Source organism: Lactuca saligna, chromosome 5 (genome assembly GCF_052625555.1).
Source record: "Lactuca saligna cultivar CGN05327 chromosome 5, ASM5262555v1, whole genome shotgun sequence".
Classification (NCBI taxonomy): Eukaryota; Viridiplantae; Streptophyta; class Magnoliopsida; order Asterales; family Asteraceae; genus Lactuca; species Lactuca saligna.
The window spans coordinates 276,152,229-276,224,317 of NC_136421.1; the positions used below are offsets into that span (position 1 = coordinate 276,152,229).

Consider the following 72,089-nt stretch of genomic DNA (forward strand, 5'->3'; position numbering starts at 1 on the left):
GTTGCCTTCGTCGATGACCTGAAACACAACCTCATCAGTGTTTCTCAACTGTGTGATAACAATCTTGAAGTTCTTTTCACCAAACAACGAAGCTTGATCATGGACGCCAAAACCAAAGATGTTATAGTTGATTCTGACCGTGCCGGAAATATGTATCCACTTGACATGGATCTTATCTATGGTAAACCCGATATCTGTTTGTTATCTAAAGCCCCAGCAGACATTAGTTGGTTATGGCACCGCCGCCTTTCCCATCTAAACTTTGGGTACATCAACAAATTAATCGGCGATGATCTTGTTCGAGGGCTACCACTTCTGAAGCTTGATAACGAAACTCTTTGTGCTGCATGTGAAAAAGGAAAACTTTCCAAATCCACTCACAAAAGCATCTCAGAATCTAGTGTATCCGAACCACTAGAGTTGTTGCACATAGACCTTTGTGGCCCTGCCAAAACCCAAACCATACAAGGGAAGAAGTACATTCTTGTTGTCGTTGATGGTTTCTCGCGCTTTACTTGGGTCTTTTTCTTAAGACTAAAGTCAGAAGCACCTGAAGAGATGATCAACTTCATCAAACAAATCGAGCTGAAGCTGAAACGACCTGTTCGAAGAATCCGAAGTGATAATGGTTTAGAGTTCAAAAACAATACTCTAGATTCATTTCTCAAAGACAAAGGAATTGAACACAACCTCTCAGCCCCATACACTCCACAACAGAACGGTGTTGTCGAAAGAAGGAACCGAACTCTATGTGAAGCTGCAAGATCAATGCTTATCTTCGCTGATCTGCCACAATACTTCTGGGCAGAAGCAATAGCCACAGCTTGCTATACTCAAAATCGTTCCTTAATCCATAAACATCTTCATAAAACACCATATGAAGTCATTAACAACCGAAAACCAAACATCAAATTTTTTCATATTTTCGGTTGTCGATGCTTCGTAAAGAATAATAAAGATCACCTTTCAAATTTTGAATCAAGGTCGGACGAAGGAATTTTCCTTGGTTACTCTTTTTCTTCAGCTACTTATCGAGTACTGAATAAACGTACTAGAGTAATTGAAGAAAGTACCGATGTTCATTTCGATGAATTTTATGTTAGGAAATTGGATCGTGAACACTTTGGTTCAAAAATGATTGAAAATATTTTTCAAAATCCAATTCAACAAACACCTTCTCCTGACATAGACATTGAAATCGATCTTGATTTGCTTTTTGAACAACCAAAAACCGCTTACAATTCTGAACTTCTAACTACTTTAATTGACCCTACAGGAACACCCAGTGAAGTAATTCCACAAACAAACCAAAATGATGCAAATCAATTCGAGGGGGAACCACCAACACATACTTCCTCTTTGGAACAAACACCAAATCCTCCTTTAAACACCCCATCCCCAAATAGCCAAAACAATCCCGATGCATCATTTATGGGGGAACCTTCAAACCTATTCCAAGATGAAACGCCCGGAGAAGAACAATGGGATACTGAAACTCCAATTATTATAGCGGAAGAGAATCGCTTAATAAAGTGGACCAGAAATCATCCAACAGACCAAATCATCGGAGATCCCAACATAGGCATTCAGACTAGAGGCGCATCCACAAATGAATGTTTATTTGGAGCCTTCTTATCCACGACCGAACCCAAAACCATACATTCTGCTATAAAAGATCCAGATTGGGTAAAAGCTATGCAAGAAGAGCTAGCAGAATTTGAAAGAAACGACGTATGGAATCTTGTTCCTACTCCACCCGATGTTACTGTTATAGGTTCAAGATGGGTATACAGAAACAAGACTGACGATCAAGGAATCATTTGTCGAAACAAGGCACGTCTTGTAGTCAAAGGATATTCACAACAAGAAGGAATCGACTACGATGAAACATATGCTCCAGTTGCCCGAATTGAAGCAATTCGCATCTTTCTTGCTTATGCTGCACATAAGAATTTCAAAGTATTCCAAATGGATGTTAAATGTGCATTCCTACATGGAGAGATAGATCGCGAAGTATACATCCAACAACCACGAGGTTTCGAAGATCCCAAATTTCCAGATCACAGCTTTAAATTGCAGAAAGCTGTCTACGGCTTGAAACAAGCACCTCGAGCTTGGTATGCCACGTTGTCAACCTTTCTCGAAGAATCAGGTTTTAAAAGAGGTTCAATTGATCAAACCCTCTTTCGTAAAATCTTTAATAAACATTTGTTAATCGTACAAATATATGTTGATGACATTATTTTCGGTTCTACTGATGAATCTTTAAGTGTTAAGTTTGCAGATCTAATGAAGAGCAAATTTGAAATGAGCATGATTGGGGAGATGACTACTTTTCTCGGACTTCAAATCAAACAGTCAACTGATGGCATTTTCATCAACCAAGAGAATTATGTCAAAAACCTACTCACTCGTTTTTCAATGGAAAAATCCAATACCGCAAAAACCCCAATGGCTTTTGGATACAAAATTGATGCAGACTTAAATGGCAAACCCGTTGACCAGAAAAGATATCGTGGAATGATCGGATCACTCTTGTACCTCATTGCCAGCAGACCTGACATCATGTTTTCTACATGTGTTTGTGCTAGATACCAAGAAAATCCTATGGAATCCCATGTAGTTGCTGTGAAACGCATCTTCAAATACCTTAAAGGCACTCCCAAACTTGGCCTTTGGTATCCAGCTAAATCCGATTTTCAGCTGAACGCTTTCACCGACTCAGACTACGGAGGATGCAAGCTAGATAGGAAGAGTACATCTGGTAGCTGTCAATTCCTAGGAGGTAGACTAGTGAGTTGGACTTCAAAGAAACAGACTTGTGTATCCACATCAACAGCAGAAGCTGAATATGTCGCTGCCGCCAGCTGTTGTTCACAAGTCATATGGATGCAAACTCAACTGCGTGACTATGGCTTCAAAATCTCACAAATTCCCATATTTTGTGACTCAACCAGTGCAATTGCCATTTCTCACAATCCCGTTCACCATTCCATGACAAAGCACATCGACATTCGATATCACTTTATCAAAGACAACATTCAAAAGAGTCATATCGAACTACACTTCATCAACTCCGAAGATCAAATTGCCGATGTCTTCACTAAGGCTCTCGATGAAACGAAGTTTCAATACTTCCTAGGCCGTATAGGAATGTTAAATCCAGATAACATCCTTCCTTAAACTTTTACTTTTTGTTTGTACAAAAGTGTGTTTACTTTCATTCAAAAAGAAAATTCAAAAACAATTTGAAAACTACTTTCTTTTCAAAAAAAAAAAAAAAAAAAAAAAAAAAAAAAAAAAAAAAAAAAACCAAAAACATTGAAATAACCAATATTTCCAAAAACATTCAGAAAAACAAATCTTCAAAAATATAATAAAAGACTTGCCATAATAAGCTTTTATAGAACCTTGTGATTAATCGTCTTTTGACTTAATTTTCAGATGCTTATGCTCGATGAAGATTTTAAGTCATATTGATTCTCAATTGGAGTGAAGGTTCAAATCTCCTACTTTTCATAATGTACATAACTTTATTTCCTTCAATTTTATTTCATTATTGATGATTTTAAAAAGGGACATAAGGTTAGGAGGTTCAGATGAAAACAAAAACCCATGTGAGAATTTGTGCCTCATCAATCTGAATCATTGTGGAATTCATTTCTTGTGAGCTTAGGTGTGTCACTATTGCTTATAAGGTATATCCGATTATACCTTGTCACGGTCTCATTTTTGCTTAGATATCAAAATGACCAGGGACGATACATTCATTTCTTACATACTAGACAAACTGTCTTTTATGCCACTAATCCCTACCTAGATATAAGCCAACCAAAAATGATGTCTTGAGATCCCGTGATCCATCAACAAGAAAAGATGAAACAAGATAAAGAAGAATCAACAAGAAAGCCAAATCATTCACGGAACAAATACCAAACAAAACAAAAAAACTCTACATTTGGTATTTTCAAACAAAGTTCAACCAAATGGTTATTTCAAAGCAAACATCAAAAGATCTCGTGATCTGTTTTTAACCATTTTTCACAAAAAGGGATATCTTAATCCCGCAAGATAGATACTCTCAAAAATCCCAATTTTCTCAAATGTAGCAAGTTCTTGATGCTAAAACAAAATATCCTTTTACAACAAAAAAAAAGATATTGATCAACAAAAAGGATACCATCAAAAAAAAGCTGCAACAACAATGGATTTCCCAGGATACTGTAGCCTTCATCAATGAAAGTTCTTAGTTGCAAACTGCACTATGAAAATTGCTAAACCACTCTACATGTATTTCCCGACGGAGAGAGAGAGAGAGAGAGTTAATGGCATGAATGAAGAAACCCGCTGAGTAATGCCGAAACCAGTCTTATGTGATTGATTATCTAATAATGAGACTAAGTGACCTTTCAGGAAAAGCATAGTTAAACACCTCCAATATGAGTGTGAGTCGTCAGAGAGAGATATCACTCATTTTTAGTGATCATTAACTTGTTCTGCTGCCAGAACAACCAAACACCCAAGTGAAGTGTGAGCTATACCTATGAGCGTTCATCTGAATCGACCTGTTAGACCACTTGTCGTCATTAATAATGCTATAAAATCTCAAGAAATTTCTTTAGATACATATATGGCTACCCTTTGATAACCGAACCCGAGACTTTGATTCGGAAACAAATTTCTGAAAATCTTTTACATAAGATATGTTAAACCAAGTCACAAACTTTCAAATCAATTGCTATGGTTTTATATATATCTTATCTATTGACAAATCTTTTATCTCGAATCTTCAAAAGTTAAACTGTCAATATGATTATATCATACCTGTCCTTATTTCAGCAATGATCACATAGGGGGAAATTGTTGAAAAATGTTCTTATGTAACCTAGTATGTGACCATCACTGAAATAAGATGAACTGTTTTTATACAATCTAACAAATATTATCAGTTATTTCAGGTTGCATGAATGCGTGATAAAACGGAAAATACGAAAACACGCGAATGACGAAAACACATATGTGTGACTAAACAAATTCAACAATATATATATATATATATATATATATATATATATGTGTGTGTGTATTATATACATATGTATGTATTATATATGTATATATGTATCATATATATGTTGTATATATGTTGAATAGTCAAACAAAGAAGGAAGTCAAACAAAGTCAAGGAAATAAGAAGCTAAATGAAGACCCACGTTTTTTTGCCTCCTACTCTACATCAACTTGCAGCCAACTCTCCATATACTCAAGTGCACTAGAAGATATTTGTTTCATGCATATATGTATACATGAGTTTGTGTGTGTAAGGGTGTGTTCATTTTTGTAATCTTGTAACACTTCCTACAAACTACAAACACTCCCAAGAACATCACAAATCATCATCTTCTTCAAGAACAAAGACAAATCCCTGGAGAAAATGAAGAACACCAAGATCAAACAACAATGAAGTGAAGAACACCAAGATCATCAACAAGAAAATGAAGAACACCATCAACCATCTTCATCTTCTTCATTGAAACTCAAGGTTCTTCATCTTCACTATCCTTGTTCATCACACCATTTACCACCAAACACCTCCCTTATATTAACCTCCTTCCAATCTCAAAATAATCTCCAAACACCCTCCAAATACCCTCCTTAAACCTCCTCCAAAAACCCTTTCAAATCACCACAACCATCACCACCTTGCTGTTTTTCGACATCAGAATCTTCAAGTCAAAAACGAAGAAAACTGGGCTCGTTACAAGCACAAAAAGACTAGGGAGATTTTCACCATCAATTCTTCAGGACCTTACCTACATCTAGAAATTTTCGTGGACGATTTTGACCATGGGAAACCCCAAAGAGACGCGAGAGAGAATTGGCTATCCAGAGAGATTTCTGTTTTCAAGTTCAGAATCTGCATGTTAGAAAACAGAAAACCGAGCACAACACAGCCAAAATAAGACTAGGGAGATTTTCACCACAAATTCTTTAGAACCTTACCTTCATCTAGGAATTTTCGTGGACGATTTTGACCACATGAAACCCCAGAGAGACGCGAGAGAGAAATGGCTATCCAGAGAGATTTTCTGAAAACTGAAGGTTTTTAATCTGTGTATGCAAGGATCTGCGCGAACACAACCCGTGTTGTTTTTGCCTAAATCAACACGACCCGTGTTCAGGATTTTGACCTTTAAAACCTTCTAAAAACCTCCTACATGACCCGTGTCACTTGTGCCTTATCTTACACGACCCGTGTGCATGTTTTTACCCAAAATACTTCAAATACAAATACATAAACCCATGTATTTTGTACCCTTTTGTAAACACTTGTTTTACATAAAATCGAGCTTTAAATGAACTTTTTGTTACTTATCCAATGCCGGATTGATCTTTGAACAAAAATAGACCAGTCGCTCCAAGAGTCCCAATATCGACCAGTCCATTCAAAGAACATATATCGACCAGTCGCTCCAAGAGTCCCAATATCGATCAGTCCATTCAAAGAACAAATATCGACCAGTCGTTTCATGAGTCCGGTTCAGTCAATTTATTGACGAACCTACTTGATATATATTTATATATTTATATACTTTATTATAGCTTTATGTCATTTAAATATAGTCATTTATATTATTTATAGCTTTATGTCATTTAAATACAGTCATTTATATTATTTATAGCTTTACGTCATTTAAATACAGTCATTTATATTATTATAGCTTTCAGTCATTTACAGCTTTTATATTTATACTTATTCCGCAATTATTATTCTTATATATATATATATATATATATATATATATATATATATATATATATATATATATATATATATATATATATATCTTATATCTTAAACTAATATATCTATCACACAGTAACTGGTAACCGAGCCTTTTGTTGTGGTGATCAGATTGTTATATTTCCAACAAATCAGTATCTGAGCTGATATATAAAAGGAATAATATCCAACAATTGGTATCAGAGCTTGTGTGATTTACCTTGAAATTTTTGTCGAAAAACTTTTGGTTATAGCGTTTATAAACCTTCCATAAGCTTTTCTTTAAAAATTTCATTTTAATATCACTTGTTCAAAATCCTTTCAAAAATGTCTTTGGCAAATTACTCCAACATGAACTCTGTCTCCATTGCAAATAGCTTAGGATCTGGTTCACGGGCACCCATACTTATTCCTGAAGAGTATAATTCGTGGGTTGGCCGTATGAATCTTCATCTTAATGCTATAAATGAAGATGTATGGAAGTGTGTAGAAGGAACATATGTTACTCCAGAAAATATGGCTACTCTTGCTACAAATCAAGCCACTCAAGTTGAAATTACAAAAAAGTTGGAACTCCAAGCCAAAAAGGAACTTGTTTCTGGAATACCTCACAGTATTCTAAGTCAAATGGATGACATTATACTGTTAACCGCAAATCAAATTTGGGAGAATTTGAAAAATCGTTTTTGTGGAAATAAAAGAATTATCGGAAACAAAAGAACATCTGTTTTGAATGAATTCGATAATTTCAAAATGCTTTCATCAGAAACCATCCATGATGCTCATGATAGGTTCAATTTGATTATGGTTAAAATGAACAATTTGGGTATCAAAAAGACACAACACGAGATAAATCTCAAGTTTTTAAACAATCTTTTCGAAAGCTGGAAAATGGTTAAACTCATTATTCAGGGAAATCCAGCTATTCATACTGAAACTTTGTACAACTTGTATGGAGAACTTCAATCGTATGAATCCTCGATTGACCCACCAACCATTGCAGCTTTTGGAGGACCACTTGCACTTGTGTCCACAACTTCTCAAAACCAAACACCTTTCAATGATCAAAACCTTAATCATTTTAATCAGACTACATCTTTTCAAAATCAAGCCTTCCAGTCTGATTCAAATGATGAAGCAGATTATCAACAACTGTGTGCGTTGGTTGCAAACACAAATCTCCAGAGATTTATCCCAAATCATGGTCAATCAAATTTTAGACCAAATTTTCAACCAAGACCATCTTTTGGACAAAATAACTCAAGTTTTCAACCAAGACCATCTTTTGGTCAAAACAACTCAGGTTTTCAACCTAGACCTTACTTTGGACAAAATTCTCAAAGACCTTCTTTCCAAAATAACTCAAACCAAGGTTTTCAAAACCAGGGATTTCAAAACGATCCCAACTCAGGTCATAATCACAATCCAAACAACAGTTTTCAAAATCAAAATAGAGGTTTCCAAAATCAAGGTTACAACAATCAAAACAATGGTTTTCAAAACAACCAAAATTTTGGATTCCAACAAAACCATTCTCAACCTTCCCAACAAGCCCAAACTCAAACTCTTGAAAGACTTCCGATTAAAAGTCAAAAGGATGATAGTGATGAAGAAGTGATCATTTGTCACAACTGCAAAGGAACAAATCACTATGCCAGAGAATGTCGAGCCAAAAACAAAACCAAAATCAAAGACTCAGCATACTATGCTCAAAGAGCCGATGAATTGAAGAAACTGGAAAACCAAGAAAAGCAAAGAGCATTGATGGCAATCCATGAACCAAGTGTGGAATACTGGCCAACTTCCGATGACGAAGCTGAACACGAACCAACACAATCAAACTTCTGTTTTGTAGCTGGTGTTGAAATACCTTCAAGAGCTCCAAACGTCATAGAACAGGTATGGTCTATGATCTCTGAACTTGGTTTTTCCAAAACTATTTTTGAGTCCCATATAACCAAAATTGAGACTAGTCTGGAAGTTGATCTCAAAACATATCATGACACAATGGTCAATTATGATATTTGCAAATCTGAGTTACAAACCTTGCAACTCAAATTTGGAGAATCAACAAGAACGAAAAGCAAATTGGAAAGAGACGTTGAAAGAAAATCAGAAGATTATAATCACGTCTTGGAACAATTAAATCAGTCCCTAATTCAGAAAAGGGATTTGGAACTAAAAAATCAGTCAGTCATTTCTTCTGAAATAAAAGATGTTTTAGAAATGGAAATCCTTTAGTTGAAACAAGACTTTCAAGAATCAACTGACAAATACAATGTTTTAAATGAAAAGCTGACTGATTCTTTAAAACAAATCAATTCTCTTGAAACCGAGAATAAAAGACTGATATGGAATATGGATTCTATCAAAGTTGCCAGAAAACTAAGTGATGATATTTTCACCAAAGCAAACACCTTGGGAACTGGCAAAATTGATACGAATTATAGACCAGGAATTGGAAGAGAATCCTTTGAAATTGAACAAGCAAAACAGGAAAACATGACGAATTGTGAAAACTCTGAATCTACTCTACCAAATCTTTTCACATCTGTTAATGAGGAAGATTCAGATGAAGAAACAGTTATCAACTGTAGTCCAGATGATACTGCTTTCAGTGTTTCCAAAAAGTCTTTCAAAAGAGTTGTAAATTCTGAAACAGACTCTGCAAGTTCTTTAACTCACCAAATCAAAAATACCGATGAAACCACAAAACTCAAAAACTTTTTGAATGGAGAAAATTCCTCTTATGAGGATGGTAGTACTTCTATACCAACTGCTTTTCCTACAATGACTTCATCAATTGTTGGAAAAACTAGTCTGGGACAAAAATACTCCAAGAAACAACAAACAAGCAAAAAATCCATTCAAGTCACCAAAACCCCACTAATCAAACCAAACCTTTTTGAAAAACAACCAAAGAAACCAAACGTCATACCTCATAAACAGGTTTCCAAACAAAAACCAAAATCTTTTCAAAAACCTTTTGAATACCGCTTTCAAGATATTACTTTTAATCATTCAAGGAACTTTCAAAAACCATCACATCCGAAAGTTTCAAACCATCATCATCAAAAAGCTTTTCAAAATCGCCCATCAAATCCCAGATATGAAGAAAACTTTTCAAACAAACCTTCACATCTAGGATATCTTTCACCAAATCTCAGATCTTATCAACCCACAGGTTTTCAAAAACAAATCGCATTTTGGGTAAAATTGATAGATCAAATCAAACCTCAACCATTCCATCGTTATAAACCAAACCATTACAATATTGTGAAGTCAAATGATAAAAGAAATTCATTAAGAAAAGCACCCAAAATAACAACTGACAAACCAGGACCCATTCAGATTTGGGTACCTAAAGTTTCTGTCTGATTGTAGGTACTTAATGCTGGAGAACCCAATGATGATACATGGTATATTGATAGTGGCTGCTCCAAGCATATGACAGGAAACCAGAACTACTTACGTGACTTCAAACCTATACAAACCAATCAATATGTTACCTTCGGCAACAACATGAAAGCAAAAATCAAAGGTTATGGAAACATAACAAATGGTAATTTTACCATAAAGAAAGTTGCCTTCGTCGATGACCTGAAACACAACCTCATCAGTGTTTCTCAACTGTGTGATAACAATCTTGAAGTTCTTTTCACCAAACAACGAAGCTTGATCATGGACGCCAAAACCAAAGATGTTATAGTTGATTCTGACCGTGCCGGAAATATGTATCCACTTGACATGGATCTTATCTATGGTAAACCCGATATCTGTTTGTTATCTAAAGCCCCAGCAGACATTAGTTGGTTATGGCACCGCCGCCTTTCCCATCTAAACTTTGGGTACATCAACAAATTAATCGGCGATGATCTTGTTCGAGGGCTACCACTTCTGAAGCTTGATAACGAAACTCTTTGTGCTGCATGTGAAAAAGGAAAACTTTCCAAATCCACTCACAAAAGCATCTCAGAATCTAGTGTATCCGAACCACTAGAGTTGTTGCACATAGACCTTTGTGGCCCTGCCAAAACCCAAACCATACAAGGGAAGAAGTACATTCTTGTTGTCGTTGATGGTTTCTCGCGCTTTACTTGGGTCTTTTTCTTAAGACTAAAGTCAGAAGCACCTGAAGAGATGATCAACTTCATCAAACAAATCGAGCTGAAGCTGAAACGACCTGTTCGAAGAATCCGAAGTGATAATGGTTTAGAGTTCAAAAACAATACTCTAGATTCATTTCTCAAAGACAAAGGAATTGAACACAACCTCTCAGCCCCATACACTCCACAACAGAACGGTGTTGTCGAAAGAAGGAACCGAACTCTATGTGAAGCTGCAAGATCAATGCTTATCTTCGCTGATCTGCCACAATACTTCTGGGCAGAAGCAATAGCCACAGCTTGCTATACTCAAAATCGTTCCTTAATCCATAAACATCTTCATAAAACACCATATGAAGTCATTAACAACCGAAAACCAAACATCAAATTTTTTCATATTTTCGGTTGTCGATGCTTCGTAAAGAATAATAAAGATCACCTTTCAAATTTTGAATCAAGGTCGGACGAAGGAATTTTCCTTGGTTACTCTTTTTCTTCAGCTGCTTATCGAGTACTGAATAAACGTACTAGAGTAATTGAAGAAAGTACCGATGTTCATTTCGATGAATTTTATGTTAGGAAATTGGATCGTGAACACTTTGGTTCAAAAATGATTGAAAATATTTTTCAAAATCCAATTCAACAAACACCTTCTCCTGACATAGACATTGAAATCGATCTTGATTTGCTTTTTGAACAACCAAAAACCGCTTACAATTCTGAACTTCTAACTACTTTAATTGACCCTACAGGAACACCCAGTGAAGTAATTCCACAAACAAACCAAAATGATGCAAATCAATTCGAGGGGGAACCACCAACACATACTTCCTCTTTGGAACAAACACCAAATCCTCCTTTAAACACCCCATCCCCAAATAGCCAAAACAATCCCGATGCATCATTTATGGGGGAACCTTCAAACCTATTCCAAGATGAAACGCCCGGAGAAGAACAATGGGATACTGAAACTCCAATTATTATAGCGGAAGAGAATCGCTTAATAAAGTGGACCAGAAATCATCCAACAGACCAAATCATCGGAGATCCCAACATAGGCATTCAGACTAGAGGCGCATCCACAAATGAATGTTTATTTGGAGCCTTCTTATCCACGACCGAACCCAAAACCATACATTCTGCTATAAAAGATCCAGATTGGGTAAAAGCTATGCAAGAAGAGCTAGCAGAATTTGAAAGAAACGACGTATGGAATCTTGTTCCTACTCCACCCGATGTTACTGTTATAGGTTCAAGATGGGTATACAGAAACAAGACTGACGATCAAGGAATCATTTGTCGAAACAAGGCACGTCTTGTAGTCAAAGGATATTCACAACAAGAAGGAATCGACTACGATGAAACATATGCTCCAGTTGCCCGAATTGAAGCAATTCGCATCTTTCTTGCTTATGCTGCACATAAGAATTTCAAAGTATTCCAAATGGATGTTAAATGTGCATTCCTACATGGAGAGATAGATCGCGAAGTATACATCCAACAACCACGAGGTTTCGAAGATCCCAAATTTCCAGATCACAGCTTTAAATTGCAGAAAGCTGTCTACGGCTTGAAACAAGCACCTCGAGCTTGGTATGCCACGTTGTCAACCTTTCTCGAAGAATCAGGTTTTAAAAGAGGTTCAATTGATCAAACCCTCTTTCGTAAAATCTTTAATAAACATTTGTTAATCGTACAAATATATGTTGATGACATTATTTTCGGTTCTACTGATGAATCTTTAAGTGTTAAGTTTGCAGATCTAATGAAGAGCAAATTTGAAATGAGCATGATTGGGGAGATGACTACTTTTCTCGGACTTCAAATCAAACAGTCAACTGATGGCATTTTCATCAACCAAGAGAATTATGTCAAAAACCTACTCACTCGTTTTTCAATGGAAAAATCCAATACCGCAAAAACCCCAATGGCTTTTGGATACAAAATTGATGCAGACTTAAATGGCAAACCCGTTGACCAGAAAAGATATCGTGGAATGATCGGATCACTCTTGTACCTCATTGCCAGCAGACCTGACATCATGTTTTCTACATGTGTTTGTGCTAGATACCAAGCAAATCCTATGGAATCCCATGTAGTTGCTGTGAAACGCATCTTCAAATACCTTAAAGGCACTCCCAAACTTGGCCTTTGGTATCCAGCTAAATCCGATTTTCAGCTGAACGCTTTCACCGACTCAGACTACGGAGGATGCAAGCTAGATAGGAAGAGTACATCTGGTAGCTGTCAATTCCTAGGAGGTAGACTAGTGAGTTGGACTTCAAAGAAACAGACTTGTGTATCCACATCAACAGCAGAAGCTGAATATGTCGCTGCCGCCAGCTGTTGTTCACAAGTCATATGGATGCAAACTCAACTGCGTGACTATGGCTTCAAAATCTCACAAATTCCCATATTTTGTGACTCAACCAGTGCAATTGCCATTTCTCACAATCCCGTTCACCATTCCATGACAAAGCACATCGACATTCGATATCACTTTATCAAAGACAACATTCAAAAGAGTCATATCGAACTACACTTCATCAACTCCGAAGATCAAATTGCCGATGTCTTCACTAAGGCTCTCGATGAAACGAAGTTTCAATACTTCCTAGGCCGTATAGGAATGTTAAATCCAGATAACATCCTTCCTTAAACTTTTACTTTTTGTTTGTACAAAAGTGTGTTTACTTTCATTCAAAAAGAAAATTCAAAAACAATTTGAAAACTACTTTCTTTTCAAAAAAGAAAAAAAAAAAAAAAAAAAAAAAAAAAAAAAAAAAAAACCAAAAACATTGAAATAACCAATATTTCCAAAAACATTCAGAAAAACAAATCTTCAAAAATATAATAAAAGACTTGCCATAATAAGCTTTTATAGAACCTTGTGATTAATCGTCTTTTGACTTAATTTTCAGATGCTTATGCTCGATGAAGATTTTAAGTCATATTGATTCTCAATTGGAGTGAAGGTTCAAATCTCCTACTTTTCATAATGTACATAACTTTATTTCCTTCAATTTTATTTCATTATTGATGATTTTAAAAAGGGACATAAGGTTAGGAGGTTCAGATGAAAACAAAAACCCATGTGAGAATTTGTGCCTCATCAATCTGAATCATTGTGGAATTCATTTCTTGTGAGCTTAGGTGTGTCACTATTGCTTATAAGGTATATCCGATTATACCTTGTCACGGTCTCATTTTTGCTTAGATATCAAAATGACCAGGGACGATACATTCATTTCTTACATACTAGACAAACTGTCTTTTATGCCACTAATCCCTACCTAGATATAAGCCAACCAAAAATGATGTCTTGAGATCCCGTGATCCATCAACAAGAAAAGATGAAACAAGATAAAGAAGAATCAACAAGAAAGCCAAATCATTCACGGAACAAATACCAAACAAAACAAAAAAACTCTACATTTGGTATTTTCAAACAAAGTTCAACCAAATGGTTATTTCAAAGCAAACATCAAAAGATCTCGTGATCTGTTTTTAACCATTTTTCACAAAAAGGGATATCTTAATCCCGCAAGATAGATACTCTCAAAAATCCCAATTTTCTCAAATGTAGCAAGTTCTTGATGCTAAAACAAAATATCCTTTTACAACAAAAAAAAAGATATTGATCAACAAAAAGGATACCATCAAAAAAAAGCTGCAACAACAATGGATTTCCCAGGATACTGTAGCCTTCATCAATGAAAGTTCTTAGTTGCAAACTGCACTATGAAAATTGCTAAACCACTCTACATGTATTTCCCGACGGAGAGAGAGAGAGAGAGAGTTAATGGCATGAATGAAGAAACCCGCTGAGTAATGCCGAAACCAGTCTTATGTGATTGATTATCTAATAATGAGACTAAGTGACCTTTCAGGAAAAGCATAGTTAAACACCTCCAATATGAGTGTGAGTCGTCAGAGAGAGATATCACTCATTTTTAGTGATCATTAACTTGTTCTGCTGCCAGAACAACCAAACACCCAAGTGAAGTGTGAGCTATACCTATGAGCGTTCATCTGAATCGACCTGTTAGACCACTTGTCGTCATTAATAATGCTATAAAATCTCAAGAAATTTCATTAGATACATATATGGCTACCCTTTGATAACCGAACCCGAGACTTTGATTCGGAAACAAATTTCTGAAAATCTTTTACATAAGATATGTTAAACCAAGTCACAAACTTTCAAATCAATTGCTATGGTTTTATATATATCTTATCTATTGACAAATCTTTTATCTCGAATCTTCAAAAGTTAAACTGTCAATATGATTATATCATACCTGTCCTTATTTCAGCAATGATCACATAGGGGGAAATTGTTGAAAAATGTTCTTATGTAACCTAGTATGTGACCATCACTGAAATAAGATGAACTGTTTTTATACAATCTAACAAATATTATCAGTTATTTCAGGTTGCATGAATGCGTGATAAAACGGAAAATACGAAAACACGCGAATGACGAAAACACATATGTGTGACTAAACAAATTCAACAATATATATATATATATATATATATATATATATATATATATATATATATATATATGTGTGTGTATTATATACATATGTATGTATTATATATGTATATATGTATCATATATATGTTGTATATATGTTGAATAGTCAAACAAAGAAGGAAGTCAAACAAAGTCAAGGAAATAAGAAGCTAAATGAAGACCCACGTTTTTTTGCCTCCTACTCTACATCAACTTGCAGCCAACTCTCCATATACTCAAGTGCACTAGAAGATATTTGTTTCATGCATATATGTATACATGAGTTTGTGTGTGTAAGGGTGTGTTCATTTTTGTAATCTTGTAACACTTCCTACAAACTACAAACACTCCCAAGAACATCACAAATCATCATCTTCTTCAAGAACAAAGACAAATCCCTGGAGAAAATGAAGAACACCAAGATCAAACAACAATGAAGTGAAGAACACCAAGATCATCAACAAGAAAATGAAGAACACCATCAACCATCTTCATCTTCTTCATTGAAACTCAAGGTTCTTCATCTTCACTATCCTTGTTCATCACACCATTTACCACCAAACACCTCCCTTATATTAACCTCCTTCCAATCTCAAAATAATCTCCAAACACCCTCCAAATACCCTCCTTAAACCTCCTCCAAAAACCCTTTCAAATCACCACAACCATCACCACCTTGCTGTTTTTCGACATCAGAATCTTCAAGTCAAAAACGAAGAAAACTGGGCTCGTTACAAGCACAAAAAGACTAGGGAGATTTTCACCATCAATTCTTCAGGACCTTACCTACATCTAGAAATTTTCGTGGACGATTTTGACCACGGGAAACCCCAAAGAGACGCGAGAGAGAATTGGCTATCCAGAGAGATTTCTGTTTTCAAGTTCAGAATCTGCATGTTAGAAAACAGAAAACCGAGCACAACACAGCCAAAATAAGACTAGGGAGATTTTCACCACAAATTCTTTAGAACCTTACCTTCATCTAGGAATTTTCGTGGACGATTTTGACCACATGAAACCCCAGAGAGACGCGAGAGAGAAATGGCTATCCAGAGAGATTTTCTGAAAACTGAAGGTTTTTAATCTGTGTATGCAAGGATCTGCGCGAACACAACCCGTGTTGTTTTTGCCTAAATCAACACGACCCGTGTTCAGGATTTTGACCTTTAAAACCTTCTAAAAACCTCCTACATGACCCGTGTCACTTGTGCCTTATCTTACACGACCCGTGTGCATGTTTTTACCCAAAACACTTCAAATACAAATACATAAACCCATGTATTTTGTACCCTTTTGTAAACACTTGTTTTACATAAAATCGAGCTTTAAATGAACTTTTTGTTACTTATCCAATGCCGGATTGATCTTTGAACAAAAATAGACCAGTCGCTCCAAGAGTCCCAATATCGACCAGTCCATTCAAAGAACATATATCGACCAGTCGCTCCAAGAGTCCCAATATCGATCAGTCCATTCAAAGAACAAATATCGACCAGTCGTTTCATGAGTCCGGTTCAGTCAATTTATTGACGAACCTACTTGATATATATTTATATATTTATATACTTTATTATAGCTTTATGTCATTTAAATATAGTCATTTATATTATTTATAGCTTTATGTCATTTAAATACAGTCATTTATATTATTTATAGCTTTACGTCATTTAAATACAGTCATTTATATTATTATAGCTTTCAGTCATTTACAGCTTTTATATTTATACTTATTCCGCAATTATTATTCTTTATATATATATATATATATATATATATATATATATATATATATATATATATATATATATATATATATATATATCTTATATCTTAAACTAATATATCTATCACACAGTAACTGGTAACCGAGCCTTTTGTTGTGGTGATCAGATTGTTATATTTCCAACAAATCAGTATCTGAGCTGATATATAAAAGGAATAATATCCAACAGCCTATCGTTGCCTCCTCATGCTAGCCCTCCCTGCTCACCCGCCGTTAGCCATCTCCTCCCCTGTGAAGCTACCGGCCGGAGACAAGTCGCACTCCACAGAAACACCGGAGACCTTCGACCCCACAGATAAGGTTCGTTTTTGTCCAATTTTTCCTGCTGTCGAGCCTTTCTTCCTGTCGATTTTTTTCCTAGCCTTTCATTCATTCTTCTTTTTTCCTGGTGATTATTTTGTTGATTGATGCGTAATAAACTCATAAAAGAGCTCTAAAATAGAAACATTTGCAATGAAAGTAGCTTACATTTGAATGTGAATTGGGAATTGGTTTTGAATGAAATACCGAGGAGTTTGAAGGATTAGCCAAACACTTTTTAAAAACTCTAGACCGTTGTAAGTTAATAAACTATAAGTTCAATAGTTAAAAGCATTTTTAATAAGCTTAGCCAAACACCCTCTATCTCTCACTCGATTCACGTTCGATCTCACTCAAACAAGGTCAGTTTGTTTATGTTTATTGCTCTAGTAATGATTACTGATTAGGGCAAATTTTAAATCCACTGAATTAGGATTAGAGCTGGTAATCAAATATCCGTTAAAATCAATTGGATTTTTCTATTTGAATTAGGATTAGGGTAACTGTTTACTTCGCTTTTTATTTGAAATTCATGAGTACTTGAACTTGATTGCAAGACTTCTTAGTTTTTTATTTGCTTATTTGTTCCAATTTGTTCTTTATTCCAATCAAACTAAGTTACTAAAGAAAACAATCAGTGTAAATAATTACTTGTTTCAACCTGTAACTTATTTAATCAAACCAAGTTATCAAAGAAACCAATCAAATTCAAATAGTTGCAAAAGAATCATATAGTCCAAAACCAATAAGAGTCTAAACTTCTCATTTCTTACATGATGTTGTTTTTCTATAGGCAATTAGGCACCCAATCCAAAGATGACAGATGGATTAGGTTTGGAATGCCAAGTTTGTGGCTTTGTGGGATTGGATGATGGCTCTGATGGTTTCTTTTACTGTCAAAGATGCGGTTCTCAAGCTGATGGAATCAGGGATACAGCTGTTGATGATGATGAGATGCTTTTAACAAAGGAAAATGTTGGTGGAATTGTGCAAAGATGTGTAGCTGTGGTCAAACCTGAACCTCTCTCAATCTCAACCCCCTTCACAGTTTTGGGAAACTTTAAGGACCCAAGAGAATGATGATGATGATGATGATGGGGTGGGTCCCACTGAGCCTATTGATTTTGGGAGAGGGCCAAGAACATTGAGTTATGAAGATTACTATTCAGAAATTAGGATGAGGTATGTAATGGGAGTGCAGATCATGATCGAGTTGCAAGTTAAGGCTTTGGTTGAAAAATTCAACGTGTGTCCTATAATTGTTGATATGGTGGAGCCCATTTGGTTAAGATTTGTGGCATCCACTAAGCTTTTCAGTGATGATTGGGCTGATGAGGTTATTAATGAATCAGAATCTCAAGTACAAGGTATTCGTTTTATTGTTTTCTTTTGGGTATTTTTATAAAGAGAAATACTGACATTTTCTTATTCTATTTCAGGGGAAACAGAAGCTGTTGCACCAAATGCCAAACACAAATCCGAACCTCATAACATACTCGGAAAACGATCCGTAATGATATGGTATAGATCCGTAAGCAAAACAATACCCTTACCATATTCTTTAGCCATTTCTTTTTTACTCTGCCACCTGGCACGAGAGCCAATTCTATCAACTGATATAGCAAAATGGACACTCGAAGGAAAACTTCCGTATTTCACAGCCTTTCTTGAAATAGAAAAACAAATCGGATCCCCAACTAACGCGTGTCCATTAAGTTCAAGTCGTATGTTCAGACCATTACATTGTATTTCTATTCAGAAGCTGGAATCATTAGCTGCTTCAATTGCTCATTCCATTGGATTGGAATTACCTCCGGTCAACTTCTATGGAATTGCTGCCCGGTATCTCGGGCAGCTGTCTCTTCCAGTTGAGACCATTCTCCCTCATGCTTCCCGGATTTATGAGTGGTCAATGCCACCCGAGCTTTGGTTGTCTGGAAATGAATTCCGGCTTCCTACACGTGCTTGTGTGTTGTCTATTCTTATTTTTTCAATTAGGAGTCTTTATAAGATACATGGTTTTGGGAAGTGGGAAAAGGGTTTGGCGAAGAGAAAAGACGGAAAGGAATCTAAGATTTTGGATAAAACAGCGGAATCGGAATCGGAATCAGAATCAGAATGCAAGATGTCGTCTCTTTCTAATAATCTTGTTTCCGAGAGTTATGATAAGCGACTACCGAAACAATCGAACTTGGATGCTACAGAGATTTTACTTTTGCTCGAGTCAAAATACAGTCAACTCATTGATACAAGTGGTAAGCTCTTACAAATTTCAGTTTAGACTTTATACCCTAATCTCAACAATGGTATAAATCGTTGCAACCTTTGATTTTCATGAAATTTACAATACGTCAAGTGGTTTCATATGTTTAGGTTAGTGATGGAATAAGGAAAGGAATGGAATTGTTCATTCCATTCCGCTCCTTTGTTATTCCATTCCATCCAACTACACCTACTCTTAGTATTTTTCCAACAGATTGTCCTGTCTTTGTTTGGTAGTTGATGGTAGGGATCTTGAAACGTATCTTGAATATTGCAAGAATGTGGTGTTTGCTGGTGTGGAATTGTCATTTGAGGATCATGAAGAAGATCAGATAATAGAAGATCTTTGGAATTATTATCATAAAGAAGAGGTATGTATGTATGTATGACATGATATAAGTGAGAAGAGATTTACAATTTTACATATGAAATTCATGATAAGTTTTTTTTTTTTTTTTTTTTTTTTTTTTTTTTTTTGTAGGAGGATCACAAGCCATCATGTCCAAGCTCTAATTGTGGTTCCCACAAGAGACCTCTTGATTTTTCCGAAACCAACGTGAAGAAGCTCAAGAAATCTAAAGATGACAATGATGACAAAATTAGCAATGAGACCCAAAAAGAAAAGGCAATAAGACGAATGATATCAAATATGGAAGAAAAAAGATTTTGTTATATTCCTCCAAGGACTAAAATTAAAAGACCCGATGATTATTTACATTATACAAGGAAAAAAGATGATGGAAACTATACTTATGCTTCACATGCGGATTATTATATTTTATTAAGATCATGTGCAAGAGTGGGTCGACTCGATGTTAGGGTTATGCATGGTGCAGTGTTGAGTTTTGAGAGGCAATTGGCATGGCTTGAGAAAAATATTGATCAATGCGTGAAAGAAATGCCTAGTTTTCAAGTGTCTTGTGAGCTTTGTCCACAAGATGATATGAATGGTGATGAATCCATGGATTTTTCTAAGTTAAACTTGTAACATTTCTTCATATTTATTGCATAACCAAAATATAAATTATCCCAAAGGTGAGAGGTTATATGATCTATGACGTGAAACATATATTGATTAACATGCTATTGACTCTAAATCATGGTTATTGTATATACATGTTTTGGTTTGGTGAAATCGGTTCTAGGATCATTTGGAACACAAAAATAGCCTGAAATCGTATGCCTTTCTAAATCAGCTGATAAAACTGATTTTTGAGGTTATTTTAGGCTCCTTAAATCGTAGCCCATAAAGTTGATTTTTGTCCAATAAAATGACATACATCTCTATTGATATAACAAACCTAACTTCCTTAAATTAAAAAGAACTAATTTAAACCGATTGAAACCAAAGTACCAAAAATGTATCATCACTCAAAAACATTTAAAAACAAATGTAAGCAAGTAACAAAGTATTAAATGCAACAAAATATGGTATGTTTACATATTTGGTCATTGTACTTTAATTTTACACGATTTACCATGAACTCACATGTGATGTTTGAAATCTACCATTTTGATCGATAATAAACGACCTAGTCGGTTTTCGGTGACCCTTTAGATAGGTTAATGAACTTTAAGTATTAAATGTAACAAACTATAGCCCATGTATATATTTGGTCATTATACTTTATTTGTACAAGATTTACCATTAACTCACATGTAGTGTTTGCAATCTACCATTTTGATTTGTAATAGACGATCTAGCTGGTTTTTGACAACCTTCCAATTGGTTAACAACTTTATAGGGTATCAGACTATATTTTTGTTTACATTTAGTCTGTTACCCAATTTTCTTTAAGCAAATTACCATTAAAGTAAAAATTATGTTAAAAAACCATTAAACTTTTTAAAACCTTTTCACAAACTTTTATTACCACTTTTTATAAAATTTGTTTTGTAATTTTTTTATAATTTACAACTTTTCCCCCCATTTTTTAGTATTTATTTATTTATTTTTATATATTTTTACAACTTTTAGTTGTTTTTTTTCCTACAAAAGAGTAATTCTCAAAAAGTTGTAAAAAATATATGAAAACATCAAAATAACTTATAAAAAATGTAAAACAAGTCTTAGAAAAAATTTGAAAAGAAGTTTTAAAAAGGTTTAGAAAAAGTTGGAAAACAAGTTTAATGGTGTATTTCCAACAAAAATATCAGTTGATAATTTATGTAATGACTATTTATGTATAATGATAATTTTTTTTATTATATATAAAAGTCATTAATTTACGGAAAGAATCATCAAAAAATAACTATATCGGTATGTCTACCAAATAATAAATTTTGAACACGTTAAGTATAAATCCATATTTGTCTACAATTAACATTTTAATGCACATTTGCCTCCTAATAACCTTTTTGACTTTAGGATCATAGGCCAAGACTTAGGATCATAAGCCAAGACTTAGGTGAATAAAAGATAAAATATTCATTTTAACATTGCAATTGCAATGTCCTAAACCATTAATCAATAAACATTTTAATGAATTAAGTTTTTCTATACAAAACAAGAATTAAGCATATTAATAAGTTCAAAATTTAATATGCTTGTATTTATAAGCAAAATTAGAAAATCTTAATAGCTTTTTATAAATATTTAACCGTTGGAAGTCGAGAGGGTTGGCTTCGTTTTCCCGCAATATATACGTTCTTTAGGTATCCACTCTCAACGGACCCAAAAAAACCCCGGAGACCCCTGACGATCTCTCTAACTCCTCTCCCCGGATACCAATACACCACCTTCCTTCGCCGGAGATCTAAGAAAACCCTTTGAATTCGAAAGGATTGGTTTGTGGTCGCGCGCTCTTCATTCATTCTGCTCTCAGCAAACCCTAACACCTCGATACCCATAGTGATCTAGGTAGCGCCACTGCCGGAGACCTAAACACCCCCAACCTTCTCAGGAAACTCTCATTCATCTCTCTAGTCCTAGAAATTATCAAGATCGTTGTAAGTTTCTCTAGGGTTGTTTTTTGTGATTAAGATGTTGTAATTTCCTTGTAAAAATTAAAATTGGTGTTTGAATAAGAAAGAATCAAAGGTTAATTGCTATTATCTTAATCTGTTTTTATTCCTTTTCTGCTCGTTCCGGTTTGCTAGTATTTCCCTGCCTTCTTCTTCATCTATTTTTTTGGCGTTTTTTTTTTTTTTTTTTTTTTTTTTTTTTTTTTTTTTTCTGTAAACTCTGATTTTGTCAGGTTAACTAACTGCTTTAGATGCATTACAACATAAAAAGGAAACTACGTTTTATTGTTCTTTTCGTTGGGATTCTTGGTGTTTATCTTCTTCTTTACCTTTCATTCTTATACTTTTTTTAATTGTTTATTATACTTTTTTATTCAGGGGCTTTTTGCTATTGAGATGTGCTTACTGTATGGACGTGAAATCTAATTCTATCAGATCACGATGTTTTAGTCAACAATCTTCCCTCGTATTTCAGTATTCACTGTTTTTGTTTCTGTTTCTATTTGGTTAAAAATATGCACAAACACCAGACATAGTGCATGTTTTGGTTACCTTTACAAAGGCAACTACATTCCATTATAAAAGTAGTGAACAATGTTGAAGAAGCCATAGAACATATACACATCAATGGAAGGTAATTTAGGTAAATATTTATCTTTGTTGGGGGTATTGTATTATTATTATTTTTTTCCTTCCAATTTCAGTTCCTACATTGAGTGCAATGTAACTTTCTTTTTCCATTTCTTTCTCTTTAACATGTAACTATGTTGCTATTTTGTGTAAAAAATAAAGTAACTTGCACATATTGGTAAAAAGAGTAAAGTATGTTACTCATCTAACAAATCCTCTTTTTGTGGCTTTTTGATAGAAGAATAACTTAACTGGAGCAACTGAGAGCACCTACAAATCTGGAAAAAAAGCTAAATGACTCACTATTATGTGTCTGGATGCCAAACTATTTGATAGAATAACCTCAACACATGTTGCATTCATTCAGCCTTCAATTCTTACATAACACTAAGTATGGATGTAAAAAATTCACTATGCATTTGAAAAGCTTAATTGTTTGATTGTAAAAATATGTTTTTAAACCCCCCTAGGGTTAAAAGCGGTTATATTTACCATTTAATTATGTCTTATGCAGGTGTTACATTATGTTATGAACCAAGACTGAATGGTTTGGTTAGCTTTTACTAAGGCAACTACATTCCATTTTGGAAGTAGTGTTCAATGTTGATGAGTATGTTGTTTTTCTTTCTTATTTTTTCAATAGCATGCTTATTAAAAAAATAAACTTCCGTGATCATAGTTTGATGCATAATTGTGTAGAGTATGACAATCAGATTTCTCAAGAAAGTTCTTGTCATTTATAGTGGAGATACTGAATCTTCCTTATGCTCCAAGTGGATTGAGAAAAAGCAAAATACTTTCAGTTCTTAATCCAGGTATGTTCTTTATACTAAACATCTGCTATTTATTTTGTTATGTCTTTTAAATTCTTGTTGTAGTTTACATTGATTAGCACATCAAACCAAAAACTTCAATAAGCAAATGGGCTAAATGCAATAAATAGCTCAATACTGCTATGACTAGCCAACCCTCCTAACAGAAATAAAACCAAAAATGCCAAAATTACCCTTCCATTACCAAAGATGCTCTTTTATTTGGTGAATTCTCCTTTTATCCTCCTTTAGAATGCTCGACTTTGTCCAGACATGGAATGCACTTTTCAGCTTTCTTTTGTATAAAACATCGTACAAAAATTTCCAATCAAACCATTTTACTTGAAAAAACCCACCAAATTTAGCATTGCGCTTTCAGTTTTCTTATTATATGCATCTTTCCCTTTGAAAAATAAACCCAACGATATCACTGCATTTTTCAGATTTTTTTGTTAAAAGATTGTAAATTTGTATTTTTCTTTTCATATCAAGGCATTTTACTTTGAAAAATCTACCAATTAAAGCATTGCACCTTGAATTTTCTTTTTAAAAGCATGTTTCTATTTGAAAATTCAACCCTTTTATAACATTGCAATTTTTAGTTTTACATTTTAACTTTCAAAAGTCTATACATTTTTTCTTTATCTAGGCATGTTAATTTGAAAAGTCCACTAATTTTAGCATTGTACTTTCATTAGTCTGTTACTTAATCAATTCATGTTGCTTTACACTTCGATATGTTTTAGGGCACAAATAGTTTATGTAACATTTCGTACAAGTCAATATGCCTTAAAGTTGATCAAACAAGGTTCTTCATTATTTGTTAATGTCCTATTTTTCTAAAGTACTATTTTAGTTTTTTGTAGTGTGATGATCTGCTTAATTTTAGGTCTTTACTTCTAAAGTGGAGGAGTCCAGGAGTTTCTTGCTGCAATTCAACATGTCCTCATTATCAGGTTTGTGGTTTAGGTCTAAAATGATACGACAGTTACTACTTCAGAAGACAATCATTCGGGCAGTGGGCAGCCAAACGATAGGCAGAGGCAAAAAACTCACAACCCTGCCCGAGATATTTCGGTCAAGTTTTAGAAAAATTCTTTCTTGTGACAAGGATGATTTCCGGGAAAACAACTTCCCAACTCTTCTGTGGCAGCCTTGTTGATTTTTATGTATGGTAAATTTCAGGAAATAGCAACATCATTGTTTTTTATCAATGTAGGCAATATACTTTACTTTTTACCCATAATAGCAACATACTTTTTACCTATAAAAACATCATACTTGCTTACAATTCCTTACTCATAATAACAACATACTTAAATCTCTTTACAAACAATAACAAAGTATATTGCTTTTATCAGTAAAGAAATGTAAGTAAGTTGCTATTAAGGATTATTAGTACATTGGTTCTATTGGTAAAGAAATCAGAAATGTAACTACATTACTGTTATTGGTAAAAAAAAATGATTATGTTGTTATGTAAAAAGTAATAATATACATTGCCAATATTGGTAAAAGGAGTCAAGTACATTGCTTTTCCATGCAAGTTGCTTTTTGTATACTCATATAAAAATTAATCAAGTAATGCTAATTGTGTTGTACACAGGTCAAAGAAGGTCCTCCCTCCATCTCAATGTATAACAAGGGTCTTTTGGTCATTTAGTTAAAAAGAAGAATGAAACTGAATTCCTTCCACCTGTCCCTATGAATGGTTGAAGTCCATCAAATATGAAATTTAATTTTGAAATAAACAACTAACTCTGCTGGATTCCATTTTTTTTTATTTTTTTGCTGTGGTTTCTTACATGTTTATTACCGTTTTGATATGGCAGCTGCTGGAACCACTCAACAACCCATTAGTTCAAACAAAACAACAGCTTGAATTACTTCTTCTGTTTCCGTTAGATTCCAATCCAATTCAAAAGGCAAGTAAATTTACTCTTCTACCCTCACAAACTACAATACTAGTTACAATTTATGACATGGTTTCAGTTAATTTGAATACAATAAAACAATAAGGTTATGGGAACACCATTTAAGTGAACACCTTTCATTTATACGGAGCCAATGTGGTTGACGAATCTCAACACAGACTGCAACCAACGAGAGAACTCGGACTTGTGTTGATGAGTCAACTCGGCCTTGCGTTGACAAGTTAACTCAGATTTAAGATGTTGGGTCAGCTTCAGCCACCAAAAGAGCCCAAGATGGCAATCATTCTAAAGTATGCTCTTGGTTCAAAAGGCATTCTTCATGTGAAAATATCCCAAGGGAAATAATCAAACAAAATGGAAGATTCCAGAAACATGGAGATGGTGGCTCTTTGTTTGATGAGAGACATCTTGGAAAAGAGAAGTATGTTCCAACACCCAAACTCAAATGTGAAGAAATGAGACACTTTGAAACCTTCAAATTTCATATTTAGTTGTTTCTATCTAACAGGCATGAAAACTTGTGTCTATGTGGTTATTATTCTGATCGTAAAAGATTTTTGGAAGACTTGGTGTGTGAAATTGTATCCGAAGATGTGTGTCAACTCTTTTGAATAGCAAGTCTATGCTAGAGTGATACAAAACATTTGCTCCAGGAGATTATAAGATTATAAGTACAACAATAATATTGTTGGAAAGAAATTGAAATATGATGCATGTGTAGTCTCCTTCAAAAAGTAGATTTGATTGTCAATTGAACGGTATTTAGGTCCAAATTGTTCAAAGAAAGAATTTATAGTCAAGAAAGAAAAATGATGCATGAAACAATGTTTATAGTTGTTCAATGTCTTGGAAAGATGCTTGCTACTATTATGTGACATGACATCTCCTTTGTTATGGAGTGTGTTCACATGATTCTTTATGAGTGTCAAATAGAGTGAAGACAACAACACAATCACATGTGGACCATGTCGATCTCTTATCATGAATTTCTCTTTATTTTTGATATATTTAAAAGTTTAATGAAACATGATATATCACGCGACAGAGAGAAAATCGAGTAACTTTTTTTTTTGGTTTAGTGGCTGCACTGTCACATGTATGCTATATTTGGTATTATGAACTATAGTTGTCATATCTATCAAAAGAAGGCATGTGTTGGTATGGTTTTTGTGCATAGTGAAGAAGTCTTTAACAAAGAAATTAATTTTGATATGAAGCATGTCATGAGGAATTGAGTCTCACGTTCCTAGTAATAAAGTTAAAGCCATTAAACGAATATTCAATGATGCTTGTGCCCAAAACTTCGGATGCTGAAAACCCTATCACGACAGGTGTTATTCTAAGCTAGTGGAGCCCACTTTTGACTCATTACGTCCAATTAATCCCACATTGGGCCTTTTCCTAAACACGAAACCCACCACCACTTTTCTTTCAATTCTTCCTAGGCCCAAAAAATTGAAATCCCATGTGGCACTAATTGGAGGTCCCAAACCTAAAAAGAGAAAGAGATGACGACAATGGGAATCGGACAATTTCATCACATTCCCTCACCTCATCCTCCTCCTTCTCCAATCTCCATCTCCTCCCCTGTGAAGCCACCGGCCGGAGACAAGTCGCACCCCACAGAAACACCGGCGAGCTTCAACCCCACAGCTAAGGTTCGTTTTTGTTCAAATTTTTCTGCCGTCGAGCCCTCTCTTGCTGTCGATTTTTTTCCTAGCCTTTCATTCTTTCTTCTTTTTCCTGGTTTCTTTTAGATTATTTTGTTGGTTCTATCAATTGATGCGTAACAAACTCATAAAAGAGCTGTAAAATATAAACATTTGCAATGAAAATAGCTTACATTTGAATGTGAAATTGGAATTGGTTTTGAATGAAATACCGAGGAGTTTGAAGGATCGTGTGAATTTGAAGGATTAGCCAAACACTTTTTAAAAACTCCAAACCGCTGTAAGTTAATAAACTATAAGTTAAGCTTAACCAAACACCCTCTATCTCTCACTCAAACAAGGTCAGTTTGTTTATGTTTATTGCTCTAGTAATGATCACTGATTAGGGCAAATTTTAAATCCACTGAATTAGGATTAGAGCTGGTAATCAAATATCCGCTAAAATCAATTGGAATTTTCTATTTGAATTAGGATTAGGGTAACTGTTTACTTTGTTTTCTATTTGAAATTCATGAGTACTTGAACATGATTGCAAGACTTCTTAGTTTTTTATTTGCTTATTTGTTCCAAGTTGTTCTCTATTCCAATCAAACTAAGTTATTAAAGAAAGCAATCAGTGTAAATAATTACTTGTTTCAACCTGTAACTTATTTAATCAAACCAGTTTATCAAAGAAACCAATCAAATTCAAATACTTATCATTTTGCATACGAATCATATAGTCCAAAACCAATAAGAGTCTAAACTTCTCTTTTCTTACATGATGCTGTGTTTCTATAGGCAATTAGGCACCCAATCCAAAGATGACAGATGGATTAGGTTTGGAATGCCAAGTTTGTGGCTTTGTGGGATTGGATGATGGCTCTGATGGTTTCTTTTACTGTCAAAGATGCGGTTCTCAAGCTGATGGAATCAGGGATACAGCTGTTGATGATGATGAGATGCTTTTAACAAAGGAAAATGTTGGTGGAATTGTGCAAAGACGTGTAGCTATGGTCAAACCTGAACCTCTCTCTCAATCTCAACCCCCTTCACAGTTTTGGGAAACTTTAAGGACCCAAGAGAATGATGATGATGATGATGATGGGGTGGGTCCCACTGAGCCTATTGATTTTGGGAGAGGGCCAAGAACATTGAGTTATGAAGATTACTATTCAGAAATTAGGATGAGGTATGTAATGGGAGTGCAGATCATGATCGAGTTGCAAGTTAAGGCTTTGGTTGAAAAATTCAACGTGTGTCCTATAATTGTTGATATGGTGGAGCCCATTTGGTTAAGATTTGTGGCATCAACTAAGCTTTTCAGTGATGATTGGGCTGATGAGGTTATTAATGAATCAGAATCTCAAGTACAAGGTATTCTTTTTATTGTTTTCTTTTGGTATTTTTATAAAGAGAAATACTGACATTTTCTTATTCTATTTCAGGGGAAACAGAAGCTGTTGCACCAAATGCTAAACACAAATCCGAACCCCATAACATACTCGGAAAACGATCCGTAATGATATGGTATAGATCCGTAAGCAAAACAATACCCTTACCATATTCTTTAGCCATTTCTTTTTTACTCTGCCACCTGGCACGAGAGCCAATTCTATCAACTGATATAGCAAAATGGACACTCGAAGGAAAACTTCCGTATTTCACAGCCTTTCTTGAAATAGAAAAACAAATCGGATCTCCAACTAACGCATGTCCATTAAGTTCAAGTCGTATGTTCAGACCATTACATTGTATTTCTATTCAGAAGCTGGAATCATTAGCTGCTTCAATTGCTCATTCCATTGGATTGGAATTACCTCCGGTCAACTTCTATGGAGTTGCTGCCTGGAATCATTAGCTGCTTCAATTGCTCATTCCATTGGGAAGTGGGAAAAGGGTTTGGTGAAGAGAAAAGACGGAAAGGAATCTAAGATTTTGGATAAAACAGCGGAATCGGAATCGGAATCGGAATCAGAATGCAAGATGTCGTCTCTTTCTAATAATCTTGTTTCCGAGAGTTATGATAAGCGACTACCGAAACAATCGAACTTGGATGCTACAGAGATTTTACTTTTGCTCGAGTCAAAATACAGTCAACTCATTGATAAAAGTGGTAAGCTTTTACAAATTTCAATTTTAGATTTTATACTTTAATCTGAAAATGGTATAAATCGTTGCAACCTTTGATTTTCATGAAGTTTACAATACGTCAAGTGGTTTCATATGTTTAGGTTAGTGATGGAATAAGGAAAGGAATGGAATTGTTCATTCCATTCCGCTCCTTTGTTATTCCATTCCATCCAACTACACCTACTCTTAGTATTTTTCCAACAGATTGTCCTATCTTTGTTTGGTAGTTGATGGTAGGGATCTTGAAACGTATCTTGAATATTGCAAGAATGTGGTGTTTGCTGGTGTGGAATTGTAATTTGAGGATCATGAAGAAGATCAGATAATAGAAGATCTTTGGAATTATTATCATAAAGAAGAGGTATGTATGTATGACATGATATAAGTGAGAAGAGATTTACAATTTTACATATGGAATTCATGATAAGTTTGTTTTTATTTTATTTTATTTTATTTTGGTAGGAGGATCACAAGCCATCATCTCCAAGCTCTAATTGTGGTTCCCACAAGAGACCTTTTGATTTTACCGAAACCAACATGAAGAAGCTCAAGAAATCTAAAGATGAAAATGATGACAAAATTAGCAATGAGACCCAAAAAGAAAAGGCAATAAGACGAATGATATCAAATATGGAAGAAAAAAGATTTTGTTATATTCCTCCAAGGACTAAAATTAAAAGACCCGATGATTATTTACATTATACAAGGAAAAAAGATGATGGAAACTATACTTATGCTTCACATGTGGATTATTATATTTTATTAAGATCATGTGCAAGAGTGGGTCGACTCGATGTTAGGGTTATGCATGGTGCAGTGTTGAGTTTTGAGAGGCGACTGGCGTGGCTTGAAAAGAATATTGATCAATGCGTGAAAGAAATGCCTAGTTTTCAAGTGTCTTGTGAGCTTTGTCCACAAGATGATATGAATGGTGATGAATCAATGGATTTTTCTAAGTTAAACTTGTAACATTTCTTCATATTTATTGCATAACCAAAATATAAATTATCCCAAAGGTGAGAGGTTATATGATCTATGACGTGAAACATATATTGATTAACATGCTATTGACTCTAAATCATGGTTATTGTATATACATGTTTTGGTTTGGTGAAATCGGTTCTAGGACCATTTGGAACACAAAAATAGCCTGAAATCTTATGCCTTTCTAAATCAGCTCATAAAACTGATTTTTGAGGTTATTTTAGGCTCCTTAAATCATAGCCCATAAAGCTGATTTTTGTCCAATAAAATGACATACATCTCTATTGATATAACAAACCTAACTTCCTTAAATTACAAAGAACTAATTTAAACCGATTGAAACCAAAGTACCAAAGATGTATCATCACTCAAAAACATTTAAAAACAAATGTAAGCAAGTAACAAAGTATTAAATACAACAAAATATGGTATGTTTACATATTTGGTCATTGTACTTTAATTTTACATGATTTACCATGAACTCACATGTGATGTTTGAAATCTACCATTTTGATCAATAATAAACGACCTAGTCGGTTTTCGGTGACCCTTTAGATAGGTTACTGAACTTTAAGTATTAAATGTAACAAACTATAGCCCGTGTATATATTTGGTCATTTTACTTTATTTGTACAAGATTTACCATTAACTCACATGTAGTGTTTGCAATCTAACATTTTTATTTGTAATAGACGATCTAGCTGGTTTTTGACAACCTTCCAATTGGTTAACAACTTTATAGGGTATCAGACTATGTCTTTGTTTACATTTAGTCTGTTACCCCATTTTCTTTAAGCAAATTATCATTAAAGTAAAAATTATGTTAAAAACCATTAAACTTTTTAAAACCTTTTTACAAACTTTTATTACCACTTTTTATAAAACTTGTTTTGTAATTTTTTTTATAATTTACAGCTTTTCCCCCCATTTTTTAGTATTTATTTATTTATTTTTATATATTTTTACAACTTTTAGTTGTTTTTTTCCTACAAAAGAGTAATTCTCAAAAAGTTGTAAAAAATATATGAAAACATCAAAATAACTTATAAAAAAATGTAAAACAAGTCATAGAAAAATTTGAAAAGAAGTATTAAAAAGGTTTAGAAAAAGTTGGAAAACAAGTTTAATGGTATATTTCCAACAAAAATGTCAGTTGATAATTTATGTAATGACTATTTATGTATAATGATAATTTTTTTTTATTATATATAAAAATCATTAATTTACGGAAAAAATCATCAAAAAATAGCTATATCGGTATGTCTACCAAATAATAAATTTTGAACACGTTAAGTATAAATCCATATTTGTCTACAGTTAACATTTTAATGCACATTTGACTCCTAATAACCTTTTTGATTTTAGGATCATAGGCTAAGACTTAGGTGAATAAAAGATAAAATATTCATTTTAACATTGCAATTGCAATGTTCTAAACCATTAATCAATAAACATTTTAATGAATTCAGTTTTTCTATACAAAACAAGAATTAAGTATATTAATAAGTTCAAAATTTAATATGCTTGTTTTTATAAGCAAAATTAGAAAATCTTAATTTTGGAAAGCTTTTTATAAATATTTAACCGTTGGAAGTCGAGAGGGTTGGTTTCGTTTTCCCGCAATATATACGTTCTTCAGGTATCCGCTCTCAACGGACCCAAAAAAATCCCGGAGACCCCTGACGATCTCTCTAACTCCTCTCCCCGGATACCAATACACCACCTTCCTTCGCCGGAGATCTAAGAAAACCCTTTGAATTCGAAAGGATTGGTTTGTGGTCGCGCGCTCTTCATTCATTCCGCTCTCAGCAAACCCTAACACCTCGACACCCATAGTGATCTAGGTAGCGCCACTGCCGGAGACCTAAACACCCCCAACCTTCTCAGGAAACTCTCATTCATCTCTCTAGTCCAAGAACTTATCAAGATCGTTGTAAGTTTCTCTAGGGTTGTTTTTTGTGATTAAGATGTTGTAATTTCCTTGTAAAAATTAAAATTGGTGTTTGAATAAGAAAGAATCAAAGGTTAATTGCTATTATCTTAATCTGTTTTTATTCCTTTTCTGCTCGTTCCGGTTTGCTAGTATTTCCCTGCCTTCTTCTTCATCTATTTTGTTGGCGGGTTTTTTTTTTTTTTTTTTTTTTTCTGTAAACTCTAATTTTGTCAGGTTAACTAACTGCTTTAGATGCATTACAACATAAAAAGGAAACCGCGTTTTATTGTTCTTTTCGTTGGGATTCTTGGTGTTCATCTTCTTCTTCACCTTTCATTCTTATACTTTTTTTAATTGTTTATTATACTTTATTTATTCAGGGATTTTCTGTTATTGAGATGTGATTACTGTATGGACGTGAAATCTAATTCTATCCGATCACGATGTTTTAGTCAACAATCTTCCCTCGTATTTCAGTATTCACTGTTTTTGTTTCTGTTTCTATTTGGTTAAAAATATGCACAAACACCAGACAGAGTGCATGTTTTGGTTACCTTTACAAAGGCAACTACATTCCATTATAAAAGTAGTGAACAATGTTGAAGAAGCCATAGAACATATACACATCAGTGGAAGGTAATTTAGGTAAATATTTATCTTTGTTGGGGGTATTGTATTATTTTTTTTTCCTTCCAATTTCAGTTCCTACATTGAGTGCAATGTAACTTTCTTTTTCCATTTCTTTCTTTTTAACATGTAACTATGTTGCTATTTTGTGTAAAAAATAAAGTAACTTGCACATATTGGTAAAAAGAGTAAAGTATGTTACTCATCTAACAAATCCTCTTTTTGTGGCTTTTTGATAGAAGAATAACTTAACTGGAGCAACTGAGAGCACCTACAAATCTGGAAAAAAAAGCTAAACGACTCACTATTATGTGTCTGGATGCCAAACTATTTGATAGAATAACCTCAACACATGTTGCATTCATTCAGCCTTTAATCCCCATTATCAGGTTTGTGGTTTAGGTCTAAAATGATACGGTAGTTACTACTTCAGAAGACAATCATTCGGGCAGTGGGCAGCCAAATGATAGGCAGAGGCAAAAAGCTCACAACCCTGCCCGAGATATTTCGGTCAAGTTTTAGAAAAATTCTTTCTTGTGACAAGGATGATTGCTTGGAAAACAACTTCCCAACTCTTCTGTGACAGCCTTGTTGATTTTTATGTATGGTAAATTTCAGGAAATAGCAACATCATTTTTTTTTATCAATGTTGGCGATATACTTTACTTTTTACCCATAATACCAACATACTTTTTACATATAAAAACATCATACTTGCTTACAATTCCTTACTCATAATAACAACATACTTAAATCTCTTTACAAGCAATAGCAAAGTATATTGCTTTTATCAGTAAAGAAATTTAAGTATGTTGCTATTAAGGATTATTAGTACATTGGTTCTATTGGTAAAGAAATGTAACTACATTGCTGTTATTGGTAAAAAAAATGATTATGTTGTTATGTAAAAAGTAATAATATACATTGCCAATATTGGTAAAAGGAGTCAAGTACATTGCTTTTCCATGCAAGTTGCTTTTTGTATACTCATATAAAAATTAATCAAGTAATGCTAACTGTGTTGTACACAGGTCAACGAAGGTCCTCCCTCCATCTCAATGTATAACAAGGGTCTTTTGGTCATTTAGTTAAAAAGAAGAATGAAACTGAATTCCTTCCACTTGTCCCTATGAACGGTTGAAGTCCATCAAATATGAAATTTGATTTTGAAATAAACAACCAACTCTGCTGGAATCCATGATTCCATTTTTTTTTATTTTTTTTGCTGTGGTTTCTAACATGTTTATTACTGTTTTGATATGGCAGCTGCAAAAACACCGGACATAGTGCATGTTTTGGTTACCTTTACAAAGGCAACTACATTCCATTATAAAAGTAGTGAACAATGTTGAAGAAGCCATAGAACATATACACATCAATGGAAGGTAATTTAGGTAAATATTTATCTTTGTTGGGGGTATTGTATTATTATTATTATTTTCCTTCCAATTTCAGTTCCTACATTGAGTGCAATGTAACTTTCTTTTTCCATTTCTTTCTTTTTAACATGTAACTATGTTGCTATTTTGTGTAAAAAATAAAGTAACTTGCACATATTGGTAAATAGAGTAAAGTATGTTACTCATCTAACAAATCCTCTTTTTGTGGCTTTTTGATAGAAGAATAGCTTAACTGGAGCAACTGAGAGCACCTACAAATCTGGAAAAAAAGCTAAATGACTCACTATTATGTGTTTGGATGCCAAACTATTTGATAGAATAACCTCAACACATGTTGCATTCATTCAGCCTTCAGTTCTTACATAACACTAAGTATGGATGTAAAAAATTCACTATGCATTTGAAAAGCTTAATTGTTTGATTGTAAAAATATGTTTTTAAACCCCCCTAGGGTTAAAAGCGGTTATATTTACCATTTAATTATGTCTTATGCAGGTGTTACATTATGTTATGAACCAAGACTGAATGGTTTGGTTAGCTTTTACTAAGGCAACTACATTCCATTTTGGAAGTAGTGAACAATGTTGATGAGTATGTTGTTTTTCTTTCTTATTTTTTCAATAGCATGCTTATTAAAAAAATAAAATTTCGTGATCATAGTTTGATGCATAATTGTGTAGAGTATGACAATCAGATTTCTCAAGAAAGTTCTTGTCACTTATAGTGGAGATACTGAATCTTCCTTATGCTCCAAGTGGACTGAGAAATAGCAAAATACTTTCAGTTCTTAATCCAGGTATGTTCTTTCTACTAAACATCTGCTATTTATTTTATTATGTCTTTTAAATTCTTGTTGTAGTTTACATTGATTAGCACTTCAAACCAAAAACTTCAATAAGCAAATGGGCTAAATTCAATAAATGGCTGAATACTGCTATGACTAGCCAACCCTCCTAACAGAAATAAAACCAAAAATGCCAAAATTACCCTTCCATTACCAAAGATGCTCTTTTATTTGGTGAATTCTCCTTTTATCCTCCTTTAGAATGCTCGACTTTGTCCAGGCATGGAATGCACTTTTCAGCTTTCTTTTGTATAAAACATCGTACAAAAATTTCCAATCAAACCATTTTACTTGAAAAAATCCACCAAATTTAGCATTGCACTTTCAGTTTTCTTATTATATGCATCTTTCCCTTTGAAAAATAAACCCAACGATATCACTGCATTTTTCAGATTTTTTTGTTAAAAGATTGTAAATTTGTATTTTTCTTTTCATATCAAGGCATTTTACGTTGAAAAATCTATCAATTAAAGCATTGCACCTTGAATTTTCTTTTTAAAAGCATGTTTCTATTTGAAAATTCAACCCTTTTATAACATTGCAATTTTTAGTTTTACATTTTAACTTTCAAAAGTCTATACATTTTTTCTTTATCTAGGCATGTTAATTTGAAAAGTCCACTAATTTTAGCATTGTACTTTCATTAGTCTGTTACTTAATCAATTCATGTTGCTTTAAACTTCGATATGTTTTAGGGCACAAATAGTTTATGTAACATTTCGTACAAGTCAATATGCCTTAAAGTTGATCAAACAAGGTTCTTCATTATTTGTTAATGTCCTATTTTTATAAAGTACTATTTTAGTTTTTTGTAGTGTGATGGTCTACTTAATTTTAGGTCTTTACTTCAAAAGTGGAGTCCAGGAGTTTCTTGCTGCAATTCAACATGTCCTCATTATCAGGTTTGTGGTTTAGGTCTAAAATGATACGACAGTTACTACTTCAGAAGACAATCATTTGGGCAGTGGGCAGCCAAACAATAGGCAGAGGCAAAAAACTCCCAACCCTGCCCGAGATATTTCGGTCAAGTTTTAGAAAAATTCTTTCTTGTGACAAGGATGATTGCCTGGAAAACAACCTCCCAACTCTTCTGTGACAGCCTTGTTGATTTTTATGTATGGTAAATTTCAGGAAATAGCAACATAATATTTTTTATCAATGTAGGCAATATACTTTACTTTTTACCCATAATAGCAACATACTTATATATCTTTACATATAAAAACATCATACTTGCTTACAATTCCTTACTCATAATAACAACATACTTAAATCTCTTTACAAACAATAGCAAAGTATATTGCTTTTATCAATAAAGAAATGTAAGTAAGTTGCTATTAAGGATTATTAGTACATTGGTTCTATTGGTAAAGAAATCAGAAATGTAACTACATTGCTATTATTGGTAAAAAAATGATTATGTTGTTATGTAAAAAGTAATAATATACATTGCCAATATTGATAAAAGGAGTCAAGTACATTGCTTTTCCATGCAAGTTGCTTTTTGTATACTCATATAAAAATTAATCAAGTAATGCTAACTGTGTTGTACACAGGTCAAAGAATGTCCTCCCTCCATCTCAATGTATAACAAGGGTCTTTTGGTTATCTAGTTAAAAAGAAGAATGAAACTGAATTCCTTCCACCTGTCCATATGAATGGTTGAAGTCCATCGAATATGAAATTTAATTTTGAAATAAACAACCAACTCTGCCGGAATCCATGATTCCATTTTTTTTTTTGCTGTGGTTTCTTACATGTTTATTACTGTTTTGATATGGCAGCTGCTGGAACCACTCAACAACCCATTAGTTCAAACAAAACAACAGCTTGAATTACTTCTTCTGTTTCCATTAGATTCCAATCCAATTCAAAAGGCAAGTAAATTTACTCTTCTACCCTCACAAACTACAATACTAGTTACAATTTATGACATGGTTTCAGTTAATTTGAATACAATAAAACAATAAGGTTATGGGAACACTGTTTAAGTGAACACCTTTCATTTAGATGGAGCCAATGTGGTTGACGAATCTCAACACAGACTGCAACCAACGAGAGAACTCGGACTTGTGTTGATGAGTCAACTCGGCCTTGCATTGACGAGTTAACTCAGATTTAAGATGTTGGGTCAGCTTCAGCCACCAAAAGAGCCCAAGATGGTAATCATTCTAAAGTATGTTCTTGGTTCAAAAGGCCTTCTTCATGTGAAAATATCCCAAGGGAAATAATCAAACAAAGTTATATAAAATGGAAGATTCCAGAAACATGGAGATGGTGGCTCTTTGTTTGATGAGAGACATCTTGGAAAAGAGAAGTATGTTCCAACACCCAAACTCAAATGTGAAGAAATGAGAGACTTTGAAACCTTCAAATTTCATATTTAGTTGTTTCTATCTAACAGGCATGAAAACTTGTGTCTATGTGGTTATTATTCTGATCGTAAAAGATTTTTGGAAGACTTGGTGTGTGAAATTGTATCCGAAGATGTGTGTCAACTCTTTTGAATAGCAAGTCTATGCTAGAGTGATACAAAACATTTGCTCCAGGAGATTATAAGATTATAAGTACAACAATAATATTGTTGGAAAGAAATTGAAATATGATGCATGTGTAGTCTCCTTCAAAAAGTAGATTTGATTGTCAATTGAACGGTATTTAGGTCCAAATTGTTCAAAGAAAGAATTTATAGTCAAGAAAGAAAAATGATGCATGAAACAATGTTTATAGTTGTTCAATGTCTTGGAAAGATGCTTGCTACTATTATGTGGCATGACATATCCTTTGTTATGCAGTGTGTTCACATGATTCTTTATGAGTGTCAAGTGGAACATGTCGATCTCCTATCATGAATTTCTCTTTATTTTTGATATATTTAAAAGTTTAATGAAACATGATATATCATGCAACACAGAGAAAATGGAGTAACTTTTTTTTTTTTTTTTGGTTTAGTGGCTGCACTGTCACATGTATGCTATATTTGGTATTATGAACTATAGTTGTCATATCTATCAAAAGAAGGCATGTGTTGGTATGGTTTTTGTGCATAGTGAAGAAGTCTTTAACAAAGAAATTAATTTTGATATGAAGCATGTCATGAGGAATTGAGTCTCACGTTCCTAGTAATAAAGTTAAAGCCATTAAACGAATATTCAATGATGCTTGTGCCCAAAACTTCGGATGCTGAAAACCCTATCACGACAGGTGTTATTCTAAGCTAGTGGAGCCCACTTTTGACTCATTACGTCCAATTAATCCCACATTGGGCCTTTTCCTAAACACGAAACCCACCACCACTTTTCTTTCAATTCTTCCTAGGCCCAAAAAATTGAAATCCCATGTGGCACTAATTGGAGGTCCCAAACCTAAAAAGAGAAAGAGATGACGACAATGGGAATTGGACAATTTCATCACATTCCCTCACCTCATCCTCCTCCTTCTCCAATCTCCATCTCCTCCCCTGTGAAGCCACCGGCCGGAGACAAGTCGCACCCCACAGAAACACCGGCGAGCTTCAACCCCACAGCTAAGGTTCGTTTTTGTTCAAATTTTCCTGCCGTCGAGCCCTCTCTTGCAGTCGATTTTTTTCCTAGCCTTTCATTCTTTCTTCTTTTTCCTGGTTTCTTTTAGATTATTTTGTTGGTTCTATCAATTGATGCGTAACAAACTCATAAAAGAGTTGTAAAATATAAACATTTGCAATGAAAATAGCTTACATTTGAATGTGAAATTGGAATTGGTTTTGAATGAAATACCGAGGTGTTTGAAGGATCGTGTGAATTTGAAGGATTAGCCAAACACTTTTTAAAAACTCCAAACCGCTGTAAGTTAATAAACTATAAGTTAAATAATTAAAAGTATTTTTAATAAGCTTAACCAAACACCCTCTATCTTTCACTCAAACAAGGTCAGTTTGTTTATGTTTATTGCTCTAGTAATGATCACTGATTAGGGCAAAATTTAAATCCACTGAATTAGGATTAGAGCTGGTAATCAAATATCCGTTAAAATCAATTGGAATTTTCTATTTGAATTAGGATTAGGGTAACTGTTTACTTTGTTTTCTATTCGAAATTCATGAGTACTTAAACTTGATTGCAAGACTTCTTAGTTTTTTATTTGCTTATTTGTTCCAAGTTGTTCTCTATTCCAATCAAACTAAGTTACTAAAGAAAGCAATCAGTGTAAATAATTACTTGTTTCAACCTGTAACTTATTTAATCAAACCAGTTTATCAAAGAAACCAATCAAATTCAAATACTTATCATTTTGCATAAGAATCATATAGTCCAAAACCAATAAGAGTCTAAACTTCTCATTTCTTACATGATGCTGTTTTTTCTATAGGCAATTAGGCACCCAATCCAAAGATGACAGATGGATTAGGTTTGGAATGCCAAGTTTGTGGCTTTGTGGGATTGGATGATGGCTCTGATGGTTTCTTTTACTGTCAAAGATGCGGTTCTCAAGCTGATGGAATCAGGGATACAACTGTTGATGATGATGAGATGCTTTTAACAAAGGAAAATGTTGGTGGAATTGTGCAAAGACGTGTAGCTGTGGTCAAACCTGAACCTCTCTCTCAATCTCAACCCCCTTCACAGTTTTGGGAAACTTTAAGGACCCAAGAGAATGATGATGATGATGATGGGGTGGGTCCCACTGAGCCTATTGATTTTGGGAGAGGGACAAGAACATTGAGTTATGAAGATTATTATTCAGAAATTAGGATGAGGTATGTAATGGGAGTGCAGATCATGATAGAGTTGCAAGTTAAGGCTTTGGTTGAAAAATTCAACGTGTGTCCTATAATTGTTGATATGGTGGAGCCTATTTGGTTAAGATTTGTGGCATCCACTAAGCTTTTCAGTGATGATTGGGCTGATGAGGTTATTAATGAATCAGAATCTCAAGTACAAGGTATTCGTTTTATTGTTTTCTTTTGGGTATTTTTATAAAGAGAAATACTTACATTTACTTATTCTATTTCAGGTGAAACAGAAGCTGTTGCACCAAATGCCAAACACAAATCCGAACCCCATAACATACTCGGAAAACGATCCGTAATGATATGGTATAGATCCGTAAGCAAAACAATACCCTTACCATATTCTTTAGCCATTTCTTTTTTACTCTGCCACCTGGCACGAGAGCCAATTCTATCAACTGATATAGCAAAATGGACACTCGAAGGAAAACTTCCGTATTTCACAGCCTTTCTTGAAATAGAAAAACAAATCGGATCTCCAACTAACGCGTGTCCATTAAGTTCAAGTCGTATGTTCAGACCATTACATTGTATTTCTATTCAGAAGCTGGAATCATTAGCTGCTTCAATTGCTCATTCCATTAGATTGGAATTACCTCCGGTCAACTTCTATGGAATTGCTGCCCGGTATCTCGGGCAACTGTCTCTTCCAGTTGAGACCATTCTCCCTCATGCTTCCCGGATTTATGAGTGGTCAATGCCACCCGAGCTTTGGTTGTCTGGAAATGAATTCCGGCTTCCTACACGTGCTTGTGTGTTGTCTATTCTTATTTTTTCAATTAGGAGTCTTTATAAGATACATGGTTTTGGGAAGTGGGAAAAGGGTTTGGTGAAGAGAAAAGACGGAAAGGAATCTAAGATTTTGGATAAAACAGCGGAATCGGAATCGGAATCGGAATCGGAATCAGAATGCAAGATGTCGTCTCTTTCTAATAATCTTGTTTCCGAGAGTTATGATAAGCGACTACCGAAACAATCGAACTTGGATGATACAGAGATTTTACTTTTGCTCGAGTCAAAATACAGTCAACTCATTGATACAAGTGGTAAGCTTTTACAAATTTCAATTTTAGATTTTATACCGTAATCTGAAAATGGTATAAATCGTTGCAACCTTTGATTTTCATGAAGTTTACAATACGTCAAGTGGTTTCATATGTTTAGGTTAATGATGGAATAAGGAAAGGAATGGAATTGTTCATTCCATTCCGCTCCTTTGTTATTCCATTCCATCCAACTACACCTACTCTTAGTATTTTTCCAACAGATTGTCTTGTCTTTGTTTGGTAGTTGATGGTAGGGATCTTGAAACGTATCTTGAATATTGCAAGAATGTGGTGTTTGCTGGTGTGGAATTGTCATTTGAGGATCATGAAGAAGATCAGATAATAGAAGATCTTTGGAATTATTATCATAAAGAAGAGGTATGTATGTATGACATGATATAAGTGAGAAGAGATTTACAATTTTACATATGAAATTCATGATAAGTTTTTTTTTTTTTTTTTTTTTTTTTTTTTTTTTGGGTAGGAGGATCACAAGCCATCATCTCCAAGCTCTAATTGTGGTTCCCACAAGAGACCTTTTGATTTTTCCGAAACCAACGTGAAGAAGCTCAAGAAATCTAAAGATGACAATGATGACAAAATTAGCAATGAGACCCAAAAAGAAAAGGCAATAAGACGAATGATATCAAATATGGAAGAAAAAAGATTTTGTTATATTCCTCCAAGGACTAAAATTAAAAGACCCGATGATTATTTACATTATACAAGGAAAAACGATGATGGAAACTATACTTATGCTTCACATGCGGATTATTATATTTTATTAAGATCATGTGCAAGAGTGGGTCGACTCGATGTTAGGGTTATGCATGGTGCAGTGTTGAGTTTTGAGAGGCGATTGGCATGGCTTGAGAAAAATATTGATCAATGCGTGAAAGAAATGCCTAGTTTTCAAATGTCTTGTGAGCTTTGTCCACAAGATGATATGAATGGTGATGAATCCATGGATTTTTCTAAGTTAAACTTGTAACATTTTTATGTATATAATGAGAAAGTTGAGACTTGAAACGTTTGGCTACAATTTAAGCCCTTCATGGTCTAAAATCTTTTAGGACCATTTTGGATTGAATTTGGAACACAAAAATAGTCTAAAATCTTTGGTATTTTGGTTTCAAATGGTTTACATCTTTGTTTTTAAACGCTTTATCTTTATGAATGGTTTAAATTAGATGGTGATTCAAAAGCATTTAAAAACAAATGTAAGAAAGTAAGAAAGTATCAAATGTAACACACTATGGTCCGTTTACATATTTGGTCATTGTATTTCGTTGGTTACATGATTTACCATTAACTCACATATAGTGTTTGAAATCTATAATTTTGATCGATAATAGATAGTCTACTTGGGGTATGTTTGAGTTAGCTTTTTATGTCAAAAGTGATTTTTAAGAAAAGTGCTTATTAGCTTATAGCTTTTAGAAAAAGCTGGTTTTAAAAAGTGTTTGGATGCGAAAAGCTGCTTTTTCATGAGTAAAATGGTTAAAAAACTAAAAAGCTAGGATTTTATAGTTTATTGAAAGCTTTACTTTTTTCCATCCAAAAATCTGTTTTAAAAAACGCTTTTTAAATAGACAAACATTTTTTTTTCGTTTATTAGTTTTTTAAAAAGCTAAAAAGCTAATAAGTTTTTTTTTTAAACTATCCTAAACACCCACTTGGTTTCTAAAGTACTATTTTAGTTTTAATTGTAAAAATATGTTTTTAAACCCCCCTAGGGTTAAAAGCGGTTATATTTACCATTTAATTATGTCTTATGCAGGTGTTACATTATGTTATGAACCGAGAGTGAATGGTTTGGATAACTTTACTAAGGCAACTACATTCCATTTTGGAAGTAGTGAACAATGTTGATGAGTATGTTGTTGTTCTTTCTTATTTTTTCAATAGCATGCTTATTAAGAAAATAAGCTTTCGTGATCATAATTTGATGCATAGTTGTGTAGAGTATGACAATCAGATTTCTCAAGAAAGTTGATTGTGGCAAATTGCCAAGATACTGAGAAATAGCAAAACACTTCCAGTTCTTAATCCAGGTATGTTATTTCTACTAAACATCTGCTATTTATTTTGTTGTGTCTTCTAAATTCTTGTTGTAGTTTACATTGATTAGCACTTCAAACCAAAAACTTTAATAAGCAAATGGGCTAAATGCAATAAATATCTAAATACTGCTATGAACTTGACTACAAATTGATTTATAAAACAAAAACATCTGATTAAGTCGGAATCACTCAAAAGATTACAAGAAAATGACAATGTGCTCTCCTTCCATTCACGTAACAACCAAGGGACAAAAATGACTAGCCAACCCTCCTAACATAAATAAAACCAAAAATGCCTAAATTACCCTTCCATTACCAAAGATGCTTTTTTATTTGGTGAATTCCCCTTTTTGTCCTCCTTTAGAATGCTCGACTTTGTTGAGGCATGGAATGCACTTTTCAGGTTTCTTTTGTATAAAACATCGTACAAAAAATTTCCATTCAAACCATTTTACTTTAAAAAATCCACCAAATTTAGCATTGCACTTTCAGTTTTATTATTATATGCATATTTCCCTTTGAAAAATAAACCCAAGGATAGCATTGCATTTTTCAGACTTTTTCTTAAAAGATTGTGTGTGTGTGTGTGTATATATATATATATATATATATATATATATATATTTCATATCAACACATTTTACTTTGAAAAATCTACCAGTTAAAGCATTGCAATTTGAATTTTCTTTTAAAAGCATGTTTCTATTTGAAAGTTCAACTATTTTATAACATTGCAATTTTTAGTTTTCATTTGGGACAACATTTTAACTTTCAAAAGTCTATACATTTTTTCTTTATCTAGTCCTTTTAATTTGAAAAGTCCACTAATTTTAGCTTTGTACTTAATCAATTCATGTTGCTTTACACCACATCTTGTATCTTTAGGTTCTACCTATTTTCGATATGTTTTAGGGCACAAATAGTTTAATGTCAAGGAAAATGTAACATTTCATACAACTCAATATGCCTTAAAGTTGATCAAACAAGGTTCTTCACTATTTGTTGTAATGTCCTATTTTTCTAAACTACTATTTTAGTTTTTTGTAATGTGATGATCTACTTAATTTTAGGTCTAGCATCCTCGGAGTTTCTTGCTGCAATTTAACATGTCCTCATTATCAGGTTTGTGGTTTAGGTCTAAAATGATACAGTAGTTACTACTTTAGAAGACAATCATTCGGGCAGTGGGCAGCGAAACAATAGGCAGAGGCAAAAAACTCACAACCCTGCTCGAGATTTTTCGGTCAAGTTTTAGAAAAATTCTCTCTTGTGACAAGGTTTGCCTGGAAAACAACTGTGACAGCCTTGTTGATGGTCATGGTCAAAGTCAAAGCCATGGTCAACTCTGGGTACCCAAGAGTGAATCCTCTCAACCTAAAACAAAGTCATGTAAACTGGGTGCTCCTATTAACACGAATTTATTCGTGTATACGCAATCATTAGAGAATCAATCCCATCATCATATTTGTTGATTTCATATTTTTAATTGTTTTTATATTTTTCATTTTCTTCCCTTTCAATTAGATGTAAGTTACAAAACAAACCTTCCTACTTTTTATTCTTTTTAATTTCAACAATTTTATATGAAACACATATAAAATAAATGCTAAAAAATCTTAAATATATATACTCAAAATAATATCAATTAAAATGTTAAGGTATGTATTATAATCATTTTCAATAAATATATTTTTCATCAAAACGTTAATAATATATTTTATTATTTTTAAAATTCATATTATTAACGATAAACCAATTTATAACTTTTCTAACCCATTGCTAAAAACCTTATTTAAGTAAAATTAAGTAAATTAATCATCTTTTCAATTTAATATATTAAAATGACAACTGACATATATCATTTCAATTATGGTTTTAAAATGCGTGTCAATCAGTGCCAATCAGTTCTATTGATAAGTAATATTACAATTATATACATCTAGTTTACATTTTAGTTTTAAAACAGACCTTAGATTTTTTTTTCATTTATATCTTAAACCTTTGAAACTTTATTAATTTTGAAAACTAACAAATAGAAACATATTATTTAATTATAAAAGTTGTATAATAAAATGATCTCATGAATACATTTACAAAAAGAGTAATAATGAATATTGATAAATATTTTTAAATATTAATAAAAAAAGTTAATTTGTTAAATAAGAAATATAAATATTAAACATTAACAAAAATAGAAGGGATAAAAATGAAAATTTGGTTTCAGATTCTTACGATTGATATTTCTTATTTGTTAATTTGAAAGCGACTTGCAATGTCAAGTAACTATCGTTAAAACCAAACATATGATATTTGTTATAAATGTAGATTTTATTAAATGACAAGTTTAGAAGAATGGATGGGTGACACATATTATGAGGTATTTGTACTTAACATTTCTTATTTTTTATAGTTATTTTTTTTTGTTAAATGTATGTTTTTCGCTTAGTTATGTTTGTGTTATGTTCAGAGAGATGATATTCATCCAATGGAGACAAATGAAGTAGATGAAAATAATAGCTTGAATGAAAGTAATTATTTTTTCGACGACACATCACCATTCGAAACGAATATCCATCCAATGGACACAAATAAAACAGATGAAAATAAAAGCTTGAATGAAAGCAGAAGAACTGATTTATGAACTATTATTATCGGCAAATGTTGATAAGGGTTGTATTATAATGTATTAGTAACTTGTCAATTATTTTTAAGCCATACAACTGTTATACCTCCGGCCGAGGCGGCGGAATATAAGGTTTGATTTGAAAATCAAATATAAATGTAAGGATATTTAATAAAAATAATATATTTTATTATTTTTAAAATTCATATTGACCGACCAATTTATAACTTTATTAAAATAATATGTGTGCCGATATAATGTATTAATATGTGTGCCAATAAAATGTATTAATATGTGTGCCGATAAATAATCATTTTATCGATAAAATATAATATTACAATTTTATACCTGTAGTTTTAGAAAAGACCCTAGATTTTATCAATTTAAATCTTAAACCCTTAAAACTTTATTAATTTTGAAAACTAACAAATAGTAACATATTATTTATTCATAAAAGTTGTTTAATTAAAATGATCTCATGAATATATTTACAAGAAAAGTAATAATGAATATTATTAAATATTAATAGAAAAAAATTAATTTGTTAAATAAGAAATATAAACTATGAAACATTAACAAAAATAGAAGGGATAAAAATGAAAATTTGGTTACAATTTCTTTCTATATATAGAGGATTGGTATTTCTTATATGGTAAACTGAAAGCGACTTGCTGAAAGTAACTTTCCTTAAAAGCAAACATATGATATTTGTTATAAATATAGATTTTATTAAATGACAAGTTGGGAAGAATGGATGAGTGATACATATTATGAGGTATTTGTACTTAACCTTTCTTATTATTATTATTATTATTATTATTATTATTATTATTATTATTATTATTATTATTATTATTATATATGTTTTTCTCTTTGTTATGTTTAGAGAGATGATATTCATCCAATGGAGACAAATGAAGTAGATGAAAATAATAGCTTCAATGAAAGTAACTATTTTTTCGACGACATATCACCATTCGAAATGGATATTCATCCAATGGACACAAATGAAGTAGATGAAAATGAAAGTTTGAACGAAAGTCGTTATTTCTTCGATGACACATCACCCTTCAAAACAAATAAGGTATAAATTCATTAGTATGTTGTTACTGTAATGTAAGCATCAAGTGGATTTGTCTGCTACTAATAATAATATAATTGTCAGGTGTTCAATTCTCGTCAAAAATTAAACGTAACTTTAATGTTGTATTTCAATGTGATCGTGGATGTACATACAAAAGTACACAAATCTCCAAAAAAAACAAACAACAGGGACAAAAAAAATTAATTGTCCATTTAGCCTACAGGGTAAATATTTGTCAGTAGATAATTCTTGGAAGATAAAAATGATATGTGAATTTCATAACCATGAGCCGTCATGATATTTACAAGGTTATCCTTATCTACGACGGCTAACTGAATATGAATGTCGAATAGTTGAAGATTTGTTGAAAAAAAATATCAAACCAAAAGATATATTATCTGCACTAAAAAACCTAAATCCGAAAAATGTATCTACTCTCAAAACTATCTACAATGCAGACGAAAAACTTCGACGTAGGGAGAGAGAAGGTAAAACTCAAATGCAAGGTATTATGGAATTTCGAGATCAAAATGGATATGTTTATTATAGTCGTGCAAATGTTTTGACAAATAAGTTAGAAGATTTATTCTTTGCTCATCCAAGATCATTAGAAATATGGCGTGCATTTCCACATGTCTTGTTAATGGATGCAACATATAAGACAAACAAGTACGAGATGCCTCTATTGGAGATTGTTGGTGTAACTCCAACAAATATGACATTTTCCATTGCATTTGTGTACATGCATGAAGAAAAACAGTCCAACTATGTTTGGGCTTTAGACTATCTAAAATCGGTAATGGAAGGATGTATGTTGTCGCGTGTTATTGTAACCGATAGATAAATGGCTCTCATGAACGCATACACTATTATATTTCCAGATGCTAAAGGATTACTTTGCAGATGGCATATAAATAACAATATCATGAAGAAATGCAAATCATGTTGGGATGTTCTTTATACATCATGGACGAGGTTGGTTAACTCTGAAACAAAGGAAACATACAACAAGAATTTGGCACAAGTTGAAAAAACTACGAACAACTATCCAAATATTTTTAAATATACATTATAATATGTTATAATTCATTACATCAACTGAAAATTTTTATGTATTTCAGATGCATTTTCTTATCTAAACAAAACATGGTTGACACCACACAAAGAAAAGTTTGTGTCTGCATAGACCAATAAGTTTCTTAACTTTGGCAATCACACAACTAATATAGTTGAAAGTCAACATGCCAAGTTAAAAAGATATGTCGAAACATCACGATCAGATATCGCCAAATCATTGAAGCGTATTGTTGATGTTGTTGAGTCACAATACATAGGTATAAAAGCAAGCCTTGCGCATAACAAAATTTTGATTGTACATCGGTACTACGAAATACCACATCTAAAACCATTGTGTCGTTTCGTTTCAATTTATGCACTTGATATCATTTTCAAAGAATATGAGCGGTCCAAAGAATTTGGATTCGTTTATGAAAATTGTGGATGTCAAGTACGTACAAGTTATGGGCTGCCATGTGCGCATGAACAATCTATATTTGTTAAAAAAAGGTCATTGTGTATCGCATCATTCAGTAGATAAGTTTTGGAAGAAACTTGATTTATTAGAATGCAAATCGTTAAAAGATGACAATTTGGGTTGTGCAATTGAGGTAAATATGTTTAATGCTCATTACGAAAAACAATCAAGATCTGTTAAGTTAAGTTTAGCAAGGAAGTTACTAAACTTAATCACGCCATCAACAACTTCAGTTTCTGAACATGCTACTCACAAAAATACTCGTGGGTGCCCCTCCTAGCTTAAAGAAGAAACTTTTCAAGAAAACCCATATCGATTTAAACTAGGACCCACCAACTCAAGATCCACCACCTCAAGATCAACCAACTCAAGCGCCACCAACTCAATACCCATCTCGACGTAGCATTTCTACTTATACGCCTGATTATATGCTGTCTAATTTGTTTGATCTAAACCAGGAACCAAATAGGCACAATACGTACTCGTTCCGAGAACCTCCAATGTTCAAATCAACTTTTAATCAGGAACAATCGATGCATAGCTCGTACTTCAACCAAGAACAAGTAATGTATAATTCAGATCCACTTATGAATGAAATTCCGTATGAATTTCATCCATATGTCACAAACATACAAAACGTGAGGGGAGATGGAAATTGTGGATTTCATGAAATAGCTGCGTGTCTCGGTTATAGTGAAGATAATTGGCATCAAATCCGCTTAGATTTACAGAATGAGTTGTTAGCACACCCAGCTGAGTACGCACAAATTTTTGATTACGATTAAACACCATACATCACTCATTGAATTTCAATGGATCACATTTCGCACCAAAAGATCATTGGTTGATTATGCCGGTCACTAGCTTTCTCATTGCTAACAAGTATAATGTAATAGTTATTTTTCTAAGCAAAGATAGTCCATCAACATGTTTTCCACTATGGCTTGGTCCCCAAGACATCTCAACTCATAGAGTTGTTGTTATTGCTCTTGTTAGAGGTGATCATTATGTGAAGGTTGATTTACAATGAGCATATCCAATGCCTACTATTTTACCACTTTAGCGTCACAATAGATCATCACGGTCTGCTGGATGGAAAACTTTTTATGTTGCTCGCCTGAATTCCTATATTTCTCCATTTGCAACACACAGTAATTGTAACAATTCTACAGTTATAATATCTGATAATTAATAAAATCAAATTTATGTTTTCTTGTTTATAATTATTAAGATCTCTATAAATTAAAAAAAATGTTTTTTTCTTTTTTTTTTTAATTTAGCAAACTTATATAGGTGCGATTATGATGTTTCTAAAAAAAGATTAAATATTTTGAAGTACAATCTAGAAACTAATCACAGTCTACAATATATATATATATATATATATATATATATATATATATATATATATATATATATATATATGTATATATATATATATATAAGTTTTAAAAAGTGTAAGGTTTGATTTTAAAATAAATACAAGTATAAGGTATTGAACTGAAAACTTACATCGTCTTTAATTTTTAACAACAGCCAATGCAAATTCAATTTAATATTATTAAAAATAGTCAAATTTGTTAAGTGATGTATATCAAATCAATCGTATCTTCGTGCATTTGGAATTCAATTCGTGGGTTTAGGCTGGAGGGAGTGGTGCCACCGAAACCACACTTCCTCCCCCGCCACATCAACGTGATGTCACTTTTTACCACTCAAGTGTGGTTTCTTGCCACACCAAGGGTGTGGTGCCACACTTTTCATTTCTTGTATTTTTTTGTTTTTTTTTTAAGTATTTTAATTTAATATAACTTTTTTTTTAACTAATTTAATTTAATATACCTTCTATTTTAATAAAAAAAAAAACATAATTCTTCATTACTTGAAAATAAAAAAAAAACATTATATTGCGTTACCAAAAAAAAAAACCCACACACATGACATTTAAATAACCCTAGAAACTTAAAAAACATAAATAAAATAACTAAAGGAGAAGAAGATGACATTTTTTGGAGAGTGGTGATTTAATTTTTTTTTTTTTTTTTTTTTTTTTTTGAGAAAGAGAAGATTGTGTTGTGAAAAAAAAATTAAGTTTGATATGGGTGTATATATAGGAAGGAAAGAAAAAGCAAAAGGAAAAAAAATAAAAAAATAAACGAAATTGCATTCAACGGTCATAAATTTAACCAGTCAATCACGTTTCACGGTCTTCAAAGGCCGCACCGCGGTCTCAACTGCAGGAAACTGCACCCTGGAGGCGGTGTTCCCTGCTGAGTTGGCAGCCAAGTGCAGCCTCAAACTGCACCACACCGTGCAACCTTAGAATTACCCAAAAAGGTCAGATGAAAGCAATGAAATCTAATGTCTCCTAGAAAGTTTGTTGAACAAAGTTATATAAAATGGAAGATTCCAGAAACCCGGAGATGGTGGTTCTTTGTTTGATGAGAGACATCTTGGAAAAGAGAAGTATGTTCCAACAACCAAACTCAAATGTGTTTCTATGCATTTTTGTTAAATATGAAGAAATGAGAGACTTTGAAACCTTCAAAGTTCATATTTACTTGTTTCTATCTAACAGGCATGAAAACTTGTGTCTATGTGGTTATTATTTCTAATCATAAATTTTTTTTGGAAGATTTGGTGTGTAAAATTGTATCTGAAGATGTCAACTCTTTTGAAAGGTAAGTCTATGCTAGTCTATGCTAGAGTGATACAAAACATTTGCTCCAGGAGATTATAAAATTGTAGAAAGCATGATAATGGTCTTGTGGCTATCTATGAAGAAGCAAGATGTTTCTTGTCATTATTCATTAGTCTTTTGAATAAGTACATCAATAATATTGTTGGAAAGAAATTGAAATATGATGCATGTGTACTCTATCTCATAAGAGCTGGCCATTTGTTCAATAAAAGATGACATTAGTAAGTGAACATCATAGCTATGGTGTCTTGTTCAAGTCATCCAGAAAGACATCAAAATGAAAGTGCATGTAATCTCTCTATACATATAAAAGAAAGGCCACACAAAAAGCAATGCCATCAGGAAAAGTCTTATGGGTTGTTCCTGTCAGCTCAAAGTCAAAAAGTAGATTTGATTGTCAATTGAACGGTATTTAGGTCCAAATTGTTCACGACACATCCGATCCAGCTAGGGATTATTCTAAGCTAGTGGAGCCCACTTTTGAGTCATTACGTCCAATTAATCCCACATTTGGGCCTTTTCCTAAACACGAAACCCACCACCACTTTTCTTTTAATTCTTTCCCAGGCCCAAAAAATTGAAATCCCATGTGGCACACAGTGGAGGTCCCAAACCTAAAGAGAAAGAGAAACAAATTGGGAATCGGACAATTTCATCACATTCCCTCACCTCATCCTCCTCCTTCTCCAATCTCCATCACCGGTTCGACCACCCCCATTGACAATGCCGTTGTGGCTCCTGACATATACCACACCCTTGAAAATGATGACGACAATGATAAAAGCTTGAAATCAGAAGACGAATTACGACAAACTGTTGAAATTGGGGCTGCTATCGATTTTCAAATCGATGTGCACAACCAAGTCCTTACTGAAGTCGTGGGATGTACCGGTGATAATCACGGTTCCAAATGAATTGCATGTCACTTAATGTTAGAGGAATTGGAGAGGCGGTGAAAGTCAATTGGGTTAGAAGATAAAAAAACCCTCCATAAAAGGTCAGGTTCATAGGTATTTTGGAGACTAAACTCACTGACCAAGGAGACATTGACGTTATGGTAATCTGGATGCATACCTAGCTGAAAAGTAACGGTACTTGAAGACGGAAATCAAAAAGTGGATCAGAACAGTTCACGAAGAAGAAAAAAAGGAGTTCAATCTTATTAAGAACACAGTTGCTCATCTAGAAAAAATGGCGGAGATAAGAACTTTAACTCAGTCTGAACTCAACAGGCGAAGTGAAGGGTTACAAAAGATATTAGAAATGGAGAAAACTGCGGTGTTAGACTTGAAACAAATATCACGTGTGAAATGGTTTGGTGGACGGAGATGAAAAAACAAAAAATTTCAACAATAGGAATAAGAGGAACAGAATTAACGGGTTGTTTGTGAATGGCAAATGGACTATTGAGGTGGAGGAGGTCAAACGTGAAATACTTTGGTTTTTCCAAAACAAATTCAAAGAAAAATGGGTATTGAGGCCCAAATTTATTAGTCCAAACTTAACTCCTTGACTATGATGGAAGTATTAAAATCGAATCTTCATCTACCCTTATAAATAAAAATGTTTTTACCACTTGTTGTTGTGTTCTTATAAGTTTTGACATATGTTACTTTTTCGTAATTTTAAATTAAATTTTATCCACGTCATATTTTCGTGTTTTTCACTTTAGACGTGGAGCTGACGTGGCTGCCATGTCAGCTTGTTAATTAATCTGAAAAATAGACGCAAAGGTGCAAAACCTTAATCACCGAGATAAGAGTTCTTCGAGGCTTTGTTTTCTAATTCAATACTATTCTACTCTTAATACTAAACTCTAACAAAATTTGACTTTTAGCTTTTCTAATACTTACGTACATAAATATATTAAATGAGTTTTCAACGTTAATATTACCATACCTCATTTCCGTCTGTGTTAAGTTTCTCAAAAAGATTACCGATTTTCTCTAATAGATTTGATTTCTCTTAATTTTATTTTAGTTTTTTTATAAATTTTTTCTAGATTATTTTAAAAAAGTTTAGAATATGCACCTTAGACTAAAGGGTGTGGTGATGTTTTTGTCGATAGTAAAATAATGACACATAGGTGCCACATAAATTTTTATAATTTTTGTCATAATTTGTCTAGGAATGAGGTGTGGTGGTTTTTTATAGGGGTGACAATTGATGACATGACATTACAAAAATACACGATATGAAACGAAATTGAGACGAAATTAAAATTTGAATTCGTGTTCGTATCGTGTTCGTGTTCGTGTCAAGTATAAAAAAACGCGACGTCATGTCGTGTTCGTGTTCGTGTTCAAAATTTGACACGAAATTGACACGATTTAACATTTTTTGTCGTGTTTTTAATGTTATGTATGAATAAATATTAACTAAATACATTAATTATTATTCATGTTATCTTTGTCGTGTTCGTCGTTTTTAATCGATTCGTTTTCGTGTTATTTAAAAAAACATGAGATCGTGTTGTGTTGTGTTCGTGTTATATAAAACTTTGTCATGTCGTGTCAGACAAAAACACGACACGATGACCCGATTTGCCACTCCTAGTTTTTTACCAAATGTATATATAGTGGTATTTATGTTAAAAATAAAAAAAGAAAAAAGAAAAGAAAATTACAATGACCAATCAAGAAACAAAAAAAAAATTGTTTACCATTGAGACACCATTGAGAGTTACCACCGGCAAAAAAAAATTTGTTGGGGTGTGATGTTCACGATCGGTAAAAGGGTCATAGAGGCTTTTACAGATGACAAAACACTCCTACATTGTTTAGTCTTATAGTATTAGTTATTTATTTGTGTCTATGCTAGTTTGTTGTATTTAATCCTTATCTTATGTACCCTAATAAATAAATATCATTTACATGAAATGTCAACTTTTTTTTTTTGAATTAGATACATGTAATTATACAACTTTATTTCACTTGCCATTTTTTCGTTTTTTTTCTTTTTTTTTCTTAATTATTTTTTTATTCAAACGTTACTTACTAAATGTCATCTCATATTAATTAGTTTTATTAATATATTACATAATGTATATTAATGTAGATGGTAAGATTCCATTTCTAAATTTTTATATTTAGGTTTGAAACAAAAAAAAAAATTCTTTAAAATACATATTTAAACTATAAAAAAGAAAATATTGTCGATTTTGGAATAAAAGCTCTTAAATAAACGAATAGTTAAATTTCTAAAGTTGAAAATTATTATTATTATTATTATTGAGGTTTGAATCGAAACTTGCAAGTCACAATTGTGAACTTAAACATCTTTAATGATACTTTGTAAACAAAACCATCTAATTTTCTTTCTAATTATATTTTTTAAAACAATGATTCTATATATATAAAAACATGACACATTTTGACATTAACTCGTTTTTTTACGAACTATATTGACAAATGATGACTTACGTTCATCAATATGTGATTCATTAAAATTTAGTTTACATATATAGATATAAATTTGAATTACGACTCTACTAGCATACTTTCTTTTTTAATGTTTATATTATTAATTATTATTATTCTTAATTTTTAGTTATTCAATAAATTTAATATCAACAAAACATAATATATTATTTTTATAAATTTTTATATTTATAAATTTTGATTATATATAATGATATTTTGGTTGAATCAATATAAATTAAACATTTATATAATGTTTGTTTTAAAACTAAAGAATAACTATTCAATTAAGAAGCATGAGAATGTGACTCTACTTTAAAAACTAAATTATCGCTACTATAAAGATGTGAAAATGGAATATGTTAAAGTGTAATGTAATTATGAAGCTTTCTCTCAGTATCCAAGTTGCTTAAATTTTTGAAAAATCTTAGGATACATGTTGATCTTTGATGGTTTTTAGATATGTTTATGACTCTGGATGGTGTTGGTGAATTCTGAAAAATTCATGGGTCATGGTGGTTGCTTTTTTGTCAGATTTATTAATGTTTAAGTATTTTCTTGATGCTAGGATGTTGTACTATTAGACGTTAGCATGGTGACTTGAATTCATCATAAGTTGTTTCAACATGTGATGTGAGTTTCTTGAGTTTTAGCTACACAAAATTTGTCCTCTTTTGTTGAATTGTATTAAATGATATAAAGATCATTATGATCAAGTAACGACTTGTGAATATGAATTACACTGTTAATTGTATAGATTAAATTACTTATTTATTCATTATTTTGTTTGTATTTATTTCAAAATTTTGATTAACCCATGTAGTACACGAGTATCACACCTAGTTCACTAATAAAGAAATAAAAAATGCAGTTTGAGCCTATCGGAGTGAAAAAGCTCCAAGACCTCACGGGTTCACATTCAAATTCATCAAAACCTATTCAGGGACGACATAATAAGGTGTGTCATGCACTTTGAGGAGTTTGGTTTCCTAGCACGAGAATGTAACTCGTCTTTTATTACACTTGCGCCAAAGACTAAGGACCCTTCCAATCTAATTGATTATCTTCCCATCAGCTTGGCTGTATCTATAAAATTATCTCAAAGATCCTTGCCCTCCGTCTCAAATCAGTAATTGGTAGGGTCATCAGTGATGTCCAATCGGCATATGTTGAAGGTCGAAACATACTAGGTGGTTCTATGGTGATTAACGCACTATACTATTGGGCCAAGAAAGTGAAGAAAAAAATCCTAATGTTCGTCGACTTCGACAAAGCGTTTGACTCCATAAACTGAGAATATTTGGACTCTGTCTTAGCACAAATGGGATTTGGAAATAAGTGGCGTATGTAGATTAGAGGGCATCTTAGATCATCAAGAGCACCGATCATCATCAATGGTAGTCCCACGGATGAATTCGAAATCACCAAAGGGGTTCGACAATGAGACCCCCTCTCACCTTTCCACTTCATAATTTCCATGGAGGGGTTACACATTGCTCTTGAGGAAGCATGAAGAAAAAGAATTTTCAAAGGCATACAAATCCCCAATGGTGGACCAGAACTCACCCATTTATTCTATGATGACGACACGTTATTCATGGGTGAATGGTCTCGGACATATCTCAAAAAACTTGCTCGCATTCTCAATTGCTTTCACATTGTCTCAGTCCTTAAAGTCAACTTTAACAAATATAGGGTATTCGGTATTGGTGCTATGGAGAGTGAGGCATCGAATTGGGCGAATATTCTTGGTTGTGAAGTTGGCACATTCCCTTTCAAATATCTAAGTGTTCTAGTAGGCGCAAATATGAATACAAAAAAGCATTGGAAAATCATTATTGACAGATTTAACTCCAAATTATCCACATGGAAGTCCAAAACGATTTCCTTCAGTAGATGGTTAACATTGCTCAAATCTATTTTGGGGAATCTCCCCACATACTTCTTCTCTCTATTTATTGCCCCGGTGGTGGTAACTGATACACTTGAGAAAATTAGACGGAACTTTTTATGGGGTGGAGATGAAGTCAAAAGGAAAATCCATTAGGTCTCATGGCATAAAATTGTAGCTTCTAAAACTAACGGGGGTTGGGAGTTGGATCAATCAAAGCCCTAAACATTAACCCAATAGTAAAGTGGTGGTGGCGAGCGAAAACTAAGCACAAGTCGTTATGGTGTAAAGTGATTATAGGCATCCACAATTTGCATAATAAACCGCATGATCAAATAGTAAACAGACATCTCAATGGTGTATGGAACAACATAACATTAGTGGCAAAAGATCTTATAAAACACGAGATGGATGTTGATGACATTTTCAAACTACACGTTAAATCAGGAGACAACACGAAGTTCTGGTATGATAAATGGATCATGGAGGTACCCCTTAAAGATAAATACCCTTCTCTCTTTAACTTATAGTCAAACAAAAAATGTGTAGTAGCATATAGATTTTACGAAGGTGAATTTGTGGGCAATTGGAATGCATGCCTGGGAACAACTGGATTAGCACAAGATCTATCCAATCTTCACATGGATCTGAACTTAATCCAAATTTTAAGCAGTGAAGATAGATGAAGCATCTTACTTGATGATGATGGAAAGTTCACAGTTGGAGCATTAAGAAGGAGATTTGACCAACATGTGACAACACATGTTTCTACCCGTCACCCCTAGTGGAATAAAGAAATTCCAATAAAAGTAATATGTTTTATCTGGAGAGTGGTACAGAAGAGAATTCTGAAAGTGAAGGCACTACAAGAGAGGGGCGTGTTAATCGAATCATTAGGCTGTGGATCTTGCATTTCTTGTTTCGACTGTGTTGATCACATTATTGTGCATTGTCCATTCACCGACGAGATAAGAAGAGAAATATTCAAATGGTGTGGTATATATCAGAGCATGTTTAACAATCTTGAAGATATAACCAATTTTATTAACACTTGGGGGAATGGTTCAAAGAAGAACAATCGGTTCATTGCTATCAGTTATGGAATGATATGGAATCTACGGAAATATCGAAATGATAGGCTATTCAAATCGATATTCACTAGCCCATCCAAAGGTGTGGACTTCATTAAGTGATCAATGTACCTATGGATCAAAAGCACGGGTAGAGGTGAAATTTGTAAATGGAGTGATTGGGTGTCATCCCCATTCCATATGTGTTAACTTTGTATATGTTCTAGTTACTTTCTGTACTATGTTTATGTTTTTTATTGCTGCTCCTCCGCTAGTTACTTGCTTGTCAATGGCTTGTTTTTAATATATATTTCGTTTAAAAAACAATATTTTTCCTCGAACAAATGGAAATGTAACAATACAAAGATAAATGAATTTTGTCGAAGAAATTTAAAGCTATAATTAATGTCTCCATGGTATTGTCATTAAGGAGAGTACGCATAATAAATATGATTTGCATCATGGGTTATGAATGCATGATGATGAGATCATTTAATGTCGCAACACATATTAAAAATGTTGGTCATGTGTATGTTAGAATAAATTTATTGGCATGTGTGGATTAGAGCTTTAAGAGTATTGAAGGTTAGTTTAAAATCATCAAAGTGATTCATGAAAGATAGCAACTTATGGAAGTATTGTTTGGTTGCCCGTGCATAACAGAGTACACCTAGTAGGCAGTTAATGCAAAACAATTAAAGCCACACTTGACTTTTAAAGCTATAACTAATGTCTCCATGGTATTGTCATTAAGGAGAATACGTATAGTAATTATGATTTGCGTTCATTGGTTATGAATGTTGGATTAGGTGTCTAAGTCGATAACTATATTTGGTATGTACTTGATTTGATTATGAGCATGGTCATTTTGGGTTGCCTTCACTCATACAACTTGATATGATGACAAGTGGAGAGAGAGTATGATTTATTATATGAATAATAAATTGGTACTCAGAATGATTTTATTAATATATTACAAGATTAATATATTATTTGGAAATCATATTGTTAATTAGTAATTAATCAGAAATTAATCTAGTATTAATTTTAGGATTAAAAGGAACTGATTAATAATGGAGGGACTGGTTTTGCAAATCATTGATAGTTGCAAAATGGGCTGATGGACTCAATTGAGTGGAGTGGACGAAATCCTATAGGGAACCCTATTGATTTCATCCAAGGGCTCTAAGGAAAGAGTTAACGGGCTGCTTAAGCCTTAAGCAGGAATTAGGGTTTCATGCAGAAACTCTAACAACCCACACAACTATTTAAAGACCCCTCCATAAGGAATTTCAGTCCTAAGCTTTAAGAAACCCTAAGGTGGGCGATTTTCACCTCTCTCCAAGTTATCCTTTGCATTGAGTGTTTGTGACTCCATTAGAGGTGCAACACTTGGGGCACTAAGCTTTCAAAGGCCAATGTGTTCTTGTTATTGCTACATAACAAGTGAGGTAATCATCAAACCCTAATATTCATATGATTTTCGAATTGTGTATGCTAGTTTTAGGGTTCATTGCTTTGCTATTTAATTTGCATGTTCAATAGAGAAAAACGTAGTTCTAAAGCAATTAGAGTTGCATGTACACCATAAGATTGTTGTAGTGCCAAAACCCATTAGTGGTTATCAAAGCGGAGGATGTTTTTCAATTGAATTGATGCAAGAGTGAATTGTTCAAAGCTGGAAAAATTGTTTTTTGTTGTCTGACCGACGGACTCGACGAGTTCAGTTTTGGAATTGATTCTAAATTGGAGTTTTCGTCTGTCAAATCCGAAACATAAACTCAAGGTCCATTAAGGACCGAAAGCCCAATGCCTAAAGCCCATTATGAACCGTGAACTACTTCTATATATTTAGTTCCAATCGTGAACCCAATTCATTTCCCACTTTTCATATCGTAAACACTTCCATTTTGCTCTCAACTATCATCCGAGAGCCTTCATAAATTCATAAGATTTTTCCCAGATCTTCAAGCATCCACCAGAACACCAAGAACATTTATTCAAATCTTCAAACCTTCAAGCCTCCACCAAGAACACACCGTAAACCCATCAAGTCAACCGAAAACTCAATTTTTCCAACCGTGAACCCATTTCAATATTTCCAATTAATTCCAAATAATTATTGTAAGTCTTTCTTACATAATTAAAGTGTTGCCTAATACTTTAATTATTAATTACAACATTATTTAATTTATTATTTAAATTAATATCTTATTAATTTAAATACGACGTCGGGATAATTATTTTTAGGATACGACTGCTATCACACACATTCGAAGTGAGTTCATACCCCCATATTTTTCCAAGCTTTTTTAATGTTTTTAATTGGGGGAATACAAGTAAAACATAAGTAATCTTGTGTTTAAAAATATAATTTTGCTTATTATATTTTCTTACCGTTTACATGCATTTGAACGTGAAACTTACTAAATACGGAAAACATTATGACTACTAGACTTACATATAATTTACAAAACATGTTAAGACACAATTATTTACGAGCATAGATTTTAACACGGAAAGGCAAATTTATAAACTATATTAAGTTTAGTTTATGGAAAGAACGTACTACTTTTACAAATTTACACGTTATTAACAAAAAGGGTTTTCGTTGTATTATTCGTGAATTCGTTGAGGGAACAAGTTTGTGAGAGACGTTTTCGATTACTTACCTAAGTACCTAAGGAAGTCTAACCTTATGAATCAGAGTCTCCTGGAGGGAGAGTGTGAGTTTGTGTATAGATCTATACGGGACTGACAATCTCGCGCCCTGACTATTAGCTACAGTCGTTCTGGGTGACAAACATCATTACCATTAACGACGTCCGAAGAACGTCGTAGGGTTTAACGTCCATCAATATGGTTATAAGAACTCACATGGATATAGCATGGCCTTGTTCACGTAATAATATACTTAACAAACATTCATCAGGGTTAGTAACTATGTGATTACTTAGTATATACATCAGGGTGATATGAAATTAACATCCGACATGCAGTGTGATGCGTGACTTCCGCCTCATTTCTTGTTCCTTGTTTGATTGTGGGCTTAGGGCTGAAGCACCCAATCGACTGTCTGTTCGATCTAGATTTCTATAACTCTTATGTACTAAGTGATCACAAGAGGGTATTAACATCACTTCCAGATTACATAACAAACATGTTTTCGACTAGTTTTATTTAATAATAAAGCTATACTTTAACAACTTAAGTATGGGGAAATACTTGTACTTTTCGACTTTGAAACATTTAAATAAACAACTCACCATTATGGAAAATATAGGATTTTCCAGGATAAACATCGTTATTTTACAAGAAAACTAATTACCATTTAACTTACGAACAATCATTGTTAATTCTATAATTCCTTAGTTTATACATCAAGGTTGTGTATGAAGAGTATCTGATAGGCAGTGGAATGTGTGGTTTCCGCCTCATTTCCTGTTTCCTGTTTGGTTGTGGGCTTAGGGCAGATCCACACAATTAACTATCCGTTCGATCTTGGTTTATATATATAGCCAGTATGAACTAAGTGGTCAAAGAAGAAACTGGTATTATCATATTCTTATTAAGAAAATATAGGATTTTCTTAAGGAACACTTTCAACATATCTCAAAGGACTATTACAGTTAACTCTGTAAGTACTTTGTGAATACGTTAGGGTTATATACAATGAGAATTCGACATGTAGTGAAATGTGTGGCTTTCCGCCTCATTTCCTGTTCCTTGTTTGGTTGTGAGCTTGGGGCATAACTATACAATCGATTGTCTGTTCGATCTAGATTGTATATAACTTGTATACACTAAGTACTCATAGAAGGAACTGTTACGAGTCATTTCACTTATCATTTATTACATCAGAAAATATAGGATTTTCTGGAGAAACACATCATATTTTACAAAGAACAAAGAGCCTATTTTCTAAAACAAAATGCTTATGAACTCACCAACTTTAATGTTGACACTCTTTCAAAACCACTTGTATTCTCAGGACACTAGTAGATAGGTATACGCACAGGTTCCTAGAAGACGGGGCATAGTAGCTTCAAGTCCTTACTTTGCTATTTACTTTTGGAGTCAGTCATATATGATTCGAATACAATGTAAAAGTTTTAATATCAATACAGTGGTTGTTGTTGCTTTGATTACTATTATTCAATTGGTGTGATAATGTACATGACGTCCTCCGCCCCCGAACATTTTCGCCGTTCCCGTTTGGGGGTGTGATAGATTGGTATCAGAGCATTGTTTATAGTGAACTCAGTATATCAACCCATAAAAGATATACAACTATAAATACAATGGGGCCAAAGTGCTCTGACTAAAAGTATACTTTTATAATATAAATATTTTATGAGAAGTATACGAACAAGCATACATACTAGAACAGGTATCACAAGAAGAACTAAACATAAGTATTTAGATGTTGGACACTACAGTCAAACCTAGGCAGTTATGTAATCATATCTGGGGTAAAGTATAGTCTGATCAACTATATTTATTTGAGATACAAACAACATGTGTTTCGGAGTGATAGTGGTGTTGCAATGAGTCTAAAACTTACCAACCCCATATACAAAGGATCTCTAGAACAAAACATGAAGTTAAAATACTATAGGAGTATTTTATGGTACTATAAGATAACGGCAAGTTTGAAAACTTACCAAGTCCATATACCAAGAAACTTTAGAATCAATCGTACAATTAAAATACTATAGGAGTATTTTAGGCACTATAACTAACTTATGTGAAAACTAAAAGACCCTTACTGGAAGGTCTATGATTGTGAATTTTATGCTTCCAGGGTTATATATAATTAGGATCTTATAGACTTAGAATTTGTGATCTTCGCTCTACTACATCTTCCTTGTTTGGTTGTGGTTTTAGAGTAGGATCACTTATTCGAAGGTCTATTTGATCTTGGTTATATACAACTTGCATGCACTGTGTGGTTATAGGAGGACCCAGTTTGGATCACCAAAAACTTCAAAAGAAATGTTTTACTTAATCTCATAAGATTCCTTAGACATTCCCATTCTCGCATGAACAACCTAGATAGATACAACCACTCCACTACAACAGTCCACAAAAGAGTCAAGGAGGAACAAGAAAGAATTTATAAGGAGGATTCCAATAGGGGATCAGACGAGGGGTAAATAACTATAAAAATCACTGAGGACCTTTACCGAATTAGGAGCAGGAATGAGAGGCTCGCTCAAACATTCAGAGTCAGACTTTCCATCATGAAGTGATGGAGGTCAGTGATAAAACACAAAGCATGACCTAGCAAGGATTCAACACGCCTCTTCAGAACAAGAATACCATAGGAAGGTCCAAAGACAACAAATACCCACAGCTGAAACCAGGGCAATCATAACTAGGACAGAGAACTTAGGAAACCACTCACGAGGCGTGCTAGGTGGTAGAACACCCTATACGTCACACTAATAATTAACCAAATGATATAACCAAGTGAGTTAGTGATTGCACTACTCACATTATGTGTTAACCTTACCGGCTCTTTCATAAATACTAGTAACAGTAAACTAGGTCACAGAACTTCACTAAGAAGGTGGTCACTATCAAAAATTCATAAGTCTATTATACATAGACCTCTGTTATAAATTGCATTCAAAAGTCAAAACATGATACACTCAGAACTAAGATAACTTCGATTCAAATAACACTCGACTTGTAACCACCACTAAAGACTTACTCTCATCTCATCTTTTAAACCCTATAACAGAAAGATACCTCCCCATAGACTCATCAGGTGTGTTCATACCAACACTAATGCACCGGATTCCATTAGAACTCTGTGGTTAAGTGTGCTTGAGCAAAAGTAGTACCAAGAGAAGTAAACTTAACACTCTTCCGATACCTATTTCTACCCACTACCATAAACATATCATAGGGGTGTAGGCCAAAACGTTAAGAACCGTACCACAAAGCGTGAAATTTATATGTGCATATAAATAGGTTAAGTACAACTAGCAACCACCACAACTATTTACGAGCTCATTTCACATCATGCAACATAATCATGTCTTCACATGTAAATAACCAGCCAACCGACAAAACCCCGATTCTACATATAGACTCTGCCACATTCCAAGTCATCGTAACAGCTGTCGTGACAGCTGTCATGGCGCAATTTAACGCTAACAACCAAAACGAAAATAGAAACAGTGTCGACAATTCAAACTGTAGTAACAACCAAGGAAAACCAACAAGTGTCTACCTACAATGATAACCCAACCCACAAACATAAGAGCAAGAAACGAAAGTTTTGGAACAAAAAGGAGCGTAAATTATCTCAAAGACTTGCCAAGAGACAGCAACCTGTGGTAGCCCCTGCGGCCACAACATCTGTCGCTCCGATACTAGCCATTCATTATGCTAGAACACTACCGAAGTGTAACAAGTGTAACTACCATCACAAGGGAGTCTGCATGGAGTTGAGTTGTAATAGGTGCAATAAGAGGGGACACTGCCCGTGTCTGTAGAACCCCAGACTGACACATCACTTCCACTACCAATGCTGGTACGAGCCAAGTATGCCATGCATTTGGTGAGACTGGGCATCTCAATAGAGATTAACCAACAAAAAGGAACGATGGAGGTGTGAGAAGAGTTTAACATTAGGACATGTTGAAACAACGAGGAACTCCTGGGATTTTTAGTACGTCTCTAAACAATAATACTTACAACTTAAATTTTTACTAAGACTAGTATCACTTAAAAAGTAAACAAAATGCTTCCTTGTCCAAAAAAAGCACATCACTTATACGAAAACTAAGTACCCTACAGATAAGTTGTGATGGCTTAGTGTAAACATTAGGGTCATATATAATTAAGATTACAGGCTTAGAGTGCGTGATTCCACCTTATTTCCTGTTCCTTGTCTGGTTGTGGATTTAGGGCAGAATGACTCAGTCGACTATCTTCTCCGGCTTAATTATATATGACTTGTAGAGGCCAAGTGATCATAGACGGACCGAGTGGGGATCATAGCATGAAGTATCATAACTATCTATTAGAACACTCTTACTGCTAGTATTTATTTAGCATAGTACAAAACGTTCACAATAATAATAACAAGGATAAAATTGAAAGCACTAACTTAACACATAGGATGCACTATCGCCCTAACGAACACTCCTTTTGAATTAACTTAACACATGTGTCAATAATAAATTCCGATATCGTTAGCCGACATGGATTGACTTGGTCCTCACCATACCAATCGCATGCATTACCGAAATGACCCCTCGCCTTAACCAACCGACTAATGAAACTTCCGTCACTCATAACGAAAAACTTGATACGAACATCAGAATCGTCTCTCGCTTAAAACCTCCGAAGTACTCATGTGAGGAGTATTATATCCTTCTAAAACCGTCCCGAAGTATTCCCCGTAGACCTTTTGGGAATACCACGTGTGCAGCAAGTCAAGTTCAAGCACAGAGGCTAGGGACAAATACGGTTAACCTATCACTGTTAAGTGTATAATGTGAGGGTGGTATATAATTAAGATTATATGGACCTAGGATGTGTGTTTCCGTTCTACCTTCTATTTATTTTTTGATTATGGACTTGGGGAAGAGTCACCCATCCGACCGTCTTACTAATCTTAATTATATACGACCTGTATACACGAGGCGATGATAAATGACCAGGTATGAGTCCTACCATGAACTATCCTACTAGTTGGATGAACATAAACAAGTAAACTGAACCCATACACTCTCTACCAATTGAAACAACAGACGCAATAGTGAAGATCCACGGGAACGCCAAGCGAGGATCAGAATTCACTTGGGAACAAGAAAATCATATGGAATAGAAGTGCTTACCTTTCTCCCTAGTTCATGAGTAACCACTTAGGATTCGAAGTTTGGGATGAAATTCCCCTAACGGGGGGATGATGTCACAACTCGAACTTTTTAGATCAAGTAAAGCCTAAACTCTAACCAAGTACAAGTGAAATTGCATTGCAATTCTTGTGGCATTTTATCATCTATAGCCTTAGGGCTTGTTTAAATAATTATCAAATAAGTATGGATTGAAAACTTACGTTAAATTAGGGTGTTATAAATGAAAATAGGTTGAAATACTAATGGTTTAAACCATAAATAACCCTCATAAATGAGTTTTCACCAAGAAATCAATTCTAAATGGGTTTATGGTTGCAATTCAATGCAATAAATGGGGTTTACGGTTTTAATTCAATTATGGTTTACGGTTTGGAATTGATTCCAAATTGGAGTTTTCGTTTGTTAAATCCGAAAACAAAAAGTCAAGGTCCATTAAGGATCGAAAAATCAATGCCTAAAGCCCATTATGAACCGTGAACTACTTCTATATATTTAGTTCCAACCGTGAACCCAATCCATTCCCCACTTTTCACACCGTAAACACTTCCATTTTTCTCTCAACTATCATCCGAGAACCTTCATAAATTCATAAGATTTTGCCCAGATCTTTAAGCATCTACTAGAACACCAAGAACATTTATTCAAATCTTCAAACCTTCAAGCCTCCACCAAGAACACACGGTAAACCCATCAAGTCAATCGAAAACTCAAATTTTCCAACCGTTAACCCATTTCAACATTTCCATTTAATTCCAAATAATTATTGTAAGTCTTTCTTACATAATTAAAGTGTTGCCTAATACTCTAATTATTAATTACAACATTATTTAATTTATTATTTAAATTAATATCTTATTAATTTAAATACGACGTTGGGGATAACTATTTTTAGGATACGACTGCTGAGTGCTGTCACGTAATATAATCCGAGGATTAACATTAGCACTTTGTGACTCAACCGAGCACACACATTCGAGGTGAGTTCATACCCCCATATTTTCCAAGCTTTTTCAATGTTTTTAAGGGGGGGGGGGGGTGGAATACAAGTAAAACATAAGTAATCTTGTGTTTACAAATATAATTTTGCTTATTATATTTTCTTACCGTTAACATGCATTTGAACGTGAAACTTATTAAATACGGAAAACATTATGACTACTAGACTTACAAATAATTTACAAAACATGTTAAGACACAACTATTTACGAGCACAAATTTTAACACGGAAAGACAAATTTATAAACTATATTAAGTTTAGTTTATGGAACGAACGTACTACTTTTACAAATTTACATGTTATTAACAAAAAGGGTTTTCGTTGTATTACTCGTGAATTCATTGAGGGAACAAGTTTATGAGAGACGTTTTCGAGTACTTACCTAGGTTCCTAAGGAAGTCTAACCTTATGAATCAGAGTCTCCTGGAGGGAGAGTGTGAGTTTGTGTATAGATCTATATGGGACTGACAATCCTGCGCCTTGATTATTAGCTACAGTCGTTCTGGGTGACAAACGTCATTAACATTAACGACGTCCGACACATTGATTAGGTGGTTAATGACTCGAGAGTGATCATAGATCAATGGAGCATGTGTGGTTAACTGACACATTGATTAGATGGTTAATGACTCGAGAGTTACAAGTTAATTTGCATGGTTATTCACACCTTGTTTGTGATCCTCGGTATCCCAGTCACAAACTTGAAGGGCATAATCGAGATTAAACATGCCATTGAAAAGGTCAATGAATCTCAAAAGATCTAGGAATTTCATTTATAAACCTAATTCATTTAAAATTTCGTTTTCGTGGTGGAATTAGTAAATCGTCATTTACCTACCTTGAAATAAATTACAATTGGATTACGACATCCCTCTACCGAATTGTGAATTATTGTCTTGGGTCCTAGCCTTGATAATTCATTTTGGTGTTATATCAAGGATTAAATCAACTAACTTGAATTTCTCCCTTTTGTAGATGTCTAATTTTGACAACTATGGTCTTCCTCAATCCTTTGAAAAAAGCTTTCCATTTGAAGATGATATTCCACATGTCGATGAAGGTGAAAGATCATTCCCTTTTTCGTGCAAAGGTGGAACTAGAAATCATACTTCTCTTCCTCCACCTCCTCCAGTAATTCTCCCTGACCCATAATTTCGTCAACTTGAAAAGTTCAAGCTGACACAAGCCCTATTGGCAAGCAAACAACAAGAGGGAAGGTCTCTATGTGCACATGTCTTGAAGATGAAGGAACATATTGATAGATTAGGGATGTTGGGTATCATTTTCCCGAGGAAGTTGGTTGTTGACTTGGTTCTTCAATCACTTCCTGAGTCGTATAGTCAGTTTGTTAAAGACTACTATGTGGTAGATCACGATGTGACCCTTATAGATCTGACATATTTGCTAATTGATGCTAAATTAGCAATAATTTGGCGCTCTGGTAAAGAAAATTTGAATGGAAGATCTACCTCCCACACTTCCATGGACATTGACAATAGCGATATTGGAAGTCCAGAAAAGTTTTCTCTTCCCAATGGAAAGGGATCGGCCAAGGTCAAACCGTTTGACCGAATGGTAAAGAGAAATGTTGAGTCTTAGATAGTCCCATGTACCAATCCGAAAGAGTCTATTTGTTTCTATTTCCAAGAGAAGGGGCATTGGATGTGAAGTTGCCATATCTATCTGAAAGATCGCAAGGATAGTAAAGTCAAATTGTATGACTCTACTTCAGGTAAATCCACTATATAACTCTATTAAGTTCCTATTTATAGATTCTTAATACATGATGTGATATGATTACATTTTGATGTTTTATAGGATTGAAGAAAAGGAAGGAAGTTTAAAGAAGAAGGAAGCTGAATTTGATCATGAAGAAATGGACTTCAATCACATAGTTCGATGATCGGATTTTTGAGCTGGTGCCTAGGAGTTATGATAAATTGCTTAGGAATATTTAGAAACATAGTTTTCATATGTATTTTCATCGTAAGGACAAGTTTTCCACATTTTTATAAATAAAGAAAAATTTTGATTTTGTCTTATTTTATGATATCCTTGCAATGGCATTAGTGAAAATTGGTGTTTATATATTATTAGCAATGTTGGAAATAAATTTGATTCTTGGTTATATCGTTTGTGGTAGTGTCATAATTTACCAAATGAGGAAGGATTCTCATGACCCAAGTTTCAACTGGATAGAAACTTGGAATCACGTGACTTGTATTGTGTGATGAATGAGAATCTTCATCTTTGGTAAATTAGGACTAATTCCTTATTCACATATGTATCTGAGTCAAGTGAGAGACTAAAGGATATAGTGCACATTGATGTGTACAAGTCAGATCCACAACAAAAAATGATAAAGGCTATTCGTCATGATTTACTAATGGTTCAGTAAATATGGTTATGCTTAAAAGTTTAAGTATAATTATAATACCTTGAAAAGTTTCAAAGGATAGCAGAATGAATAAGAAGAATCAATTAGACAGAAAGATAAAAGTTTCTCCGATCTGAAAGGAAAATAGAGTTCTTTGATATCGTGTTTTATGATCATCCTAATGATTATTGAACTATGTCACAATTAATCCTCTAACTACACCTTAGTCCATTTGTATGGCTAAGAAGAGGAATTGGGAATTGTTGAAATGGTTAAAATCAAAAGGATGAGTCATACTTCGTTCCAAAATCAAGTCTTAGAGTTATACTCTAGTTACTCCAAGTTGTACCTTGAGTAACATGTTCTAAGTAGGTTTATGACACCTCATGAAATGTGGAGTAGAAATGTTTCTTACTCTTGCACATTTGAAATTGGTAGTTGTGGTGTTTTGGCTAAAACAAAGGCCAACTAAGACCAATTACATGAAGTGTTATCTTGATAAGAATCCACACTAACTCTTGAATATTTGCTTGTTGAAGAAATGTTCTTTAACAGATAATCTTATATGTCAAGAGGTCAGTGGGAGTCTTAAATGGACTTGAATAGTTTCAAGAACTAATCAAGAATAAACCTTTTAGTAATCACTAGCACGCGACTTGAGGTTGACAACCTATCGTGATGACATATTCTTATTTTTGTGCCTATTCCAGTTAAATTGACTATGCATGTGAGTTCTATGAGTTTTCATTTGATTGCATAAGACAAAGCACCTTGATCAATGAAATTACAGTGATCAATGTGGGTGAGTTGGTCAATAACTTGGAAGCAATGGTAGGCCCTTGTGGTGCCAGATGGCAAGAAATTCAGAATAAACAAGTTCAGTCCATAAGAGTTTGGATTTGTCATGAACCTTGTATTATGATAGTGGTTGGAAATGACAAATTCACATGGATAGGAACACATACACCATCAAGTGGTAAGAGGTTTCTCTCTACTTCATGAAAATGATTGTGAGGAAATTCTTTCACTAGTAGAATTTGAAGGATTAGAGTTAGCAATTGTGGTAATTGTGTTCTCAAATTTGAGTATGATTACGGAATTCTTTTTCATACTTTGAATTGTGAGAAATGGAAAATAGTTTGAACATTTGGGACTTATCGCTGTAACTTCTGAAAAGGTTTAGACACACACACAAGCTATTTAATGAATGGTGTATGAGCTTGAGAAGTCTAGATGAAGACTTATCGAAGCACCACGTATCAGAAATATGAACTTTGGTAAGAAAGTCAATAAGTATTGTTTTCTAGAAGTCCAACTGATTTGTTGGATATATGTCAAAGCTAGTGGGAGCCTAATTGTTATGTTGGTAAGAAGATAATTGTTATGATAGTGGGAGCATGATTATTATGTTAAGTGTTGCAAGTCAGCAATGCTATTTATAGGAAACAACGTTTTAATTTGCAAATGTGCAGAGTTTGAAAAGTTGTTTCTCTATAGAAGGATTTAAGGGAGAGGGAAATTATACTTTATTTCGAATCTAAAAGCTTAGATTGAAATTTTAATTGGACTTAGTCATGGATATATATGAATGTAATGTTGAAATGTTTCAACATAGGAAATTCTATATATGGAAATATTATAGCAAGAGACTGGTCTAGTATTATGTCTTTATGTAAGACATTATGAATTTTATCCCATACACTTCGGGTATAGGATCGATTGCATATGCTATCATATTCGCTGCTCTGATTTTCCAAATGCCTAACGCATTAAGATGGAAAAAAGGACTAGAACTTGGTATGACTAAATTTGTTAAACGATGGCCGAGGACAATCTAAGGTTTACCAAAGATTGGTTGCTTGTGGACAGTTGGAAGTGTAGTAATGGAAGGACCATATTGACTTTATTATGAATAGAAAGGATTCTATTAAGAATGAATTGTCATATGGAAAATATAGAAATGTTTCCATAATAGGAGTTGGATAATAAGAATCTATGTATAGGTTAGAAACTTTTATGCAAGAAGGATGTTCAAGGAATGTACCTTGAATGTGAGACTTCATCTCCATGGAATTGTTCTATAACAAGTGTCCAGTGGAATGTTTTGTAATATCATTAGCAAAGTCTCTATGACTTTGGTGCCTTGACATTACAAAAGGAACATTGCATGTAAGTTTAGATTTAACAAGATTCTTGTAGTGGCAAAAATTTGGTATAACTACACTAAGGATTTGAAATTGTGAAATGAACATCATTGGAAATGTGTTCAATTGATCTATTTCACAAAGTAAGGACCATAGATAAACATAGTGTGCATGCTTGGAGCATGGGATGATTATTGTTTTAATTTAAGTATTAAGTTGATTGTTCGAAACATTACACAATGAATAAGGCCTAACCAACATGGTGATTAAATAATAAGTGTTTTATTTATATTCAAAAGTTTTGAGACCATATTGGATTAGTTTGTTATCATGTTTCACTTCGCATGTTTTACTTCCCGAATAATAAGATTATCAAACATTCACAATCAATCATACTTTGGAAGTAAGTAATGAGGTAAGACTGTCATGAATTCGACAGCAGATTGTCTAAGTGCTTAGACATAGCAAAAGTTTGTTGGAGTGTTCATGAGTACTCCTGTAATAAGATTTGAGTATTGGATTAAACCCACGCTCATTTAAATCACTTCATAGATTTTATCACGAGTGATTGTGAGACGATAATATCTTATATTCTTGAAATGGAGACATATGAATTGTTGTTTATGAGCCAGTTGCACATTGATAATACGTAAACGCATCAATAACTTGATGTTATAAAACATATTGTTGTGTGTGATTTGATGAGTAAATAGTACAAGCATATGAGTTGAAGTTTATTCGTTCCTTTTACCCAAAGTGGGATAACAACGATATCTGTGGGACCCTCAATAATTTAGTGATGACATCCTAAGCGCTTGGCCAAGCTTG

General features: G+C 33.6%; 1 protein-coding gene, 2 long non-coding RNA genes and 2 pseudogenes across 35 annotated transcripts; all 5 read left to right on the forward strand.

Annotated features, from left to right (window-relative positions):
- Positions 1–18,292: 18,292 nt before the first annotated feature.
- Positions 18,293–20,832, forward strand: LOC145047935 (TATA box-binding protein-associated factor RNA polymerase I subunit B-like; annotated as a pseudogene). Its single transcript, XR_013682527.1, has 4 exons — positions 18,293–18,862; positions 18,935–19,750; positions 19,995–20,128; positions 20,239–20,832. The product of XR_013682527.1 is annotated as a TATA box-binding protein-associated factor RNA polymerase I subunit B-like (transcript).
- A 1,554-nt stretch (positions 20,833–22,386) lies between these two features.
- On the forward strand, positions 22,387–26,804 carry LOC145047936 (uncharacterized). 15 transcript variants are annotated; one of them, XR_013682534.1, is made up of 8 exons: positions 22,387–22,706; positions 23,100–23,364; positions 23,590–23,742; positions 23,866–23,961; positions 24,051–24,166; positions 24,910–24,971; positions 25,053–25,332; positions 25,770–26,804. It is a non-coding gene; the product is annotated as an uncharacterized LOC145047936 (long non-coding RNA). The 15 variants fall into 15 exon arrangements; XR_013682540.1 differs by lacking the exon at positions 24,910–24,971 and having other exon boundaries at positions 25,770–26,518; positions 26,606–26,804; XR_013682536.1 differs by lacking the exon at positions 24,910–24,971 and having other exon boundaries at positions 25,770–26,088; positions 26,156–26,804.
- An 868-nt stretch (positions 26,805–27,672) lies between these two features.
- Positions 27,673–30,955, forward strand: LOC145046730 (TATA box-binding protein-associated factor RNA polymerase I subunit B-like; annotated as a pseudogene). Its single transcript, XR_013682044.1, has 6 exons — positions 27,673–27,755; positions 28,548–29,123; positions 29,195–29,580; positions 29,613–29,862; positions 30,107–30,240; positions 30,345–30,955. The product of XR_013682044.1 is annotated as a TATA box-binding protein-associated factor RNA polymerase I subunit B-like (transcript).
- Positions 30,956–32,486: 1,531 nt separating this feature from the next.
- On the forward strand, positions 32,487–38,270 carry LOC145047937 (uncharacterized). 17 transcript variants are annotated; one of them, XR_013682553.1, is made up of 11 exons: positions 32,487–32,796; positions 33,177–33,441; positions 33,663–34,025; positions 34,455–34,817; positions 35,043–35,195; positions 35,319–35,414; positions 35,504–35,619; positions 36,363–36,424; positions 36,506–36,782; positions 37,224–37,544; positions 37,678–38,270. It is a non-coding gene; the product is annotated as an uncharacterized LOC145047937 (long non-coding RNA). The 17 variants fall into 17 exon arrangements; XR_013682559.1 differs by lacking the exon at positions 36,363–36,424 and having other exon boundaries at positions 37,678–37,984; positions 38,072–38,270; XR_013682551.1 differs by lacking the exon at positions 36,363–36,424 and having other exon boundaries at positions 37,224–37,328; positions 37,452–37,544.
- An 845-nt stretch (positions 38,271–39,115) lies between these two features.
- LOC145047938 (TATA box-binding protein-associated factor RNA polymerase I subunit B-like) lies at positions 39,116–42,517 on the forward strand. The gene is made up of 5 exons (XM_078996312.1): positions 39,116–39,198; positions 40,015–40,587; positions 40,660–41,481; positions 41,726–41,859; positions 41,966–42,517. Exons 2-5 carry the CDS (start codon positions 40,038–40,040, stop codon positions 42,470–42,472), a joined length of 2,013 nt encoding a protein of 670 aa, XP_078852438.1. The 5' UTR covers positions 39,116–39,198; positions 40,015–40,037; the 3' UTR covers positions 42,473–42,517.
- The last annotated feature ends 29,572 nt before the right edge of the window (positions 42,518–72,089 follow it).

What these genes read in the sequence shown, in the direction of transcription:
- LOC145047938 (XM_078996312.1), top strand. Translation starts at nt 40,038, where the DNA reads ATGACAGATGGATTAGGTTTGGAATGCCAAGTTTGTGGCTTTGTGGGA. An exon ending in ATCAGAATCTCAAGTACAAG is followed by an intron (nt 40,588 to 40,659) that starts GTATTCGTTTTA and finishes ATTCTATTTCAG; the next exon opens with GTGAAACAGAAGCTGTTGCA. An exon ending in TCAACTCATTGATACAAGTG is followed by an intron (nt 41,482 to 41,725) that starts GTAAGCTTTTAC and finishes TTTGTTTGGTAG; the next exon opens with TTGATGGTAGGGATCTTGAA.